This window comes from Bombus vosnesenskii, unplaced genomic scaffold, assembly GCF_011952255.1.
Source record: "Bombus vosnesenskii isolate JDL3184/JDL3185 unplaced genomic scaffold, Bvos_JDL3184-5_v1.1 scf7180000014540, whole genome shotgun sequence".
Classification (NCBI taxonomy): Eukaryota; Metazoa; Arthropoda; class Insecta; order Hymenoptera; family Apidae; genus Bombus; species Bombus vosnesenskii.
In genome coordinates, this window is record NW_022883508.1 from 1 (window position 1) to 72,089 (window position 72,089).

General features: G+C 37.0%; 2 protein-coding genes across 2 annotated transcripts; both read left to right on the forward strand.

The window, feature by feature from the left end:
• The first annotated feature begins 8,627 nt into the window (after positions 1 to 8,627).
• Positions 8,628 to 11,708, forward strand: LOC117240065. Its single transcript, XM_033505922.1, has 4 exons — positions 8,628 to 8,936; positions 9,121 to 9,883; positions 10,312 to 11,138; positions 11,232 to 11,708. Exons 1-4 carry the CDS (start codon positions 8,628 to 8,630, stop codon positions 11,706 to 11,708), a joined length of 2,376 nt encoding a protein of 791 aa, XP_033361813.1.
• A 368-nt stretch (positions 11,709 to 12,076) lies between these two features.
• Positions 12,077 to 13,804, forward strand: LOC117240067. The gene is made up of 3 exons (XM_033505924.1): positions 12,077 to 12,423; positions 12,555 to 12,754; positions 12,795 to 13,804. The coding sequence occupies exons 1-3, from the start codon at positions 12,077 to 12,079 to the stop codon at positions 13,802 to 13,804; spliced, it is 1,557 nt and encodes a 518-aa protein (XP_033361815.1).
• Positions 13,805 to 72,089: the final 58,285 nt, after the last annotated feature.

A 72,089-nucleotide genomic window follows, 5' to 3' on the forward strand; every position in this document is an offset into this window, starting at 1 on the left:
TTTCGAATTAAAATAAAAACTCTGTGACCGATTGAAACGTTCTTTCTCATAAATAAGAACATTCTACAATTAAGAGATATAGAATATTAAAAATCACATTTGGAGAAAACTTCAAGACTTACGACTCGTGGAATGATGAATGTAATTAATCTCTTTGAAGGAAATTGGAAATTTTTAAGAGGTACTGTGAAACGTTACGTACCGCTAAAAAAAATCTGAATTTCGAAGAAAGTCTAGTATGAACATCCTTCTTTAGGACGACGATATAATTCATTCGTCGTTGGAATTCAGTAGTCCCAAACGTAAGATTTAGTCATAGAAGAAAGCGATATTCATCCATCGCTAGATGCTCTCCGGAGGATAAGAGGCAAGAGTTATTTGATCTTTTATTGTCCTTTTCCGCACTTTCTGTTTTTTCTCCCGTCTTTTTCCTTTCTTGCCATCGTCCCCGCGGACCAATTCAATCTTAGTCTAGCTTCTTCGAAAGCTATCGATATTTTTGCCCTATGACCCTCGAAAATAAATCTATGTCGCTTTCTTGACGATTATGTTCGCCAAAATCTTTATTATTTCTCTTTATAAACAGCACTCTTACAAGAAAATACTATCAAAATTTGTTTTATTGTTTATAACATAACATAATATTACGTATAATATGCAACACTTTCGCTATCATTGACTCACTAATGATCGAACAGTGAAATAATTCGTAAATTTTGCATAAACGCAACATTATTGAAGGATACAAATAAAATAACTTGTTTTATCGAAGTGAAAAAATATATTAGAATAATAGATAACATAGAGAAGTCCTCTTCACAAATCAGAAATATAAGGCGAAGATTCTATAATTTAGAGAAAATTGCTATCACAATGCTATAGATACTTCGATTTCTTCAGACTTTAATAAATCGTAAGAAATAGGTGGGAAAAGAAATTGTGGTTAAAAAAAGTATTAAGCAAGTCCTTGGAACTCTCTTCTATAATCACGATGTTAAAATATCAAATTCAATAATTTACGTTAGCTGACAATGAAAAAAATTGCAAATAAAATGTTACATTAATGCAACATTGGCGCTTAAGGGATTAGGAAAATAAACGATCTTTTAACGTTAACAAACAAGAGCTGTAAGAGCGAAACGTTCGTGCCTCTGTTCAATTAATTGCAGTGTATAATTAATACATTTCAAGAAGTTTTGAGCGTTATAATAGTTTAACTTTAATTACCAGCTGATTAGATTTACCCTCTTAACGTTCATCTACTAACAGCAGAAACCGTAGAAACCTGGTTTAGTTGCTACTAATTTATCCAATATCCGATAATGAAGCATCATAACGTCCTTAAATGCGAAACAATGCACCTTTTCGCGATAGTAATACGCCCATCCAACGTGAACTTATTATACGACCTTAGATGCTCGTAGACTCGTTCATGAGCATTTATCATTATCGTGTAAAAAGTTTTGCGTCCGTTTCGAGAAAAACATTCGCTAGCAGCCAGAGCTGAGTTCTTGTTGTACCATACTTCATGGGAAGATTAGAACTGTTTAGTCTCTTTTTTTTTTTTTTATTTATTTGTTGAAATTACAATCAATTCTCGCGTTGAGAATTTTCAGTAATTTTTCTGGCGTGGCGCAGTGACATGGCTGTTTATTTACAATAGGTTAATACTTATTATAGATAGGTATAATTTATAAGTATTATAAGTAAGTGCATATGCTTAATTTGGATAATTAAATGAATCTGACGTTTAGGTCTAGCGGGTAGTGCCTCTTCAGCCTGCGAGTCTGGTCCGTCGTATCGAGTAGTCCAGTGATTAGGGGGTTTCGGTGTTTGTTGATTCTTTTGCTGTATCTGTCGCTATATTTTGCTATTTCCTCCTGTTTAGTCTCTTTGCCATCTTTTGTTGCCATTCGTTTTCGTTTAGATAGGATACTTTAAATCACTCGTGCAAGTTAAAAAACAATAGCTTTCTTGAGTAATACTTTCGAAAGGGAATATACTAAATATATAGAAATTTGGATAGTTTCTAAAGCTTAATAGATTTGGTGGATTTTCAATACTCGGTTGCAATAAGAGTACAAGGGATACTATACGTATACTATAAATCGCAAAAGTGTCACAACTCGAAATAATTCAGTCGGACGTTAAAAATTTATAAAATCCTTTAAGGGGGTATTCTGGTCCAAAGGCATGAATTTCAGGCGATTTTTGAAGCTCTGTACAAGCGAAACAAAAAATATTTTTGCTATCCTTCTTTTTAGCATTTGTTTATTGATATTTCGAGATTACGTAAAAAATTCACTGAAAAAGAAACTCAATATTTAAAAAGTTATGAGCTGGCAAAGTGGGTGCTGCCAAAAAAATGGGGTGTCGTGGCGTGCATGATATCAACCCTTCTGGTCATCTGAGACAAAAAATGCAAACGGATTCTTAATTAGTATGGATGCCGCTATCGTCTGAACCTTGGAAAAGTCAATACAACATTTTTTCATAAAATGACGGCCGTTTGAAAAAAAATTTCTTATTTCGCACGTTTTTTTGACAATTCCGAACGTTTAAAAAATAGTAATGTAATATCGTGATATAATGTGTTTACAAAGAGTGGACAACAGAGATGTTAATCAGACAGAAAAAGACGATTGTTGATTAACCTGAACTACTCATACCAAACGTACAGAAAACAGCGCAATCCACACTCTCTCGGCAACGCTACTCGCAACCTCCGTCTCTGCTCAACTCGCACTCGGCTCCTCGACTCGCAACTGTTTCTCGACTAACGCTCTGGCCGTTGCCGCATTCTGTTGTCTTTTTCCTAGGCCCACCGCACACGTGTTCTGCAGGCGCTCGTGGCCAGGGTCACGTAGGTCTTTTCCACGAAACTATGCACTTGAAAAGACCGATGACACATTGATGGGCCCGACGGCGCCTCGGCTCTCGCGACATTGTTCATAGTTTTTTTTTTATTTATTTGTTGAAATTACAATCAATTCTCGCGTTGAGAATTTTCAGTAATTTTTCTGGCGTGGCGCAGTGACATGGCTGTTTATTTACAATAAGTTAATACTATTATAGATAGGTATAATTTAAAGTATTATAAGTAAGTGCATATGCTTAGTTTGGATAATTAAATGAATCTGACGTTTAGATCTAGCGGGTAGTGCCTCTTCAGCCTGCGAGTCTGGTCCGTCGTATCGAGTAGTCCAGTGATTAGGGGGTTTCGGTGTTTGTTGATTCTTTTGCTGTATCTGTTGCGATATTTTGCTATTTCCTCTTTGACGGTGGGTATCTTGAGGTCGCGGTGTATTGTTTCATTGGTTACATACCAAGGTGCGTCAATTAGGGATCTTAGCGTTTTCGATTGAAAGCGTTGGAGTATTTCAATGTTGGAGTTACTTGCTGTTCCCCATGGTTGGATTCCGTAGGTCCAGACAGGTTTTATTACGGTCTTGTAGAGGGTAATTTTATTCTGTATATTTAGTTTGGAGCGTCGGCCCGTGAGCCAATAGAGTTTTTTTAGTTTGTCCTTTAGTTGCTTCCTTTTATCTGAGATGTGTGTCTTCCACGTTGGTCTCCTGTCCAGGGTCATGCCCAGGTATCGGACTGTGTCCCTGCTAGGAACTGTTGCATTGTTGATGGTGACCTGGGGGCAGGTTTGTTTTCGGAGCGTGAAGGTTACATGTGAGGATTTCTTTTCGTTGACTTTGAAGCCCCATTTGTGAAACCACTTTTCCATGGAGTCGAGACATCGCTGGAGAGTGGATGAGGCTATTACCGGGTCTGCGTGGGAAGCTAATAGCGCTGTGTCGTCTGCAAATGTCGCTATTGTTATATCGTTTGATATAGGTAGGTCGGCAGTGTAGATGGAGTACAGTAGGGGTCCGAGGACACTACCTTGGGGTATGCCGGCTTCTATTGGGAATGTTGCGGAAGTGGCGTCTGGGTATTTAACCATGAATTGCCTATTGGTGAGGTAAGATTTTAGGATGGAGTAGTAGGGGTGGGGTAGGATCTTTTTAAGTTTGTATAGTAGCCCTTCATGTCATACTTTATCGAATGCCTGTTGGATGTCTAGGAAAACCGCTGAGCAATATTTTTTCTTTTCGAGTGTTTGGCTGATCGTATGAGTTAGGCGGTGGATTTGCTCTACTGTAGAATGATGTTTTCGGAAGCCGAATTGGTGATCTGGGAGTGTTTTCAAGTTCTCTAGGATTGGAAGGAGTCGGTTCGTGAGCATGTTCTCGAATAGTTTGGACAGGGTAGGTAAAAGACTGATTGGGCGATAGGAGCAGGTTTCGTATATCGGTTTACCGGATTTAGGGATGAGGGTAATCAATGAGATTTTCCAAGCCTTAAGATAGTGTTCCAGGCGAAGGATAGCATTAAAAATCGATGTGATGAGTGCTATCCCTTTTGTGGGAAGTTCCTTGATTGCTCTATTGCCTATTAGGTCGTGTCCTGTTGCTTTCTTGGGGTTTAGGCGACTGATTGTTTCTATAGTCTCTGCAGAGGAGAAGGGTTCGATAGGAGGGGACATTTGGAAGGGGGTGTGCAGGTATTCAGTAACGTCCGCGGCGGCTTGGGGGGAATGGGGTTTGAATACTTTTGACAAGTGTTTTGCAAACAGGTCGGCTTTTTCTATAGGGCTTCGCGCCCATCCACCTTGCGGACGGCGGATAGGTGGGATTATTTGTGGGGGGCGTGTGAGTTTCCTGGAGGCCTTCCATAGTGAGTAGTTGGCGTCGGCTGTGGGGGATAAGCTGGCGAGGTATTTATGGAAACAGTCGTTTTTATAGTTTCTTAAGGTTCTGGATAGCTTTCTAGTTGCGTTGTTAAGTTTGCGTTTGTCCTCCGGTGTTCTATGGGTCTGCCATACTCTTCTTAGTCTTCGTTTTTCTGCTATTTTTTTTAGTATGTAATGGGGATATTCTTGTTTGCTGTTAGGTGGCTTTGTCGGTGCGGAGAGGCGGATTGCGTTTATTATGCTCGTGTTTAAGTATTCCGTGGCTGCTTCGATATCTTCCTTTGTTTTTAGTGGGGTGAAGGCTGAGGTTGAGTGTGTAAAGACTTCTCTGAAGAGCTGCCAGTTGGTGTGTTGGTTGTGAATGGAGCCATTAGGTGTATTCTCGATGATTGTTGAACTGACTGTTGCTATCACGGGAGAATGATCAGAGGAGAGATCAGCCGAGGAGTTGATCTGGACGTGTCTTGATGGGATATTTTTAGTTATGAAGAAGTCGAGAAGGTCGGGTATTTTGTTGGTGTCAGTGGGCCAGTATGTGGGTTCGTATGTGGTGAGGTAGTTGAGGTTGTTGTTTATTATGCTGTTTAAGAAGTTTTTGCCTCTTGCTGTAACCAGTCTGCTGCCCCATTGGATGTGCTTGGCGTTATAGTCTCCTCCAACTATGAATCTGTTGCCCAGGGTGTCCAGGAAGTTATCAAAGTCTTCTTTGGCGATGGAGTGTCTGGGAGGGCAGTATACTGCTGAGGTGGTGATTGAGCCATGACAGTCTTCTATTGCTACGTTTGTTGCTTGGAGGTAGTCTTTCTGGAATGATGGGAGTTCGTAGTGCTTAATACTTGCTTTGATTATTATTCCGGTGCCACCGTGGGCCTTTCCGCTGGGGTGTTGGGTATGGTAGAATTTGTAACCATTTATTTTCAGGTAGCTCTTGTCGGTGAAGTGGGTTTCCGACACGAGCATTACGTCGATTTGCTGGTGTTTTAAGAAGAGTTCTAGTTCAAGTTTGTGTTGCGCTAGACCGTTGGCGTTCCAGAGTGCTATGCGCCTTGGTTTTATTTTGAGTCGGGGCGTGCTAATTTTTCCACGATGAGTGTTAGTAGCGATAGCAAGTGATTTATTTGCTCCGATTGTTTCTCTATTAGCTTTTCAAGCCTTGAGGAGTTGTCTGTGTTTGGTGGGTTGGGGTCACTGTTTTGGGGAAGGTTCCTTTGGCTGTTCGGGTTATTTTGGATGCCTTGTACTGCTTGGGCAAAGGAGGTTGAGGTGGAGATGAATTTGGTAGGACTGTGCGTTTGGTTGGTTGAGGGGGTTGGGGTAGTAGTGAATTTCGGCGGGCTGGGTATTTGGTTGGATACCTCTTTTGCTCTGGGCTTAGGGTACCTGTTCGTGTATAGTGTTTTATATGCTGGGCAGCCTTTGTAGTTGGCAGGGTGGTCCCCTTGGCAGTGGATGCATTTCGCTGGGGTTTCCGGTGATTTGGCGCACTGGTCAGTGGGGTGAGAGCCTGCGCATTTAACGCAGCGGAAAGTATGGTTGCAGTATTTCTGCGTATGACCGTACCTTTGGCACCTTTTGCACTGCACTATTTCTTTTTTCACGAGCGGTGGTTCGATCTTTACTATCGCGTTCATTAGGCGACTGATGTTATATATTTCCTTATTGTTCGGTTTTTGTTTAATGTCTAGGAAGAATAAGGATAACGGGTCTTTCGAGACTCTATGCCTTATATTACTTACGTTGACGACTTCGTGGCCGAGTTTTGAGAGTTCGTATTTTAGTTCGTCTATATCTGCTGAGTGGTGTATGTTTCGTAGGACCACCCGGAAAGGCCTTTCCTGTTTAAGTTGGTAGGTGTGGAAGTTGGCGTTCAGGGTCCTGAGTGTCTTGGTGAGTTTTCTGTAAGCTTTTGGGTTCGTCGGTAGTATTTTCACCTTGTTGTTGCTTATCTTAAGGTTATATTCCTCCTTGCTGGTATCTCTCTAGGGACTTGGTCATTGTCTGTATGTCAATGACGTCGTCCACAAAAATTGGTGGGGGAGGGGGGATTCTCTGTGAGTGTTGGTTTGATGGCGGTTCTACGATTTCCATGGCGTCGTTTGAGGATTCCAATACGGCGAACCTGTTGTGTGTGTTTATTTGCGTTGCTGGTTCTATTTTCCTCTTCTTTGTAGTGTTAGCGTCGTTAGTGCGGAGAGTTCTGCTACACTTCTGCCACGGGGGGGGGGGTAGCTCGGGGTAGCTGCGAGTCTGCTCCGGAGAGCCTGGTCGCGGTTGCTGGGCCATCATCGAGCTAGTTAATTCGGAATGAACAACTAGTCGTGAGGCTGTGAGGCTAGTATTCGTGTTGGGGTTAGGTGCGTGGGATTTTCTTCTCCCTAGGGGGTAAGGGGCACTTAGCTGTGTTCTCTTTCGACGTTTGGGCGACACGTGTTGTTTTCGAACTACGCTGGGCACTAGAGACACGTCTGCACGCTTTGGCACTCCACAGCGAACTGATTGTTCATAGTTCGCCCGATATTTCTTAGGCCTTTCGTCCACGATACTACATGTATTAATAGCTTCAGGTAAAGTATGAGATGTAACGTAAATACGCGATACAGATAAAATATAAATCTTTTATGTTACTAAATTACTATCTAAATTGTGTGATACATTATGTAACACTGAGTTATATCTTTTTTATGATTTAATTTTTCTCTTTTATCGTGCCCTCTGAAACATTTTCGACCTAATCGTGTTTTTTATCAGTACAGAATGTATTAAAGGCATAGGTATGCGAGAAGCATCATTAATGTACGCATGTTGCGGCGCATGGAACATCTGCATTCCAGCCGACGCTACCTAGCAGCCAGCGGCCCACCGGTAACCTTCCAGACCCTCAATAAACTCAAGGACCCACCATAAAACGGCACTTTTTAGCTGCATTGTTTCCACACGTTTGCCAGTCAAACTATTGCCTAGAAGTATTTTCGGTTATGTCAGAGTTTCGGAGAAGTCCTTGAATTTATTAGGCTTTCAAAATTCACGGAGAAAGCGGATAGTCGCCGAACGGAAAACCGAACACATGGCCACCTAAAACGACTGGTTTTCCCCAAGAATGAAGTCATCCCGATCCACGTTGGTGGGAGACTTCCCCATATCCTTCTTCATTAGCAGGGGTCATAACCAATCGGCATCGCGGATGTTTACCCTCACCTCCTTAACGAAAAGTGTGAACAATGAATCCGCGTTCTTTATTCAAAGGGCACATCCACACCAAGCTTCCCTCCGGAAAAACACAAGAGCGAAAAGCTCAGTCTCAATCAAGCATCTCTTCAAGCAGTCAATAAGTCGAATACAGTGAGTCGACAAATCCATCATTATACGCGATAATCCGACTAGAGACTCAGGTCGCACTCATTCGTAGTCATCTATAACAATTATTCATTTTGTGGTACACCGAAGTTGTTGGTTTGTGAGAATATATAATAACCTGTTAGTAGCAGCGCTATCTTTAATTTAACTACCCTTATTATCCCAAAAGAAATAAGGGATCGAACGATTCGCGACGTCGATTAGCAAATCGTAACGGGAATTTACGACTCCCGTTGGCGCGCTTCTTCGAGATCGTGTCTCCCCGCGAACGTGCGAAAACATTTAGTTCTTCGAACCGGATCACGTGCCAACGAAAGTGAGTCTACAAGTGATCGCATAGTGCCACGTGTCCACGGTGTATCCAGCAACAGAAGTGTATCACGCCATCGAAGTCAGTGACGTCAGGAGCGTCACCTTCGAAAAAATATAACCCATTGGTCGAGGCACACAGCCAAGCATCGCCCCGACGTAGCTGAACAATCGTCCAATAGAAGATTCAACACAAGTAAGTTGATCTACATCACTAAGCATGCCGACTCCAGCAAAACTCAATGCCATGCGGCAAAAACGCACTAACTGCATTGGCAACATCAAGGCCCTGGAGAGCGACATCGACCAGTATCAGCAAGCTGAAGAACTTGACGTTTGCCTCGCGAGAAAATATCAAACCCAACTCGAGGAAGAATGGAGATGGTTCCGACTCGTCCACGATGAGGTAACCGAACATAGCGAAGAAGACACGACGGTGGAACAAGAGGCGGCACGCGCCTACCTAGCCTTGGGAGCTCGCTTGGAAAGACTGATACTCGCTGAGCAACGATCGACCCCGTCGACAGCTGTAAGTAACCCCAGCGGCGATTCATCCGCGACCTCGAATCCAGTAGCGATCAAATTACCAGATCTTCGGCTTCCTATATTTGACGGAAGCTTAGAGAAGCGGAGCACATTCTACGACACTTTTTTTATCTACAAGAGATCAAAATCCCAATCTCATGGACATACAGAAATTCCATTACCTGCAGTCCGCCTTGCAGGGAAAAGCGGCGGATTGTTTGAACGCGTTACCCCTTAACAATCTAAATTACAGTCAGGCTCTAACTGTTCTCAAGGATAGTTTCGAATGTCCACGATACACCGCATTCAGTCATTGCATGTCAATGCTTGATTACCCCAAATTAACCAACGAGTCTCCAACGGAGTTAAGGCGCTTAGCCCACACTATTAAGCAACATATATGTGCTTTAAACAAAATGGGACAAGTCAACCCCGATAACAGTGCTCTACTTAACTGCATCATTTTGTCGAAAGTACCATTAAGTATCCAAAAACAATGGGAAATGACGCTGTCTGACCACGAAGTGCCTCAGTACAGTCATTTGCTAAAATTCCTCGAGAAATTAGCATGGAGCTCCAGACCGATTCCCACGGTTCAACAACCAAGAGCTTCACCGGAACAAACCATTTGGACCCGTCAACGCGCCCCACGAGTTACTCCAGCATGCCCTACCTGTCAAGGACAACACCCGGTCTGGCGATGCGATTCATTCAAGGCCAAAACTGTAAGTAAACGCTTAATGGACGCTACAAGGGCGTCTTTATGCTTGAACTGTCTGAAGAAGGGGCACATAGCGCGTGATTGTCACGCCGGCTCATGTCGAATATGCGGAGGACGACATCACACACTGCTACATCCGGAAAAACAGCCGTCGAGGTCGAATTTCTCCACCTCGAGCCGAAGTCCCTCCTCGTCAAGCAGGAGAACAGCATCGCCCCCGTCACCTGCAGGTAAGCGGAAAACCGCGAAGAAACACAATTCGGGGACAACCCGGACGAACTCGCCCACCAGTTCATCCGACAGACCGAAACGGACACATACGCGTAACCAATGACGCCAAAAATCCAGAACTCCGACAAGGACCGAAAATACCTGACCAGCAGTTTCCGAGGTATTGCATAATGACATAGTGACTACAGCCCAAGTCCACATGCTAACCAACAAACAGCAACCGATCCAGTGCCGTGCGCTCCTCGACACCGGATCCAGCATGAATTTCATCACAGAAAGGCTTGCAAACACCCTCTGAATAAGGCAAAGGAAGTGTTCGGCCCCAATTGGAGCTCATTGACGACGACATCAAGGCGACTCATAAGGGCGACGATTACCTCCATTGACGGCAAGTACGAATGCACATTGACATTTCTCGTCATTCCAGCCATAACGCACCTGATCCCAAGTCAACCCATCGATCGTTCGGCGCTTAACATACCCAGGAATATCAAGCTAGCCGATCCTCGATTTCATGTGCCTTCCCCGATCGATGTCTTATTAAGCTCGGGCACAACTCTTTCGTCGATGTGCGTCGGACAAATCAACCTGACGCGACCGGACGAACCGGAACTGCGCTTGCAAAAGACACGATTCGGCTGGGTAATCGGGGGCAGTCCAACTTCCTCAACCGCAACAAGCACCTTTCACACATCCACGACGGCTCTGCAAGTAGACCTTGCGCGGTTCTGGGAAATCGACGAAAGACCCCCGATCAAACACATCTCAGAAGCAGAGCGACGATGCGAAGATCATTTCAGAGCTCACACCCGACGCACCAGCGAAGGACGATACATTGTCGCTCTCCCGTTCAACGAAAAGTTTCCGTCGCTCGGATCATCCAAGGCATTGGCGATGAAACGACTCGCATCCCTCAACCGCCGATTCCAGCGCGACAGGCGCTTTGAAGCCGATTATCGAGCGGTAATCCAAGATTATCTAGATCGGGGACACATGTCAAAAATCAGTCCCGACAGCGCCGACGAAGGCGCGTATTATCTACCACACCACGCCGTGATCAAGGCAGCGAGCGAAACAACGAAACTCCGAGTCGTGTTCGACGGATCCGCGGCTAGCAGCACCGGAGTATCATTAAACGACACACTCTATACAGGGTCCAAGTTACAAGAGGGTCTATTCAATATCCTGCTTAGATTCCGTCTGCATCAGTATGTACTCACCGGGGAAATCGAGAAGATGTACAGGCAATTCCTGGTGCGACCAAAGGACCGATAATATCAACAAATCGTTTGGCGTAACGAGGAAGGGGAAATCGAAACCTACCAACTTAACACCGTGACGTTCGAGTTATCGGCAGCTCCATACCTGGCCCTACGGTGTCTCAAGCAGTTGGCAGACGATGAAGGACATCGATTTCCACGAGCGTCATCGGCCTTGCGACGAGACTTCTACGTCGATGACGCCCTCACCGGAGCGGACACGAAGGAAGAGGTACTGTCCCTCAGAAAGAAACTAACCGAACTTCTCCAATCCGCCGGTTTGAATATTCGAGAATGGGCTTCCAACGACCAGAGCATCCTCCAAAGGTTATCCGAACAAGATAAAAGCCGAAGGTTACAATTAGGTGAATATCAAACTCTAAAAACACTAGGCATATTTTGGGATTCTAAGGACGACGCAATACTCTACTCGGTCGAAGCCAACGCCAAGACCTCTCGGGTTACAAAGCGATCCATCAGCTCGGTGATCGCCAGAATCTACGATCCACTAGGATTGCTTGCACCAGTGATCGTTCGAGCGAAGATTATACTTCAACGGGTCTAGTCGCTAAAGGTCGACTGGGACGAGGCCCTGCCAGCGGATTTGCATTCCGAGTGGAACCGTTACTACACCAAACTATCACTACTCAACGAGATACGGTTCCCACGCAAGACCATAATAAAAACACCCATCGAGATTGAGCTCCACGGCGTTTGTGACGCCAGCGAAAGGGCATACGGAGCCTGTGTCTATCTGAGGTCCCTCGATCATTACGGAAACTTCCAGACACGACTACTCACTGCGAAATCGAAGGTAGCTCCGCTCAAAACGCAAATCATTCCACGACTTGAACTGGCGCTCTTCTACTCACGTCACTAATTGCAATCATAAGGCAAGCATTGCATATCGAGGTAAATCGTACAGTTTATTGGATGGATTCCACCATTGTTCTCCAGTGGATCAATTCGTCACCTCACACACTGAAATTCGTCGCAAATCGCCTAGCCGAGATACAGAACAAAACTAGCTTCACAGATTGGCGTCATATTCCCACCAATGACAATCCCGCGGATCTGATTTCTCGAGGACAATCACCCGAAGACTTCCTGCAGCCTAACATGTGGCAAACTGGACCACGGTGGCTGCAACAACCAGAAGAATGTTGGCCGATGTGGAGTCCAACACCTTTAGCCAACTTACCAGGACGGAAAGCAGCAACTTGTCTCGCCACAACTCCTGTCGACAACAGCCTCTTGGACAGATTTTCATCATGGCCAAGGTTAATCCGCATCGCCGCTCGCTGTCTCCGGTGGAGGCAACCACAAAACCGATCGTCACCACTAAGCGCAGAAGAATTACAGGTTTCCCATGACAAACTCATTCGGTTACTCCAACATATTCATTTTTCAGAAAAGCTATCCACGCTCCGGAAGAATCTAAATATGCCGGTCAATGGGAAACTCCAACGACTCAATCCGTTTATAGACAAGGCATGAATATTGCGCGTCGGGGGCCGACTGAGTCAAGCATCGATGGCTTTCACACAGAAGCACCCGATCATCCTACCCAAATCTCTGACAACGTCCCGGATCATCGAAAACGAGCACAAGGTCAGTCTGCATGCAGGTACACAAGCGACTTTATACGCAGTGAGACAGCGATACTGGCCCATCGATGGCAGAAGTCAGGTATGGCATACAATCAAAAACTGCGTCTGCTGCGTTCGTGCTCATCCACCACAAGTAGATTACATAATGGGTAATCTGCCGGAGGCTCGAGTAACTGAATCTCGACCATTTACAAACGTCGGCGTCGATTACTGTGGGCCATTTTACATCAAGGAGAAACGAGATCGTAACCGTCGACAGGTCAAGGTGTATGTAGCCATCTTCATATGCCTAGCAGTCAAGGCGGTGCACATCGAACTCGTTGGAGATCTCACGAGCGAAACCTTCATCGCCGCTCTTCGTCGATTCATCGCACGGCGAAGGTTTTGTTCGACTCTCCATTCCGATAATGGCTCAAATTTCATCGGCGCAAACAACGACTTAAGAGAGCTCTACGAATTGCTAAAATCGGACGATCACATCGAAAAGGTAACTACTTTCCTAGCCAACAAGCAAATCGAATGGCACTTCATACCCCCTCATTCTCCACATTTCGGGGGACTATGTGAGGCAGCGGTGAAGTCCTTCAAACATCACTTCAGACGCATCGTCGGTAATGAATTGCTTACGTTCGAGCAATTCAATACACTTGTCATAGAAATCGAAGCAGTTCTCAACTCCCGACCATTAACACCCATATCCACTGATCCCAAGGATCTCCTCGTCCTCACTCCGGGTCATTTCCTCATCGGCGAGTCATTAATGAGCGTGCGTGAGCGAGATTTCAGGGACACTCCATCCAACCGGCTCTCCAGGTGGCAGCATATCCAAAAACTTAAACAACATTTTTGGAAACGCTGGCATAAGGAGTACCTCAATCAATTCAACAACCGCAGTAAATGGACCAAGGGTGGACACAACATACAAGAAGGTACAATCGCCCTCCTCAGAGAAGACAACGTTCCATCGATGCATTGGCCCTTGGGCCGTGTAGTCAAGGTCCATCCCGGAACCGATGACATAATACGGACAGTGACAGTGCAGACATCATAGAGCCTCCTGGACCGCGGCGTCAAACGACTGGTCCCCCTGCCATGTCAATCAGCTCAAGATGAGTCCGGACAATCACTGACATCGAAGGAGGTGGATCACACACCCATCTAACCCACATATAGAACTTTATCGGTGCCCTCTCAACGGGGGAAGGATGTTGCGTCGCATGGAACATCTGCATTCCAGCCGACGCTGCCTAGTAGCCAGCGGCCCATCGCCTGCCTGCCAGACCCTCAATAAACTCAAGGACCCACCATAAAACGGCACTTTCTAGCTGCATTGTTTCCACACGTTTGCCAGTCAACTATTGTCTAGAAGTATTTTCGGTTAGAGTTTGTAAGGGTTTCGGAGAAGTCCTTGAGTTTATTAAACTTTCAAAATTCACGGAGAAAGCGGGTAGTCGCCGAACGGAAAACCGAACACATGGCCACCAGAAACGACTGGTTTTCTCCAAAAATGAAGTCACCCCGTTCCACGCTGGTGGGAGACTTCCCCATGTCCTTCTTCATTAGCAGGGGTCATAACCAATCGGCATCGCGGATGTTTACCTTCACCTCCTTAACGAAAAGTGTGAGCAACGAATCCGCGTTCTTCATTCTAAGGGCACACCCACACCAAGCTTTCCTCCGGTAAAACACAAGGGCGAAAAGCTCAGTCTCAATCAAGCATCTTGTCAAGCGGTCAGCAATTCGAATACAGTGAGTCGACAAATCCATCAGTATACGCGATAATCCGTCTAGAGACTCAGGTCGCACTCACTCGTAGTCATCTCATAACAAATATTCATTTTGTGTTACACCGAAGTTGTTGGTTTGTGAAAATATATAATAACCTGTTAGCAACAGCGTTATCTTTCATTTAACTACCCTTATTATCCTAAAAGAAACAAGGGATCGAGCGATTCGCGACGTCGATTAGCAAATCGTAACGGGAATTTACGACTCCCGTTGGCGCGCTTCTTCGAGATCGCGTCTCCCCGCGAACGTGCGAAAACAACGCATGTGATTTCTCCTTTCAAGTTGATGCTAATGCTTTTGTTAAAACGTAAAAGTGAAAAGAAGATACGAAATTTATAGTAGGAAATTATCTGAAGTTCCATTCGTTGTTTTTAAGACTGAATATCACTGTAGAAAAATATGGTTAGTCTATTTTTGCGGATTTTCTGATCTCTGTCTTAATATTTTATCTTAATATGTAGTAATTGTAAAATGGAACAACTTTAATGAACACTTTTAAAATACCGAAGAGTTTGATCCAAAATATTTAATTCTAAAATCATCAAAATAGAAAGATTATCCCTAGGTTTTATAATATGAGAATGTTTGGAAATGTGTATAATTTTGTAATAATTCCGTTGAAAAGTAACGAAGGATGTAATATAACATATTTTTCGCTGCAGTCTCTAATTACTGAACATCTGCTTTTGGTAAAATTATCGTTGATTTTTATTGAGATGGAGACCCAGTTATATGTGACTACGTATTTTCATCCTATCACTTTAATTATAATCACCTATATGTAATATATTTAGACATGTGTATATATTTACAAATTATCCCTGTTCGACATGCATATCAATAGATATACAGGGTGGTTGGTAACTGGTGGTACAAGCGGGAAGGGGGTGATTCTACGCGAAAAAAGAAGTTGAAAATATCGAATAAAAATTTTTCGTTTGAGGCTTTGCTTTCGAGAAAATCGACTTTGAATTTTCGCTCGGTATGCGTACATTTTATCACGTCTCGTTATAACGGATCTCACTGTAGATCGTTGTCTCGATGGAAAAGTTAAAAAAAAAAATTAAAAAAAAATTTTTATTGTATATTTTCGATTTCTTTTTTCGCGTAGAATCACCCCCTTTCCGCTTGTACCATCAGTTACCAACCACCCTGTATAACTTTCAAACGAAACTCGATTGAATATTGTCGAAATTTAGTTTAAAGGTAACGGTCAATACAGAAAACCAAATTTCCTTTAATCGAATTTTGGATAAAGAGAAATATTTATTCACATTTCGAGATAGTGTAGTATGTAGAGAATTTTCAAAGCAACCGAATTTAAACGTATTAGTAGAGGAAGATAAAAAACTCGTTGAAAAGTAAACCAGTTTCAAAAGTTTCTTGGATGCTTGCTGACATTAACAGTCGCCATTACATTGCTTTCAAAAAACGTGAACTTTATATTTCAAAAGGTGGCCATGAAAAAATTACTAAGAACGCTCGTATAAATCCTTGAGGATTTATGAAATTTCTCTTCCATCACGAGTTCGTAAAAATTCGCAATATGTATTCGCATCGAAGAAAAATTTCCTCCTTTAATAAAAGTCGTCTCTGCATTCACCAATGCTTCATTTTCGTTTGGCTTGGGTTAGAAACGAATGAAAATCTCGAAAGACTTGTCGTAGTTCTTATATTTCCACCACTTAACTATGATGACGTAAGCGTAGAACGTAGGAAGCACTTTCGTTAAGCGTTTGACCGATCACTGAATAAAAAGAACTGGCAAGAAACTGGGAACTCGTGTTATTTTTTCTTTGTTATTAATTTCTCTGTTATTAGTCTCCCTTTCGTGTTAGTAATTCTTTCAAACTCTGTATTTCTATCAATATGTAATATATTTTTAGTAGAAATGGAGCGATACATTAAAATATGAAGGATTCGTGAATAAATTATTAGGTTTGAAAGACAGGAAATCCATGTAACGAATTAATTCATCTTCGCTAGTAATTCAGATACGTTTTATCTCTCATGTATTTTTAACCAGGGAGCGTCTATCGTATTTAATATATTTATGCGAATAATGTAAGAAGACGTGCATTTCAATATTTTGTTCTTGGTGTTCTTTGATCAATAAAATATTTTTGAAGCTTTAAACACTATAACGTTTATAACGTTCCCAAAACTGTACAGTATCTCGAGAAAATATGATAATCTGGGAAACATAAATATGAAGAATACGTAGAATGTGGAAATTTATGTTTTAATGAGCTTTCCTGTAATGGGTTGGATCAAGTTGATGCGCATGAACGAATATTAATTTATATTGGAAGAGCATTACGTATCTAAAAATATTTATGTAAAATATACGGAAATAATGATAAAAGCAATTGGTAATTGGTATTGTATGAATATTTGTTAAGCAAAGAAAATATTTTATTTCGATGAAATGCAGATATGTATATATAAATTTATATATCTGTCGTCTCTTTCAAACATTTAAATTACATATTCTGTTTTCGGTTTCCAACTAAATCAATACTCCAGCTTGCATTCGCTAGCTCAGCACACCCACATAAATGAACATTAATTAGTTTCAACAAAATATGCAAAATAAGATACATGCACGCGTGCAAATAAATCAGTAAATAATGTCGCTATCATAGTTGAACTGATTAATTAAAATTGAAAGTGTTTTTCGTCCTTTATTATTCTTTATAAGTACATCCCTGTTCATAATTTATTCCTTTCCATAAGTTATTCATATAATTTTGACTTTGGACAGATTTTTTAGAATTTTCTATCTTACAATTTGATTCTTCGTAACACAACAATTTCTAATTCATTATTTTCCCGTAATTCTTGTAGGTAGTTTAGACACATTTTTATTACATCTTTTGGATTATTTTTTCACCAGTACAAAATGATTAATCGTTTCTCTCATAATTTGGACCAATTATTATAAGACCAATATGTACGAGTATTCCAATATTTACTAATGGGACGTACAGGATATATGTAGGAAAAGAAATCTAATACTTATTCTTTTCAAAAAGCAATGGTAACTCTAAAATTTGCAAATTCTAAACGAATTACTTTTCTATTATCTTGATGAATTTACTATTTTCACATGTCAAAGATATTAAAAATATTTCATTTTATATAATTAAAATAAACAAAACCACGCTTTTATTTTATTATTCCATTAATTATTTTCCGCAAACTTAACTTAATCATTGTACCATATTTAGAATAACACCACAATTATTTTGAAATTATTTTATTCTGTGACTAACGATGCAACTAAAAATTCCGTAACTCGACGTAAAACGCATGGAAAAGAGTGCACGAAGGGAAAAAAGTTCCTACACGCGTGCACTTTGCTCGCATAATGAGCGTATAATATTTGCATACTTCCGGGCGAATATACCTTTACTCTTGCTGTTATTTATCGCATACTTTTCTCTCTCTCTCTCTCTCTTACCACCTCGTCGCGTTTTCGAAAGAATACAGCACTGAATATTTCATGTCTCGTTTTCTTAGCTGTTTCGGAACAAACATGAGTTATTAATAATTTAAAACTCGATCAAACAAGGAATACGCGAACGTGTGCTTGATGGAAAAGATAAAAATTGTATAAATAGCAACCAAGGCGGGTTTAATGGAGCGTAGATTCTGTGTTTGTTGCTTTATGCAGTTTGCTGAACCGAGTTCTTGGATCATTGGAGACGCGTGGAATTTGTTTCGTACGGAATCTCGTGAATGGAGAATTAATTTCGGTGGTTGAAAAGCGAAGGGTGATTTATCGAAGCGAATGAGAAAGTTCACGTAATAAGAGTCCTTCTGAATAAAATCAACAGAGTATAAATATAAATTCAGCATGCCTGAAGTGAATTCATTCGATGTAATCTTCTTAATTTCATCGAGGTTTACAGCAACATCGGGCGTATGTAAATTTACTCTCAGTCGATTGTTTTTATTACCACGCTATTTTTGTACCTCCACGTTTATCTTTTCGATTCTGTAACCAAAACAATATCGAAAATCTATTGAAACGAATCGACGAGTTTGGAGGTTAGGATTTCAATTCGGAAGCGAAATGTTAATCTCATCGAGCTACATTCCATTAACTTCGCCGTATGCAAGCTAAACATACAACAGATTCGTTATTCCATTAGTCAAAATTATTTAATTATTATCTTCAAAGAAATATAACGTACTACAAATTACGAAAGCATTATACTTCCTTTATAGTTTTACACTTTTCTGCAGAAATAGGTCCCGCCATAAAAACTGAATTTTTCTGGTTTCATTTAATTTATTTAACTTATTATCTGTAATAAAATATAACGTAATATAAATAACCAATATATTTTCTTCGTACTTTTACCCCTTCCTATATGCATAAAATAATATAAGAAAAGGTAAATTGTTACAGTTGGTTACTTTTACATCCCATGTTAAATTATTTATTTTTTTATTTCATTATAATGGTCTATCCAATTATGTACCTTATGTATATCATACACGAATAATAAAGCCTTGTTAATAATAACCCACTGTCTGTTTGAAATCCAGGTAATATTCGTAAGAATATTTCGAAAGAAACGGCACCCTTATTTCTCCACATCCCTTCATTGTACCATCACACTACCCTGTACATGCTTGCAGAATATTTGCTTTCCTTGAATCTCTTATAAGCCAGCAGCACGTTCTGTTTCCACTATCCTCTCGCTCATCGTTCTTTTTTCATCTCCCTGTTCGAAACGTGCGTGATCACTCATTTTTCTCGCTTTATCACATTCTATTTTCCTTTCCATGAACCGGCCGCGTACCAACGGTACGATAACGACCCCATGAAAGATTCCACACGGCCGATCGGGAATTGCGACGAATTAAAAGCGGCCGGTTTTTTTTGTTAACGAGCCATCATTGAACGTGTGTCTTCTTTGTTGCTGGGAACAATAGGGTGGCGTATGATCCGGTTTAAAGAGAATGGTCGATGCATCGCTGGATGACAGCTGTAATTGTGAACGAAAAATGTGATTAAGGGGTGGCAAGGTGAATTTTTTATCTGGGAAAATTTTTCACGCACTTGCCTTTGATTGTGTTTGTTGGAGCAATTTGTTGAAACTCAGCAGCTCTAGCTGGCTTTCGACAGATTTAAAATGACCGATGATTTAAAAGCTGGAAATTTTGTCTCCAATTATGGTTAGTAATTTCTGAAAATTTATTTCCTCGAATTGTTCATTGAGAATTATTCAGAGCCCTTACGAAATATTTCATTCTTGTCAGTTAGTTCAAACACGCTATAAACGTAATTATGTATCTTTGCTTAAAAATCTTGAATTTGTTCGTTGAAATGTTACGTATTAGCAATACGAATCTATATATTAAAATATTGTATATTCCTCTTAGAATCTTTAGCTTCTGTACGAAGAATCATGTAGTACACTGATTGACTTACAAAACAGTGTTACAATTGTGCTGATATCTTGAAATTTCAACAGAAAACTGGTTCGGATGCAACTGATTTACGTAAAGGCAAGGAATCTATCGCATAATGCAAAATGAAAGAACTATTTTATCTCTACGGCATATATTTGCCAAATTCGTCAAATTCGCGGAAAATCATTCGATTCGTTATTAACGTTACCACTAGGAATCTTCTAAACGGTGATAAACGTTTCAAACGATATCGACCGCGTTAAATCGACCGAATATTCTAATCGCCGAAGCTCGTCGCCGCTACTTTTGAGTCGATCGATACAATGATAAACGACGCCGCCGAGGCTCCGATAAATTGAATTTATCTTGGAATGTGAGGAAATTTATCTTGGAATCTGCTCGATACGCATGAGAATACCAACTATCTGCAACGTTCCACTTGAAACGTTTACAAAGTTGTGGAATTTAGAATTCATTTGCATATTGCTCATCGATATTACTTTCTGCTTCTAACGCTGATCGCTAAGCTATAAATGTTCATGCATTTAAGGCAAGTTTGAAGCAGCACGTCATATGCAAAAATATAAATAAATGTCCAGTATATAGCACTCGTTATTAATATGCACAATTGAAATTTTGAGATTTATTTGCGAGAAGAGAATATTGTACGGTAGCATAGATGTACGATTAGTATAGATGTATACTTATACGGTACACAGTACGGTACACTTATACACAGCATAGTGATACAGTTATAGTCATACAGTATGAAAAAGGAAGTGTAAAATTTATTTTATTATTAATTGAACTATTATTACTAATTTCTTTTTTTATAAATACATAAACATTATGACTAATTCATTCTAAACAAAAATACAAAAATTTGTTTATAAAATTTCTAAATTATGTCTCTATGATTCCTTCGCCTGTTTTAAGCAGTATATTAAGTCAACCGATAGTTTCTACTACAAGGTACAATAGTTCAATAATAGATGATCTCTAGAACTCCATACCGAAAACCTACAATTTTAGTTGAGTCTCTAACACTAATACATCAGAAGATAATAATATTTCATGAACTATAGCGTCTTTGAAGCTTGGAAATTTATTACGAATCCATTTTGGAGACAACATTGTTCCAACGTGTACAGGACATAATCAATTCAACCTTCTGCTAACGAAACAAATTATGCTTCTATACTATAGTTCCATTTTACTGCAAATTACAACGTACCGATTTAGTATTCCGCGTTATCACCGTTTTAACCCAATTAAATGGATTTATAATCATACGTGATGCATGTGCAGAAGACTAACTAACTAACAGTTCCACCTTCTGTGATCACCCCTTCTTTCAGAAAATATATACTATCGTTCGTAAGTAAGTATTTGAATAGACATTAGCACCTTTTTGCAGATTCGTATTTTGATAAATATAATTAAGGAAATGTACATTTTTTAGTTTTCACTTCTTATCTTCACGATACGCTAAGGTTCAGAATAAAATACGAAGTAGTTGTATTAATTGGTTTACTGAATTGCCTACAGTACTTTAAATTAATTTAATTAATTTATTTAAATTTCAAGTTAACTCTATAAATTTTAACATGGCAATCTATTACCGTCTTTCATAAAAAGTTTAAACTTTAATTAGGAAGATCAAAGAATGTAGCTTCTGCAATGACTGGTGTATATCAAGGTCTTAAATTACTGAATATTGTACAATTTTATTTTATTGACATTATTAACCATACTCAAAAGTATGATGTCTAAAGGAGTTATAACGGTAGACAGAAAAGCGCAACAAGGAATTAAAGGAATGCGATATGATGATAAAATGTATCGTAAAAAGGAGTACTGAAAGTAGACTATAAAAAAGCTAAAAAGCAATTGCAGTAAAGAAAAGCGAAAAGCACGATCATACAAAAAAGAAAGAATTTAGCGATAAAAGAAATGGAACAAGAATATCAAAAATTATAGGAATAAAAGTAGTACGAAAATTCCAGCAGTACGAAAGAGGATTAGCATAAAATTATAACAATGGACTATCGGCAATAAAGACAGCGATGTAACGATCCCAAAAATTGTATCTTGATGCAATAAAAGAAGCAGCAACGGAAGAACCAGAAGGACGAAGAACGGAAAAAGAGAATAGAACTAGAACACCAAGGAAAGTAGAGTGCCTAGTTTCAACGAGTGAATATACGATGAACGGAATCCAAGATGTCTACGAAAGTAATCGACCTTCACATTCCTAGGATTCTATTCTACCCTGGAATTCTAAGGGAAGTGCGCCAAAGATTTGAGAATGAGCTCTAGTTGGAATGAAGTCAGACTCTCAAGTTGTTACAAATATATATGTCCCGTGATAATTTGATAATGTATCGTTTTATATATTAATCGTTCAGTCTCATTGTTTAGGATTTATCGGTATAGGGTTTTATTTCAGATGGAAATGTATGCTTCTATTAATCAAGCACTTGAGTTTCAATTAGTAAAATTGATACGCATCTATAATAATAAAACATATAAAATATCTCTTTCAAAACTTCATTTATCAAATTATCAAGCAGCGAATACGTAATCCCAGCAAATATCTCCACTAAAAGTACCATAAATCAAAGAGTTTAAACTTGCTTAATTATCCTAAGAAGGAAAGAAAGAAAGAAAGAAAGGGAGAAAGGAAGATTGAGGGCTCGATAATGGACTCTACTCAACTTCTTGGCCGCCTCACAATCGCCATATTCATAAAATCATGAGAATCGTTCAATCTTCAATTCGCTATTGTACTCTTTTCGACAATTCTAATTTTTTCTTAAATATTATAGAATCTCGTTATTCAATATAGTATAAGTTTATAAGAACACCAACAGTGAGAATACCGTTAAAATGGAAGAAAGATAATCATACAACACTGACGTTTCCAATTGATAACTAATACTGTACTAAATTATAGAAAGAAATCCATTCTTTTCTTACCTTATAAAATTTCTATAAAATATAATATTAACTAGAGTAATCTTAATATAAAGTATCTTTAACCTACTATTAATATTATAAATTATATGATAAGAGTATATTCCATTCCTATTTTACCCAATTTTCGCAAACGTCTAAACAACATTTGAGACGATCGAAGCATTTTCGTTTCAGGTACACGTTTGATATATTCGAAGGTTTTCGCATAGCCAAGTTGACTGGAAACTATCTCACTTCCGGTGTCAGGGCGTGTCGCGCTGGAAAATTTTCTTCTGACAGGAACAGGGCGACGCTTTCTACGCTTTTCTGTATGGAGACGGGATAGATAGGACTCCAAGCGGTAGAAAAAGCAAACAACTATCACGAGAGTAGGTTTTGCTGACCCTAGAAGTAAATGGACTCCATTTCCCTGCGCCCATTCCGACCGGCCGGCCGTGGATCAATCAACAGACGCATCCTCGCGACACGTGCGATTGTCGTTTCCATCCTGCCTCTGGACTAAACGGGCAAAATGAATGGAAATCAACGATAGGAAGGAGGATGCGAAGTTTGAGAAATCGGTCGGGTCATGGTTGACCTCGGTGAACGCGTGTTGAGAAAGTTTCGCGTATGACGTGCGTGACGTTACGACGCCGAAAGGTTTCCGCTGGGAAATTAAATACTGCGCAAAGACAGTATAGTTGCTAGATATTTTTCGTTCCTGATTTTTCAACAGACATGTTTCGCTAAGAAAGTTATAACACACAAATATTTATTGGAAAGTTTGAATATGCAAAAGACGATAGTACGTGGTACTTGAGCATTTTGGATCGACGTTGTATGAACGCAACATTTCATTCGAAGACCACAGGTGAAGGACATGACATCGTTACCTCGATCACCAGATAATTATACGACTCTTTTAGGCACAGATGAAACACGTTCGTAAGTTACTTAGGTATATGGGAAATACGTGTTTCCAAATCACCTAAAACATTTGATATATTTAGTAGTCTTAAATAATTGAGAAGAAATGAAGGCTGACTAAAAGTTCAATGCATATTAATTTTTATTCGAGTTAATTTAGCTCTTTTCCTAACGCGAATTTTAAAGTAAAGAATCCGAATTAAAAGTACAATTCCAAAATATTTGTAATCTTAACTCTTCTCTTTTGTTTTCTACACATTTCGTTCAACCATTTAGACATGTCGAGAGGAATACAGAGTTACAACGAAAGTACAACGCAACCTTTACCTTCATTATGGAAAGTTAAATGTAATGAATTACGAAGTATCGTTTACAGTTAATTTCGATGCTGGCTTCGAGTCGGTGGTGCAAAAAAAAAAAAAAAAAGACGAAAAAGAGTCGTGAAAACAAATGGTCGAAGCTGGCAGAAACGAAATCGAGTCCTTTAGATGTAGCCTTTTGTGGCGAAGCTTTGGCCAGTGACAGATGGTCAGTGTACAGTCAGGATAAAAAGAAAAGGAAGGAAAGAAAAGAATTCGCTAGACTGGCTGTTTGTCCACCGCTATAGTCCCATTAGTACGCCATTTCTGTTGACAAATGGTGTAAATCCTTAACAGCTTTTTAGAATGTATACGATTACAACGGAAACCGCATGATTTCTCATTTTGGTGAGAATATTATTCATTTAGTTTTGATCATAGTCAACCATAGTTTAGATCATCTTTTTGTAAACAATTTGTTTCATTGACAAAATACAGTATAGCGGATAGAAAAATGATTAACACGAAAGATTTTCTAATATTTCTACTGCGTTGCACAAAAGACTTGAAATCTTTACAAAACATCATCCGCAGATGTTCCATATTAATTTATTAGACCTATACGTATATCATTTCGTAACACAGATTCACATTATATTATGGTAGCAAATTTAGAACATAGGCGAAGTTTAATCTTACCAGGCTCCGGTTCCAGTTTTTTTCAAAGCTGCAATGAAAGCCCGCATTTTTATCTACCTTTTAGTATTATTGAAGTTTTCATACAGTGGAAACACACGTATTGTTCAGCACGAAACTTCACCGGTTATTAAATTTGCGAAGGAAAGGCGAGCTTTCTCGGTCTTTAGCGATCGATTCGGATCTAGAAGAAATTCTTTTGGCCCCTGGTCCTGGCCATTTTCAAAAAGGACGACCGTAAGTGCAGAAAGCAAGGTAGCGCGTTTCTGTATCACGTATCCAGTTCAACCTTTTGAACTGTCGCCATTCCTTATCTACATCCCTACAGCTTCCTGCTGTTTTTATCTCCGTCTCAGTTTTCTTCAGGCGATATTCCTGTGATAAAATTTTATCTTGCTGGATTTAAAAATGTATTTCTTAAAAATGTCTACTCCTGTGACATATCATCTATCTGTACTTTACACTGGCTGCGAAGAAATTATATTTACTCTTTTAAATTAGTGGAAGTCTGTTCAAAAACATATCTATTTTTCTTAATACGCAATATCTAAAAAGGATCTAAAAGAATTAAATATGAGAAGATGCATGAAATGTGTTGACGGTACAATATATCTAATTTATGTGAAAATAAAATAAAAATCTAAGTTTATAAAAATCTAAGAATCAATTTTTGAAAAAGTTTATGCGATAATAAGCAATAATGACAATAATTCTTGTTAAAGAAGGATCTAAGAATCCATCACGGAATATTTTACTATATGAATATGAAAATTAATTACGCGAAGGTTGGAAAGATGATCTAATACTTTCAATATTTGTTTGCTTTGCTTTGTGTTTCAATACTTTCATTAATCTAAACGAACCATGATATCAAATTTACTTACATCTTGTATATACACATAAAATATAATATGAACACCAATCTATATAAATTTGTCAATTTTTACTACTTGCCTAACGACCAATTAATAACAATCGTAATACAGACATCCTTTACAATACACCACCCCCAATTGAATCTCATTTGAGAGGGGTTAATATTCACCCGCCAGTGTCTTGTATTTTAATCATCTCCTTCGCTCCTAATACCATTTCAACAGCTCTCCACACCCACTGAAAACCTGGCATGACTTCCTCCATTCTACCCCTTCCATCTATCGGCACCTTCATCCCTCAATGTTTAACGCAGTCTACCACCCTCGCCACCCTGTTTCACCCTGCATTTTACAACGCAACATCCAACCAGACAAGCAACAGTAGCGAAGAGACAATTTGTCGCAGCTTTTCGGTAACTCGCGTCCCATCGTCCCCTAACTCACCACCCTTCCACCCTCTCTATTCGTTTATCCCACGGAGCGTGCACGATATCCATTTCGAACGAATCGCCCGTGGCAGATTCCAGGCACGAAAGCCACTGGCATCCCGCGGGAGAGCTCCTGGCGAAACGCAAAACGTCAAGTGCGTTCACCTCTTCCGTCGCTCGCACCCCTGGCCACCTTGTCTGTTTTTCTCCTTCCCTCTTCAACATCGTTCCATCCTGTCTGTAGTTGCATCTGTCCATCATATCTTTCAGATGCATTCAGCTACAAAAGTCTTATCAATTAATATATACAGCGTGTAAGAGTGTTTGATAACTAAACACTGTCGATTTCATGAATATATGACAAGGGTTAGTTTTGTCATTTATATCTTACTGCTCAATTTTACTATATCTCTTACGAACACGAACTTCTACAAATTTCTGTTGTATGGTACGTTGTCTCTACCTTTTTTCTGCTTCTTCAATTTCCTTTCATGCTGGTGCACAGTTGGTGCACGTCTGTAATTGTCTTTGTCTACCATATATATATTCCAGAATGCATCCAGTAAGAATCAATTATACATACATAGGTTGTTCAAAGCTTTATTCTATATATTCGTTTCCGACTATTAAAACGCTTTGTTGTTTAAAAAATGGAAAAATTCGACGAGATTACTCTTGTTAAAATCCCGTCTATATTTCTTACAAACACGAATTTTTACAAATTTTTAGTATACGGCAACTGCCCTCTTTTTCCGCTTCTTCAACCGTCTTTCATCCTGACGCACTGTCTGCGGTCGTCTGTGTCTGCCACACTTTCCAGAATACATCCATTGCGAAAGGTGACGCGATGGTCCTGGGGATGAGAACGATCTCGCGGGAATATCGAATGCCATCGGAGTGAATTGGAGGAGGGACAGGATAGAGGAGGGAGTTGATACTGTGACGATACTCGAATCGATATTTTTCTCCGCCTAGGGACCCTAGATCGCTTGAGCTAGCGCCGAGGGACGAAATAAATTAAACGCTCGAAACTGCGTGAACGTGGCTAGCTGTAATTTTCCGGTACGAGAGAGTTTTGGAGAATTGGAGGAGGGGAATAATGGGATGAGGTTGCTGGTTTTTCCGGAGATAACCACGATTGATAACCTTTGATGGGATCTGGATCGCGAGAGAATAATGGAAGTGGTGGAGTTGGGCGTAATTATTTGGACGGTGGCGAGGTGTAAGTTTCGTTCGAATTCATGTTAGTTCCTTTTTGGTCGTGATAAGGTCTATACCGTTATTTGTACCGTTTGTTATAGTATTTGTGGGAAAATGAGGTAAATCTGAAGAGTCACTGTGCTTTGTGCCAATTTAATGCGTGATAGCAAATCTAAAAGAAGCAACGTGTTCTGCGCATCGTTTTATTATTTGTGGACGATACGAACAATTTCGCGTATGAATGTATCTGAATGAATTTATAAATTCCTTTTTATCCTTGATCTTGTTGTCATATTTGTTAAAAACAGGATTTGAATATACGATAGTGATGGAGTCTTTTTTTAAATACCGGTATAAATCATTAATGTATTAACTGATTTTGGTACAAAAAATATAAAATATTTAATTCAACGGTAGAAAAATGTTATCAAAATGATTTCATGTGTATAATTGAAGTTCCCTTGCTTAAATAGAAATATTTCGTGGATATGGAGTCATTTTGCAAATTACAAAATATTTTCCTTCGTACAAAATTACACTTTTTCTGTTTGACCTGAAGAGTACTTTGCGATATAACTAATTATATTATTGGCACGACGTATCAATATACCCTGTATTAATTCTTCTGTATTTATTTTTTAACTCTGACATGGAAATTGCTCCCATGTTCCTGTTTCATTTATGAAATTTCATATTTCGAGCATCGATTTACCCGAATAAAATAAAACCTTTGTTGGAACGCATTCATAAATCGTATAAAAATCCTTCGTTGCATTTCCGTGGAAATATCTATTTACATTTTCAGCTAGTGCTTATTGTCCTGTATCCGTATAACTTTCAGACTATTTCTAGATATTCTAATATATACAAAAATAATATTCAGTTATTTAGTTTTGATGAAAAACATTTTATTCAAAAAAATCTTCGTTTCTGCAAATATTTACGCAGAAATATTAAAAAGTGATATTACACTTTATCTTCCTAAATTATGCGAAATAATACGAATAAGTTAAAACAATTTAGAGCATATTATAGCATACATTTAGCATACATATAGAGAGAAGTACGAAATCATCAGAAATTACGAAGTCTCTGAGTTTAACAATAACAAAAAATATTATAAGCCCTCTTCTTTTTAACATATGTAACGAATTGCATTTTTTGAATTCATAAGTTCAATTAATACAAAATTTCATGCACAAAACGACTACTAGAGGTGACAACTTTATTACAACATTTCAAATTTAAGGAGTGTATGTAAATTTTTACGAATGATTTTAGAACTGAAATGTAGAAATAAAAAGCTATTTCCAGTAAATTGTCAGAAATGTTTGCATCTATTTATATGCTTGCCATTGTACATATATTCGCCATAAAAATACCCTCAAATTGATTCATCGGAATGACAAACATTACAATTTAAGATATACACATAAGATTTATTAGTAGTGCTGGCTGACGTTTTATCGACCACACCACAACCATTTCTCACAAACATACTTATACCTGATGAGTCATATTTCAGCAGATATACATATACGGGATTAGTAACTTCAAATTTAAATGTCTAATAAACCACTAGATACTGTATTAATCGTCTGCATCCAAAACTGAATATCATTGGTTTCTCTTTCCTAAAATCTATTATTGAGCAGCTTATCAAAAACTCTACGTTGCGGAGTTTTTACTTATTTGTGAACTTCTATACATTTATAAGAAATATGCCTTAATTTTCGATTCGTCATCAATATATCGAAAAACGATAGAATTTATCCGGAAATCAAACGAAAATTCGTGAAAAACGTTCCTTGACAGAGATATGTCTAAAATTCACATCTTCTAAGAAAAGAAAAGAAAAAACACCGTTCGAACTATCCAAGACGGTATGAGAAATATCGCTTCCTACGAAAATCGTAGAAATTCAAGTAACGGTGGATAGCGATCGAATCCACTGGCGATATTCATCCGATGCGTTGCTTTTACTTTCACAGTAGTGGAAAGGAGAACGTATAAATACGTTTCCAGTAAGATACGCCGTATCTTTTGGTCGAGCCGGAAAGTTTCCGAGTTTCATAGAAATTCGACTACCACAACTTTATCTATCGGGTGTCAATAAATAATCGCCGGTCGTAGAATGCCTGTGGCCCGCGGCGATAATAATTTTCATACCCATTCAGAGGTCAGGCTTCCATGAGACAGAGGAATATCGGAAGAAATCGAGCTGAAAGATAGAGCGACCACGTAATATCTTTCGCGTCCACCTCCCACCCTATAGATTCGCCGGTTCAACCTCTGGTGACCTTTTTTCGGCCATGACCTCTTTTTGCATTAAAGCCACACACATTTTAGACCATGCGTACGTTGACACTTTCGTAATTAACAATTATGATCAGGATATAGATGGTTAAAATGATTTCCGATATCTCTTTGCATTTGAATTTGTGAATTTGAGGACAATTTTAGACGGACGAATGAATTTGGAAACTGAAGATATTAAATTTTCTCGAGAGCTTTAGAATTTTTCAAAATGTGAAATGTCGTGCATAATTTAAACTTTTTAAGACGCAGTTTCAAAAATGGAAAGTGAAGACAGTGTTTAAACTACGTATTGAAAATACCACATAGCTCTGTCGACTTGGAATTACCCCTGAATGAATCAAAGAATTATGAAGGTCGATAATAATTAGCAATTCGTCGTTTTTCTGTGCTGTTTGCGAAAATTTTTACGAACCTATACAAAGCTAATCAATCGATCGTTTCTATATAGCAATCTGGATAAATTATCCTTACATCAAATCAGCGTGTGTTCTAACACTCATAAACGAAAGTGTATATCATTATAAACAAGAAGGAATAAATGTCTAAGGGAATGTATACAGGGAAGGTATACAGAGAAATAAGCGATATCAGCTTGCAAATGGGATATATGGAAGAAATGCAAAAATGTTAGATTTCACCGGTATCTCGATATTGACGGAGAATAGATTTCAGTTGTAGCAGCGGCGAGTAAGAAACGGGCCCGATCGGTCTTCGCGCGATATCGATAATCTCGCGAGCGTACCACAGCCTTTGCAAATTCCACGATTCGATTCGATTCAATTCGATTTGCAGCCTTCGCCTTCCATATGCCCTGCCTCGAGCCTGTTGGCCATGCCACGGTTTTTAGATAGGAACGATAGAATACTAGGTGAAACGAGTGTTCCCCTTCTTCTCCAATAGAGTCACAAATTATGGAGATAAATGATTTTTAGACGCGACTCTCAATAGCCACAGTTCGCGAACCGTCTGTCCGAATATTTACTGGAAAACGAAAGTTTTCATCGACGAACGAGCAATGTACGCGTGCAGAACGGTTCTAGTTTCTATGAATACGAAATTGTCATAGTTGCTGGATTCGACCAGTTTCCCAAAAGTTTCCGCGATCCCCGGGCGATGAGATCTGTTCGAAATTACGTGTTTTGGGTTTGTTCGCGATAAAAATTGCAAGGACTTTAATTATCCACGAGCACATTCCGTCCGGTTCTCTTTTCACTGCATAAAATTGTACCAGGTTTTATTGAATATTTCTTTTGAGCATTAGATAGCTTCCGGCATATGTTTCCAGCGGAACGATTCGATACGATCAGATAAGGTTTGATAATCTTTCTTGGTATTAGGTCGTACGATCTTCTATATCGAGATGCCCTACCCTACTAGTATCTTCTATTTTTTGAATTTGGAAAATCTTTATTTCGAGCGAGGGTAAAAAAGAACCCAGTTTACGTGGATTGAATGTATAAGTGATCTAAATCATATTCCTTGAAATCGTTCACTATACGACGAGCAGAGATTTATATCGATTGATAAGTTGTGGAAATGCAAAGTTTTTTCTCCATTCTATATAAAACCTCTTTTCACTAAGTGTAGTGTAAAAGTCTTAAAATGTACCTTAAAATGTATCCAAGTTTAAACGAATGTAAAAACTTTGTAATTAATACTATATTCAGTTAAATTTGTATAGCTATACAAACACATACATGTATAAACCTCCTAGAGAGGTTTGAGGAAGCTTCATATAAAATATATATGAATTCAATATACTTACGAATATACGCGTAAAATAATTTCGATGATCTTCCTTAATATTAATATTCCGATATCTTGTTAGTCATAAAGTGATGTTAAAATAAAAAAATCAACAAAGATATAAGTATCGTGTCTAATGATCGTGTTCCTATGATCATCATATAATACAAAAGCACTTTGCCACGCTTGAAAGGAACTTCTCGATAGAATAATCTCGAATTGCTTTGAAAAAGATGACCGCTCACAAATTCAGCAAATCGAAAACTAGCATCGGCGTGATGCAACACAGATGATCCAAGACAACGAAATTTCTGAGTCACGTAGCTAGATCAGAGATTTTTATCTGCCATTCTCCCATTTTCCTCAGAGGGCCGATTTTTCTATTTTCCATTTATACGCACGTGTGCACTATACTGCACCAAACGCTGTTGCATGTTTAATGTTTTTCGGGACGTTACACGGCCGATCACGTACAAGCGGAAACGCTGGCTCGGTATGAAACTTCCGTTCGGAAGTAGCATAAAGAGCATGCCTTATTTTCTGTAAGAAACCACTTTCGACGGGATCGAATTACAAGAGTGTCGACGGCGCCGACGGCGCCGCCGGCATCAGCCTAGTTCGCCTTTGAAGATTTACATTTTAACACAGTCGAAAATTGCACCCGTGCATCCTAGACCTGCGCAACACGCCGTTTACGCAACGACTCAACTGCGATATTAGTTTCTGTTTGCTCTCTTAAGCTGGAATATCGTTTAGAAGGAGATTCCCTTCTACTTCTAAATATTATAACCAATTCTTTATCTTGAATATTGTGTTGCGTGTATGTTTCTTAACGTTTAAATTTCCTATTTACGCATACAGAACGACAGACAGTTAATTAACTAATTATATATTAGTCCAATCGTGTATGAGTACCCAAGTGTAACTTTGGAAAAAATCATCGTGGTTATGATTGTAATTATTGTACGATTTAATATGCATATCCAAGATAATATTCTGTCTTTATCTTGAACATGATGAATTAAAACGAAGGACTATATAATTCCTTGTCGCTTACGTTTATCGCTGGCGTATTGCATTTGCCTTCTTCTGGAACTTAAGAAATCAGTTCCCCTCTTATAAAATTTTTGAAAAGTGTCAAGCTTTGAAAATGTGTTTTAAAATTTGTACATTTGATTTTGATGAAATGATGAAATTACAGGGATTTGAGGAAATCGATCTGTTGTTTGGTAATGGTAATTTGTATTCTAACGTACTCCACGGTATACAATGACGTAAGACAATGTGACGCGAACAAAAGTAATACCTCATGTTAGGAGAATTATGTGTTTCATTGTGACTGCGATGAAATTTCGTGTAGATTGTACTTGTTAAATATTCTAAGATTTTAAGGTATTTCGGAAACTGTTCCTACTTATACTGAATTCTGTTTCAAGTATCATCTGCATTTTGTAGATTTTGTAACATCGCCGAGATATTTCTGTAATAAAATAGCACTTAGCAATGCATTCCATTGAAATACGTTGCTTTATGTCGTCGGATTTCGTGGAAAGTACATTCTTTGGTTTAACCTACTTGAGTTGAAATCATAAATTAAAGTTCTACTTTTTCACCTTCTGAGACATATCAGAATTAACTCGAAGAAAATTACATTAGGGACAAGAAGAACATTTCGGTTGAAAACGTGATTAAAACAGCTAAACCTTCCAAAGAAGAAATTAGGTTTTCCATTCTTTCCAAGTTTTTACATATTCTTCTCTGATTTAATACTGTACAATTACTCTTCCAATTTTAATTCCAAGTATAATTCAACATTCCCAAGATACACATAATTCACGATTTCAATTTTGAATTAAAAGAGATCTCAATGAAAATTTTAAACTACTCTTTAAACTTCTAAAAGTAGAACGTCCAAACTTGTAAAGAAGAAACTAAGCTTTCAGATCCAATTATCTTTCTTGTTTTCATTCTAAGTATATCTCGAAAATTCCAAATTACATATATATATGTCGGTTAGCGTTAGGTTTAGGGGCGTTTAACGAATCTTCATTCGGACCATTCATCGGAATAGCCATCGTTGTTGTACAATAGAGATTATATTTACTGGTATAAATATTAATTTTTACAAAGTTTGACAAATAACCGTGGTGATTAGAGATATTGAAGACAATGCCCTTAGGTTCAATAACGAATCCACGGTCAATGGGGTAACTGTTTGTTAAACGTAGAATATATTTTGCAGCACAAAGTAACGTTTGCTGTGACGCTCGGTATGATACTGCACGTAAAGACGATGTGAAAACTCTCCAAGGTGATCGCAAGAATAAAAGACTGATGGAAATTTGCCTCTCCTTACGATCGCGTTTGTTCGTTGCATATTGGCCGGGGATACCAACAAAATTCCAGCCGCCGTTGCTAAGGAGACCCGCGTAGAACTGACATTGCTCCTGCCCGGGGTTTGATTGTTAATACAACGTGTGTCCCACAATGTTGGCACTTTTCTGTTAGGTAAAAACGTTCATCCCGTGACCGTGGCGACCAGTTGTGTCACCTCGAGCACAAGCCCATTGTTACAAATCTCGGCCAAATATAATCGGGTTGAATCATAACAACTACCTCTAAGTTTTATTATTTAAGTACAGCTATAATAAATACTCTAGACTAAAGTATTGGGAATCTTCCCAAAAATTCCAAAAGAAAGGCCCCGATGTCCTTTCATCTCCGACATATATATATAATTCACAACTACTCTATGATTCTCAGCTTCCTACTCACATTTCCTCGAACAACAATTCTGCAAACGGCACAGTCTTCCAAGTATCGAAACGAAACAGGAAAAGGGAAGAACGAAATCGAATGAAGCGTCAGGACATTGACGAATGAACAGGTTTCAAGACGTTTGCTCTCACCCTTCGACGAAAGAAGGATGGATCAGTGTAGCGCGATAAAATTAAAATATGCAGAGATCGCGTCTCTCTTCCGTTGTCTTCGAACGATTTAAGAAGAGGACGTTACTCGAGTGTGATACACGAAAGTACGTGCAAGTGATCGCTCTTCCATTTAATCCCCATCCATCGAGAGGTGGGTTATTTTCGATGATTCCACTAGAAAAAGCGTGCAACTGAACTTTCGAACTGATCACACCGCGAAAAACTAGGATAAAAGTAGCCCCGAAACTTCGTGGACCGCGTGGAAAGTTGGATAATGGAAAGGGGAAGTTGCGGAATGAGTGGTAAAAGAGACCTTCGGGGGTGATAAACAGGCACGTGAATCATTTTTATATTATAACTTTAGTCTCAAGTCGTGACTACAGAATATAGGCGAGACACGGTTTTAAAATTTACCGTTTGTCATCTTTCACTAACAATAAAGGTAGAAAAGGTTTTTCGTGTTCTGAAATTCTACTAGGGAGATCAGCATATCTTTTAGTATACAAAGTGTTCAAAGGGTATATTTCGTTTCGATAGTAGAAAATAGAAGGAGTACTCCTACGAGTCAGAAAGGAAGAAAATGGAGAATAAAGAATTACGTACGAGGCTTTGTATACTTCTTCTTCAAATGACTTTTTGTTCCACCTTTCTACCTTTTGAAAATTTGATAGCAGATTTTAGGCATTTTTTAAGTATACGAGCTCTTTTTCTTTTTAATAAAATAAAAATAAGATAGAGAATTTCGTGTAATGCCTTATTTGGATGTTCGACAACACTGATAGTAGAAAATTGGCAATCGTTTGCCAATAAACAGATACAAGTGAAGCATTTGATCAAAAAATTCCTCGACTGTATTCGTCACATGGTTTCTCGCATGAGAGCTACATACAACCGATGTATATAAAAACAAAAAAGGAATATCCCTGAAGAGAACCGTTCTGACTAAAGTTACGGAAGATTCTCATATATATTACCCGTAAAGTGTAAAGAAACACGACTACGTGACAGAGAAGGTCGCGGGTTCGCGATACCAGATCGATCTATCTATGGTCGATCCACTCTCGTCTATCATCGATCCTCAACGATCCCCGTCGTTGTAGAATCGTTGAAGATTATGAGATTTCAACGGTGCAAATCGAATACATGACGTACCGCCTGCCTATTTTCCTCGCCGACGACGCCGCGCCGCGCTATGCTGAATTTTTCGCCACCCACCTCCTCTTCGTACTTCCGCTCGCAATTTTCCCTCTGACCTGTTTGCGCGACACCGGTATACGCGTATTCAACCCTTAAGCTGTTCACGTTAAACACTTTTTCTCCTTGCAGCCTCATTCAGCGTTTGCCTTGCGAAATGGATTTGCCAGAGAAACTTCCGTTCGATAAACGCGACTGGCCTGCTTATATTCGCTCATTTTATGCTTCTTTATTTATGAATGAGATTTTTACGAGGGTTAGTTGTAGCGTAAGAATTGAATGTTGATTATATACCTTAATTAAATTCCTTAATATTCTTTCCCGAATTTGGTAAAATAGAATTGTGGTAACTTTGAGAAATTTCTGTCGAATTTAGATTTCAGCGTTAACGAAATATACTAGGTTGTCCGAAAAGTTTCTTTCATTTCATAAGGTAATAATAAATGAACAATAATTTCTGTTTTATATTATTTTATTGAATTAAGTATGATTCATTTCGTTCTATTTCTATTATTATATTTGTGCATAATTCAATAAACTAATGTAAAACAATAAACATTGTGCGTCTATTATTTCCTTATAAAACGAAAGAAACATTTCGAGTAACCCAATAGTAAGGCAGGATAATTTCACTCGTCTAAGCTTCGATATCATAAAATTCTATAGGAAACTTTGCATTCGTTCACTTTGGATATATTGACGTTTAATTTTATACAAAAAGGTTTAGACATTTTCATGCTGAAATTTATGCCAACGTTTAAATATTTTTGCACTGAAATTTACGCAAATTTTAAGACTGATTTATTCCATACAACGTGCTTCCTTTATTTCCATTTTTATTTCGTAGTTTTCTTTTAAAGGAACGAATCACGCGGTCGGGTAGCTTCCTAGTCTAAGAAATCTTAATCTCGAGACTACGGGGCGAAACAGGTTACTTTTTTGCGAGAATAAAATGTAATAGGGCTTAAGGTTTTTGGTAGAATTACCTGGTATTTTGCTTTTTATGATTCGTTTTGTAAATTAGTTTGCTCGAGTGGAAAGTTTTGCGGAAACGATTCGTTAGAATTTCGCGAAGGATATGAGGTTTAATATGGCAGATGGTATAGATGAACACGTGGACAGATAGACCGAATAGTGGCATAGTGGGATAAAATACCTCCAAAAAAGTTTTCTATACCAAAATACGATACAATTTAATTATAAAAATGAGAATATACTAAACGATTTTTAAAATTATTCTTCTATATTTTTATGACATATAAATTGGCAATTTCACACAAAATTTTATTGTTCGAAAAATCATGCATTTATGAGTTAAATTGTGGTATTATTTATTGCCTCGTTCGACAAAAATCCTATTATACTGTATCATTATCAAAATTGCAAACGCAACATTTAAAAATTCATCTTCTAATTACAATCATCTGTATTCAAAAGCATTCGAAAAAAGATTCTCACATTATCCTTTATATTATATTTCGAACTAATTCGTTCTTCACAAGCCGATCACACTGCACCACTAACGCAAACTCATCCAGAAATATCTTAGCGAAGCTGAACATTCTCATAAGGCAGTCTCTTGAATTCAAAGCACCCTAAAGCAAGTTCCTTCGTTCCGCAAGGAAGAAAGTCGATCGCGTTACTCGGAATCTTCCTCCTCGAATGTTAATCCCCGCATTGTTTCCAGATATCGCAATCAACGTACGACTTGCCGCATCCTATCTCTGTTTTCGTCGTTTCTGTTTCATCTGGAAGATCCTCGAACTCGCGTTGGAGAACGGCGAACGATAATTGAAACGTTTAGCAAACAGCAGTCACGCGTAACAGAAAACAAGGATTATTTAAACGTTTACGCAACTGCTGCCTGATTTCCATTGCTTTCGCCTTTACGTTCTTTCTATTGAAATATGACTGTCGCAACATTTTTTCATTGTCTTTGTGCTTGAAATTGTCCTATAAATTGTGCTATATTTATGAAATATAATAATATAACATATAAGTAGCATTCGCGTATTTTTTTTTAAGAATTAGCGATCCTATGGAATTAGTGAATTTGAATAAGTGGAATACACGATTAGTGCATAAACATAGAACTTTATTATATACAACGTTTTGTATTAATTACAACGAACGTCTATAGTTGCTTTGTGAGCATATCACTATAAATTTTGATATTTTACAGAATTGATAAAACTACAATGTTTTACATGAGAAAGTATCGCACACAATAATTTGCTTCTTTTCATCGAGTATTAAGGACATTCGACGCATGGGATATGGTAGTTCAGTCATAGAATTAACCTTAGTAAGCACAACATCGGTTGATATCGGTCTTGCAATAATGTAGTTGCTGTTATACATACTTATCAACCTTATTAAAGCTTCGAAACAGTTAAAGACTGCATTATATTGAAGGAGTTCCTTGATGAAGATCATAAGTAACTCTGCGCTGGTTTTCTCATTAAGATTGAAGATCAAAGTTGCTATCTTCTACCACTTAAAGGCTTCACAGACCTAATACATGCTCGTTTCACACACATCCAAATCTTCATGTTTCACATACGCATCTGTAACCTTCTACGTGGTCTTTTTCCGCCTTCCACTAACAGCTCTTCTCTCGTTACTCTAGTATGTCACTCGAAATGAACATGTAATTTGAAGTTCCTGCTATTACATTAGAAGATATATCATACGTTTTCGTAAAATTATATTATAATTTATAGGAAAGGAATCTGCCAAAGACACGCGAGATGTCAATAGAATTCTTTTCATTAAGAGAAATTGATGTTGATAAGAATATTGGAAATATGCGCACACGCATGTATCGTTCATCTTTCCATGCATTCATGTAGATATCTATAGTATTGTTTCCTCATTGACGGTTAAAAAAAAATTACCAGGTTGACTTTTGATCACCTATATTTAAGATTTAATTATCTAACTTTAATCACTTATAGACGATTACAATCATGTTATTCAGGTTACTTATTCTAACACACACTAATGTATGCACAGTGTCATCGTTGTTCTATGTTCTACAACTTACGTTAAATACTTTCATCGAAATAGAAACACCAGCTGTGGTCTACATAAGGGTGAGTGAAAAACTGGCCCCGAGTCGATTCGTCGTATGGTCTATAATGTTCCGCCTGCTATTTGGCGAACAGTGTTTGCAGGCGTAGTTTGGTTAACGGTGGTAATTTTCGAGCGAAGGTCTCGGGTACGTTTGTACAATCTCGGAAATCGAAGTTTATTAGAGAATGAAAATTCATGGTGAGAATGCATTTTAGAACGGATGCAATCGAAGATGAAGTAGAAATAGAAGAGGAGTGGAGATTTCGGCAAATAAGATTTATGAAGTGGAATATTTAGGATTGAAAATTAGTGTTAAGTTATTAAATTTAAAGGCGATTATTAGTAAGACGAATGGTTGATTATTTACGTATCGAAATGCATTTGAATTAATATATGAATATGTTAATACACGTGTACTTGTGTGTTTGAGTATACGCGAATCAGGCAATCCTAATATTCATGTATATTGTATACTGTACATTGTACATGGATATTGAAATGCATAATTAATACACGTGTGATATATCACACCTTACGTGTCTCTTTAATACTGGAACTAATGTAGTATTACAGAGTATACTGCAAGAAATATACTACGTATAGATAACGTATTTAAAATAGTTTAATAACAATAGATAGACACGTGAATAATGATATTTCTACTTTAATAAAAGATCAATACTAATTTTGGCAGACATATCTGCATATTTTTGATAGTTGCAAGAAAAAATAATATAATTGCGTGTTATAATGTTGGTGTCAATTTCGAACTGCGAATTTTAATTTCTATTATAGTTCTTAATATTATAGTTCTTAAATATATTTAAACATTCTTTAACAAGAATTGTAATGAAAGTTACATTTCAGAAATTTTACAACACTCATATCTGCGGAACAATACTGGCAGATAACACAAAAATACTCTAATCCCTGTATTTAAGACCTCCAATCCTCTTACTCGCATACTAAATAACAGAAATAACGATCTCAAAGCGCGCAAACGCCCTTATCATCCATCATTTCATACTCCTGTCCAGCCCCTAGCTACGAACCATTTGAGATCAACTAAAGAAATCCAATCACGAAGAAATAAGACCGGTCCTCGATACAGGTTATCAAATAAATAAATTCCACGCGACGATAGTGCAATTATCGCGAATTGGCTGGGCGCTGCGATAAATAGGTTCAGCATGTTCTGTTCGAGTTTAATTAGAAAAATCTCTTGGATGTCACGTAAGCCCTGTGACGCGGGCAATGGTACAGCGTGCTGAGAATATTACGTCTATATTACCGTGCGCCGTGGCCATGGTTATTGCACGGCTGGCAATAACTTAGCCGCGACTCGATGTGGTATAATAATTTATCGTTAATATTTTCCTCCATGGACCAGCGCTCCTATTCTCTTCATGACTCTCTATGGCTCACCTTTTCCTCATGGGCATGATTCACGATTCTCACCATGGTTACGAAACCGGAGAAGAATGGTGATCGTAGTGCGTGGATAAGGGATGGAAGAACAGAGGGGTTGAAGGAAGGCTAGATCTTCTTACGTAGGTGTCTTACAAACATTTGTATTCTTGTATAATCGCGATTTTTCAACGCACACATATGTACATTACATACTGTTTATGAGTATGCAGAGAGTTTGATCGATTTGTAATGAGAATCGTAATAAGAAAACTTCAATTTATCTAAAGTATACGAATTGATAATTAATAATTTGAAATAGCACTTACTATTTATGCACGGAATATGCAGACTTTAAACTTCAATTACTTATTAAAAGATGTAGATGTTAGGTATCTATTATATATACATACATACTTTGCGATAAGTGATGTAATGGAAAAAAGATGATCAGAAAAGGTTTTTAAAACCACTCTCCTTCTTCGAGTAGATTTCCTTGAAATATTTACTTGATATATCTAAACTGAACTACAATATCTCAAAAGAATGGATTTCTTTCTATTGCGTAACGGGCCATGGATTATGGAACAGAATATTTACGCAAGATCGCTTCTATTAGTGAGACGTATTCAACATTTTCTAAAGCAATAATATCCATCTTTGTGAAATTTCTTATTACTTAAAGAGACAGCTGTAGTTAAGTGCATACGGTATGTAAATATACAAAATTAATTTTTTTTAGAAATGAAGCTTTCACCAAAAAATTCTTATTCCGTATACCAACATATAGATGTACCAATAGACATTACTATAACATGGAACAGATTCTTCTTCGCATCTGACGGGTCTGTACAAAATATTCATCAAATTTTTATTAATTTCTCAATGATATTTCCAGTTTTATCTCTCGATTTCCATAACTTATTGACAGGGGTGTCAGGTTATAAAATAAATATCAAATATCTTTTCTCGCTGAAAGATCACCTTTCACAAGATTGCAGACTCCAGTGATAATAATGGTTGGAAGTGTGAAACGTGGCCAAGAACGGGTCGCAAGATACAAAAGGGAGTAAAAAATATTTAGAGAAAGATAAGAATGGCGGAGCACGCGTTGCCAGGAGGATTAGAGGGGGATGGGACGGGGGTTAATGGATTTTCACCATTAAGATTTCGTGGGACAAACGGAAATTCCAAAGAAGAGGACATGGCTGAAGCAATGAGAAAACTAAAAGAAGGAGTGAAGTAAGGGTGTAGGGAAGGGGGCGTTGCTGGGGAAGAAAAATGAATAAGGAACGGCGAGCGGAATAAAAATATACCCGGAGACAAAGAACGAGAATGTTTTATGGAGCTGAAAGATTGTTGTGGTGATCAGGTGCTCCGGAGGAAAGTGTCACGTAGACGAGAATCTTTTATGGTATGTGGAAGGTGTGCGTGCGTAAAGCTAGAAGAATGGCGAAGGCAAAGGGAAAAAAATAAGCGCGTGTATATAAAGGGGTGGAAGTGCATCGTTTGGAAAGACGCGGATCGCGAATGAAACAGGAAACTTAGTGAGCGTAAAAGCGGCTATATGAAAGAGGATGCAACGTTGAAGAAGCGATCCTTAAATCCTAGAGGCTTCTACAGGTTAGAATTTTAAACCGCGAAGGTGGTTATGGTTGTAAATTAGAGTGACAGTTCTTGAAGTAGTCGTTGATAGTCATTAGTCTCTTTCTCAATGCTCATCTCTCTGAAAGAAAATTTTCGCTCTATATAGATCTTCATTTATTGTATTTTTATTTTATTAAAGAATTTGAATTAAGGACTTTTTACGGTATCAAATACTATAATGAAAAATATTTATAAGAAGAAATAAGATAAGAAGAACTGAAAAGTTATGTAGGAAAATGAAAGGAACGAAAATCGAAATCAACCAGGAAATTATAAATTTTGATTACATATTTTGATATATTACAGAGAATTAGTTCGGGATGTCTAGTGGAAAGTTGGAGTGCAAATGAACCAATTAAAAATTAAAGTTATTTCGTGTTACATCAGTTTAGTCTCCAAATAAGCGCCCATTCATTCGCCTTGTAGAAAGTACATCAATAAATTCGTGTAATTGATTAATTATTATGAAAACTATTTAATATCTTCAACAATTCATTTTAATTAAACTTGAATCTAAATCTGAACTATTAAATTACTGAATTATTATTATATATATTATTATATATTATTATTTATTATGAACTACTATGTTGAAATGAATTAGACAATCACAGTTGTGAATCCTGTTTAAGAACAATACTTCTACACTACAATACACTACAATCGTGTACAAAGGTTGTTGATTGTATATTGATTGACTCCAGACAATTAATCTTACGATAACTCGTTACGCTAAACTAAATAAGTTTACTGGAATCAATCGAATTTCGGAAACTCGGTCAGATTCTCCAATTAATCAGCAAAATCAATGAAAATTTTGGTTTTCATTTATTTCACAACATCGAGCACATCTGTTGATGATCGATGCTAATTAACGTGCAAGATTCATAATAAAGCGCATTGATTCAAGCGCAAATACGAAGCCCTACGTTGGTCATTTTGTCGAAATGGTGGTGTTCATTTAAAAACGCCGCGATGCAAGCCTGAAGTGCTCTTTTCATCGAATTTTCGCCCGAATTTTCAATCGATTCGCATCCGATCCCCAATTAAACTTGCACACGTTGGGACCTATTCGTTCAATTTATTGTGTTTCACCGCAAAATCTGTAGCTATGAAAACCGTGCAGCACGACCGAATGATCGTGACCACCAGATATAATTCGAGTTAAAATATTTTGCGTTCTGAACTACGTACTGTTTCAAAATTGCTTAATTAACGAATATTTACAGATGATAACACCAATAAACATAAGCAAAGGAAGGTGTAGTTATATTTATTTTTAAAAAAAGTATATTTTCTATATTATCAGAACAAATACGCTGTTGTGCTATGTGTAGAACAAATATATACATTTGTTTTAATAATGAGAAAAATACTGCTTCTTTTATATCATATAATACTTTTGCTCACTGCAATTAAAAATTCTAATACATAGGATTTTTTCAATGCTTGTAAACTAATTGAACCAAGCTAGCTACTCGTTAAGTAAGTCGTTCGAAAAATTCAGATTAGGAAAGTATATATGTAAAAAGAAACAAGAAAAAGTAAAGTCGTATGCTTGAACAAGATTCAACTGTCATAAATCTTCTTGATACTGGATTTAGCCGGCACCCTTCTTACATTTGCATTCGATATTATCCGCCGCAATTTTTCGCGTTATTATCATCGATGTTAGCGCGAGATAATATTATCGTCTTATTACAGGACTATGAACCTGCATTTAAAATTATGTTAACGATATCAGCCGGCGTACACGCTCACGCTCACAGCAAGGTTTTAGGTCCGTGCTCGGTTGCCATTGCTCGCGAATAAGACGGTCGTTTTCTCATTGGATATAGTTATCTTCTCATTTTCTTAACGGTCCTTGTACTTTTCCAAACTTCCTTTAACGGCGCTACGAAATTATACGAAACGCTACATGTGCCCCGCTTCCGGTCATGAATATAACGAACGCGACAATTTCGAAATATCGTGATGAACACGTCGATGATCTTTAATAATATAAGATTATTTTTTGGAGAACAAAGATGAACTGAAACGCTTTTGGTATATTTTTATAATTTGTAACAGCACGAGTACAAAAATTACGAATGTCGATATTTTCTTTCTTTAATTACTATAAAGAAGCAGATACTTTTGACAAAATTAGTATCGGTGTTTATTGAGCTCGACATAAAATGAATATTGGTTTTCATATGTGCATTGTAGGTACATTATCATGTAGACGCACAGTCCTAATCCTAACGTAGAGTTCTAGCATTGGTGTTCATTTTAATGTTACAGCTTTAACACTTTTAGTATTAATTCCGCTGTTACTTTTTTTCCGTTCGACATTTCTCTTCTTCTATATTATATTCTCTTATCTTCTTCTTTCAATTACACTGACCCATGTTACAAACAATTTAATTAACTGCTTTAATTATCTATCGCCATCACTGTACGCGCTTGAAAACTTTTTTTAGGTTACGTGATAGTTGTGTCTCTTTCTTACAAATCATTTGGTTTCCCGCGCTAGTAATTAGCTTGCGATATACTCCCAGCATTTGACTTTGTCGTTCTGCTTAATTAAATAATTAACCGAAGCCCGGGTACGAGGTTTGTTCCAAGCATTAGTAACCACGAGTTTATCACACTTTTATGGTTGTTCTTGCCGAGTTAACTGAACTTCAATGGCCGTACAAAATTACACGGGACGTTACGCGCAGCCCTACATATGTATATGCATCGTTCCGCGCTAAATATTACACAAATGCCAGAAATGCAATTTCAACGACGACGGCAGGACGGGCATTCTATTTTTCATATCTCTACGCGTCGTTGCGCCTGTTTTCATCAAGCGTTCTTTAACAAAGCGACGAAAGGAAAAAGTGTAATGGTGTCAAGCCAGATCAGGGCACTCGAAACAGACAGTTTTATATTCTTGACTTCGTTGCTTACCAACCGAGACAAAAGAAACCAACGGAAGGCAAAGACTTCAGGGTTAAAAAGTTAGCCAGTCTTTCTTGATGATGGAATTTCTTATACTTTTCACGGTGACATTTAAGTTTTCTGAAGAGGAGCTTTCTTGTCGGAATATTTAACAAAAACATATAATTATTCCAATGATATACATACGAAGAACGTTATCTGACTGACAAGGAAAGGTAAGAATCGTAAAATGTATACTATTTTGTAGGTTACTTTTGATATTTTCAAAAAAATGATTCATAAAATGTATAATGATTGTACAAAGTAATGTGAATATGGTATCTTTTAATATAATTTTCATTTGGTTGAAGCGTAAAGAATCTGAATTATCTGAGCTACTTGAAACACTGATAATCTCTTTTTCAGTCTACTTATTTATCAAAACTACTATAAATAATATTTTTCCAGCAATCTTCAAAATGTACAAATACGTAATTCAACTTGTTATAAGTTACTCTGTGTACACCATGCCAAAGTTCACCAAATTCCTTTTAACAATGTTCGAAACAACTTTATATTCTGGCTTATATATTCTATATTCGTCTTACATTCTGCCATTCTCATCTGAAGTTGTTTTATAATTTCCACGCTAATACGAAAATTCATTTCACCCTTGTAGATGCGTGTGTTAATTAGTGGATAATCCTATTGTTCATCGTCAGTAGGAAAATAGCGTTATCTCCGTTGTTATAATGTAATGTCGCAACGCTACATACGTAGCTGTTATTACCACTATTATTATAGTACGCCTATGCTCGTTTTATTATTATTAGATTCCCCACAAACCACTCGATAACTCGGTTCGTTGTCGAGAGATTTGGTTACGTTACACAATGTATCAGTCAATTCACATTACGTTGATAAACACATAGAGACGTAATCGTTCGATTTCTAGTTACATACTGATTACTACATTTCATGAAATTTCCATGGTTTGCCTCAATCACTATTTCATGTATTTTGTTCTAAACATCTAACATAACTCAAATTCGCTCGTAGAATTAATTCCTAGCTGTGTACATCCATATTTTTTTCATTATTCCAAGCTTATACTTACTACAGATATTACTTGATAACCTTATTCATTTAATTATGTTATAAAAATTAACTCAAGTATTTTATTTAATGTCCTTCATATATTTGTTTGTTAACTCTTAAATTTACAAATTTCATTACGATATCAAATGATAATATACGTTAAATATATGATTATGAATCTTTTCATCTTTTATAGTCTATCCATATTATATTCTATAAAAATGTTACGTCTGCTATGAGATACAAAATATTGAGCTTTTTACTGTACATAGTTTGGCAATCATCGAAGCCTATAAAATTAGGGCCAAGAACAAATAAAATTAGCGACGATTCTCGCGGTACCGAACCATTTCCATTTATAAGTGAAGTACCCCGTTTTATAACGGAGAATTTCTGTCTTTAATTAACGTTTAATCAACGGGCTCGCTATTTTTCAGCACGGACAGCTGTCGTCTAAATGCGAATTCGAAGCCTCTTCAAATTATATTGACCGTCCTGCTGGAAATTTAGGATCGATGTTCGCGAGCCAAATAACGCGACCCCTGTCGGTAAACAAAGAGGACGCGTGCAAGCGACAAAGATGGAATTGCATAAAACGTGCCGGAATTTAAAAAAAGAACACGTATAGGTGTTGGATAGACACACACATAGATCTGATACGTGTTTTTTTTTATCGACGACGTTCGTTCTACGGGTTGTTCGACAGCGTCGCGCTCAGAATTTCCATCGGTTCACCGTCATAATCTCTCACAAAGAGAGCAAACTCGATTGTTATTCGCGGGTTACAGGTCTATGTGTGATACTTGAGATTATTGAGCAAATATTTCGCTACAAATAAACAATATTTCAAACTATGCGTTATCCTGTTGACGCATACTGCGATTTAATTGCGATAGTAGGTGATGGACGTTCTTAGTCATGGTTTTGTTACACTTCGGTTTTTATAACATTGATTTGGGATAATAAACGATTCAGTTGCTTCGAGTGGTTAACGTTAGAGTTATCGATCCCTAGTCTAAGCTGAAATGTTAAAAAGCTATGTATGTTATACATAGGAAACATGATTAGAGTAAATACATTAATTACGTTTCGTGAATCTCGACATTTAACAATTTTGTCGAAAAATTTCTACAAACACAATTAAAGAACTAGAACTTAAATAGAGATTTCTTTCATCTTATAAATGTTGTAAAATGAAGCTGTTCCATCATTTAGGCACATTCGATTCATGAAAATAACTGATTATCGAGTAAATATTTCAAATTACTTAATGAAAATTCCAAAGAACAACAGTTTTGACGCTAACCCAAACGCAGTACAATCCGACTCTCTCCCTCTAAAAATACCTAACCTCCGAACCAAATGTTGTAATATAACGTCTTTTACGCCCCATTCCACCCCTTTGTATGACAGCTACGATTCATAAAAATAACGGATTGCCGGAAACAAGCCGCGAGGATCGCGAGGAAAACGACATGGAGCGTGTTTCAGATCGACCGGTTTGCTTCGAAAATTGATAGATCACCTCTGGGTGTGATCGAAGAGAAACGTTAGCGGACGACAAGCGTAGTCCGAGTGGTTCTTTGAAAAGAGAAAAGTGGCCCAGAGGGATGATCAAGGCACGTTAGCCACGTGGTGGAAGAGCTGTAAGGTGGCTCACGAAGCCACGAAGAAGCTCAGTGGAGCGTACACGCGATAAGAGCCATCCACGACTCACCCCATTCACCCTTGCTGTCTCTTTTCGCGTATAATCCTCGCTGGCTAGGTGATTTTGGGCACAGCTACGATTTATTCCGATATTTAGACTGGCTGAATTAGCCACCCGTAGTAGATCCTCTGCCTTTCCAACCTCATCTTTGTCCTTTTTTCAATGCGTTTTCGTATTTTCTGGTTTCTTGGTTAGGAAACGCACGGCCTTGTCTTCCATTGGACTTGCAACGAGTCATCCTCTTGCCCTTGTCCTAGTAGTCGTTCACAGCCTCTTTTCACTGCCTGCTTCTTCGCCTCTTTCCTGCAGTCGATCGAATTCGAAACACGGAATCGATTGAGAAAGGTACCGGAGAATGAGATTCTACGATAAAGTTCGCTTAAAGCCGACCCGATGGGAGCTGGAAAGTCAATGGAAGTCACCCTCTGCCGGGCTCTGCTCGATGATTACCGACCTACTTCGTAAAAAACCCATTGAAAAATGAATACTGTATCATTGGCGAAGTACAGAATGGAGTTTGGCACTTTAGTAAAATTTGTATCACATGATGGAAATATTGAAAAGAAATCATAAATTCTGTGATCTTTCTTTATGGTTTAGAGGGGCGTGGTATAACTGACAAAAGTAAATTTTTGAAAAAATTGGTTTAAAGCCAAAAATTATTAATAACTCGGCGATTTATGATTTAGATGATGATATTTTGATTTTGAAGAAAATATCGTTTATGTATATTACTCGCTATTAAAAAAAGGATCCAACAATGTTTGAATTGAGATATTTTTTAGTTAAATAACATATTATGATCTTATTAGGCTAAATGATGACTTGCATCATCGAAAATAGCTGATTTTTATGAAATTAATTAATGGAATGGTCTGATATTACTGAACCTATTTCGTCACACAAATTACAACCCCGCCGCACCATTAATCTGAAAGCAATCAATTTCCTCCTCTCTCCAAAATTGCAACAGTAAATTCGCACTTGTCGAGAAAGAGTTCCCTGAATCTTTAAAAATCAATTATAGAAGAGTTCAAATAGTACCTTCTTTTCGTCTCTCTTTCATCGACAATATCATTTAGCATTCTAAGACCACAAAGCAAAATCATAATAATTTATATGCCTCACTATTCACAAGGAGTAATTTTAAAATGTAATATACCGTTAGCCAATAAGGTATCATTGGAACTCTCTTTTTATTCTAGTTTGGAATTAAATATATGATTTAGGTCATCTTCCAAAACAATTAAAAAGTAATTATCATCATTTTTACGCGTATTGATATTGTTATGAAATTCTTTTTTTATTCTAGTTTGGGGTTAAATATATGATTTGTTTCATTTTACAAAACAATTAAAAAGTAATTATCATCATTTTTACGCGTATTGATATTGTTATGAAATTCTTTTTTTATTCTAGTTTGGGGTTAAATATATGATTTGTTTCATTTTACAAAACAATTAAAAGATAGTTATCATAATTTTTACCCGTATTCATATTCTTATGACCATAACTAGAGAAATACAATCTATGCAGAGATTTGTTTACCCATAATAATAAAATTATAAATAAATAAGTACTACGATAAATCTTCTACTTTGAATATTTTATATGTTTCCGCTCGTTTTTACACCTTAAAATTTTTTATAAATCCATAAAAATCTACAATCTAGTTATAACATTATATATGTCGGAGATGAAAGGACATCGGGGCTTCCCTTTTGGAATGTTAGGAAAAATCACAATACCCTAGACCAGACTTTTATTATAGCTACACTTAAGTAATAAAACTAAGAAATAGTTTTAATGTTCTAATCCGATTTTATGACGATAGGTTTGGGCTCGAAGTGACATAACGGGTCACTGAACGTAGCCACGGTCACGGGAGGAATGTGTACCTAACAGAGGTATGGAATAATTATATAGCTCTCCTTAAAAACAAAGATTGACCCGAGAGGTGGGGAGAAGAATATATAAGGGCAGTTCCACTTGGACTGTAGGGTCAGTTCATTCAGATAAGTTTTACTTGTACGTGGAGTCATACGTGTATCACATCGCATTCATCATCCCGTTGATCGTGGATTCGTTATCGAACCTGAATTCGTTATCATCAACATCTTGACCACCCGATCTTGTAGTGCATATTTTTACCAATAAATAGCAGCTATAACCGCGATGGTAAATTCGAGTGAAGGTTCATCGAACGCTCAAAATTCCAACCTTAACCCGACATATATAACGTTATTTATGTTATTGGATAATTTGAGAATCACTTCGTGGATTTATCGTTTATCTTCATAATTAATCAATTATGTTCACCTGCATGTAGTATATATCTATATAAAATTATTCAATTTTAATTATCAAGTAACAATAAAAACTGGAAACTCAGCAAAAGTGGATTTATCGTGTTTTTCCTGTGTTCTTTTCATTTATAGTGCAACCAGAGGAATGACAGAGAATACAGAGGAAGGAATGAATACGTAAGTTCAAGTGGACAGTGAATGTAGTGACGCGATTGAAAAATTATCCGTGCAAATAGCACAGGAACAATAATTTACGCGGTGAACAACGGCCACGAAAATTTTCCCCGCAAATGAAATATTGTTGCCGCTATGCTGATTTACCTTTTCGTAGTTTGGTGTGTCGACTCCGTTTGTTTGACAGTCCCGGCAAACCATCGAAAAGTTCCTCGAAAATTTCATTTTCCTTTACGTGCACGCGCACACTATGCTTCAAAATACTAAACCATCTGCTTTTATCACATTGCTCACGATCGAGAGTTATTGCGATCGTATTTTCGTTAAGCTTAGGTTACGGATCAGACTTAATTAAATTTCCAAGCTCTCGATTGCGTCATTGAACGCCGGTTTGACGGAGAAACGAGAGGAATTATTGGATCGTTGAGAGAATAACGTTCCTAGAACGATCAGGATTTTTAATCGACCTCGTCCGATACCGGCTTTTTGTAGTTAGAAATCGTAATCAGGTTTGTAGACTTTCGTAATAGTTCCTGGAATTTTATGATTTTTACATGTTTAAAACGATTGTTATGTTGTAATGTAAATCTATCGTTTGTTGCTACTTATTTTTTAACGATCGTGGAATTATTAATCAACACCTTATCTACTGAAACGATGTTCTGATATTACATCCTCTGGTATTTCGCTGCAAAGTTTTTATATCTTATAGACTTCTAGCGATTTTCCTCGAGGTTCACACACAGCTCCGAAAGAAAGAGGAAAGTTTCTACGAAGAAAACTTTTTTTGCGGAGAAAGCTCTTTCAAAGGGTTTCTGTAAAGACGATACGATTCTCCTTTGGCTTAAAACAACGATCTAGTTATGGAACAATTATCCAAGTGCTAAAAAGGGGGAAAGGTATTTTCTTTGTAGTCTGATAACAGGCAGTGGGCATCCCATCACTTTTAATTAGCTGTACTCCCTCCCATACTTCTATCGTTGTGCAATATTTAATATAATATTTCATCCAGTAATGACAGAATTTTATAACACAATTCTCTTTTTTAACGAAAAAAATTTAATTCCGCGGACATGTTAAAATATTTATCGCGAAATATTTTTCATTACGCCACCGTTTCCGGATAAAAAATTCCATTTTAAATAAACATTTCGCTGCCTATTATTTACCCGGTGCAAGAGATATTACATGAAAACGTTCGTTTAAGAAACTACCTGAAGATGGAGTAAAGAGATTAAAGCGAAGAATAAAGGAATTGAAATGGCGAATATCAAACAGCACAAATCTGACAATCAATATTTCGAATCGGTTCTTTCTTTTTACCCTATTTAATTTAATCATCGTCGTTAATCTTGTTGATTTTTCCTGTGAGTACGTACATCGTCAAAATATATATTTTTAACATTGTTGGATAACCACGTTTCTTATTAAAAGATTCGTAAAATCGTAAATTCGTGGTATTTTGAAAATCATTGAGTAATTTATAATGATATTTTTAGCCAGTTAATCCGAAAAATGACGTTTGAAAAAAATGTTTGTGGAAATCAATGCGAATTATATGCGATCGTTTGATTTCCTCGCCTCGTTCTAAAGAAAAATCCTCTCGTACTCGTCAAACCAGTTTCGGAAACCTTCAACCCCCTTTTCGTCTGGAGATCCTGTGCTCCAGTGTATCTTTCTCAGATCGTGACAGCTCAATATTTGGAAGATTTCTCGAGCTTTTCCCCGCGAATCTTTTCCTCTACTTGCCACGCTCGATTTATGACATTCACTCTTAGCATCTCTCAAATCTTCTCTTCACTAAAACCAACAGATAAAAGTAACAATTGCATCTTATTTATTTTATTTCTGTAATATCATTTCCTTCGATTGTGACTAAATATAGTATATCAAAATATGGAAATAAAATAAATATACTAATAATATCATATATGTAATTTAATATGTATCTAATATTATACTAATATTATAAATATTATACCTAATATTATATTTACACTATAATATGACATGATTTAATGAATGTATATTTGAATTTACTCCAATAACGTTGTTTATTTTCTACTTAGTTTTCAAGAAGTTCATTTCTTAACATTTTACTGATTTTATTATGTACCACAACATTCAGAATCTAATTATGACATTCATTTTCAACATTGTTGAAATTTTCTTCCCATAAAATGCGGCAGCTAAATGGGACAAGTTGAGGAATAACGGACCTGTGGTTAGGATAGACCACCTACGTATATAGCATTTGCAATATTTCGTGAGCATTACCATTTTGTCAACTATACTTTGATTCTATATGTCACACTTTTTGCTACCTTATTCAATTAAGTTGTAGTTACAGAAAACGTAAATAATTTCATCCCTTTAATTTATCTCAAAGATTGAATTTTCTCGTTCGTAATGTGAAAATGGTAAAAATGTACAACGTACCAAGAATATACTATTCGTTATAATATTAGTGGGTGAAACAAATCTCTGTTTACATTTTATTTCATTGATTATGTTTATAAAAGTTTCAATTTGCACAAAAATCCATAGTCCATTATTTACAAACATAATCATAAAATATTTTGACCAAAACCATAAGTGCCATTCAATTGGAAATACTAAATAAATGCAAAATGGTTCGTCTATAATCCTATACAAACCTTTCTGAGATAATTCGTTCGCTGTTGTTAAGTTTACAAATACAAAACGCGTCGTGGACCTTTGTCATGAGACGATACAGGATTTTACGATTACGCTCCTTTTCCAGTGTCGAATTACTTATTTCGGTAGGGAGCTTAACTCCAGTGGCTCTTTGTCTCAGAAAATGCAATTATTCCTCGTTTATGGTAATTGGTCGCTAGAAATTTAAAGCCACGCGACCAGAATGTCGAGTATTTTTGTTCTACTGGTTTTTTCTTTGCTACCTGTTCGTCAACGTTTAATTTTGGGCAAAAAATGTGCTGACAAAAGGTAGACAGTTACGTAAGAACAGGAATATCGGGATTAAGACAATTGCTACTTCGTTGGGATCCTTTGGCGCAGGGATCTTTAAATGGCCATTTATTTTTCCTCCGGTCAAATCCTCCTTTTGTCCAAGTATAGACCGACTGTACGGTCGAGTTCAGGCGATTTCTCTTGCCACGCCTCGAAGAAAGAGGAAGATAGGTTACAGATCAGGGAAGAAGGACGGACAGAACGAGGAAAGATAGAGAGAGCATATTGCCAAGAAACAGAGAGACGAAGGACGGTATAGTTCTAGCGAGAGAAAATGAAGTTTCTGAAAGGAACTGAGATAAAAGAGTGGGAAATGGAGAGATTTGTGAGATATCTTCAACTGTCAATCGGCCAATTTTAGCTCTCGATTGGTATGATTGACCCGTACGTAACCTCAGGAGAATTTTGAATCAGTTATTTAACTTCGTCGTATTTCATTTTCTAACTTAACTTCTCTCTGATCAGAAATGTTTGTTTGAAATCAGTAGAATATTTGTTTGCACATAGTTATGGATCTTATATATTGGACCTTAGAAAGTAAGATAATTCAAAGATGATTGAAAAAAAATATAATTGTTTGGAGTAAGAAATTTAAAATGATCTCCATATGAATTCTTTAGATGTCTACAAGTTACAGATAACAACATTCGCAACGAGATAGCTTCTGTAGCTTTTTTTAATTATAAAAATAAATTAATTGCCATATAAATAGATGGAAGACAATTATTTGTCTAATGTTGTCAATAGAAATTTTAGTCAAAATGATCGAGTCCTTTTCACTCAAAGAGTAAAAACGGCAGAACTTTCTGCATGATAATTCTTTTTTTAATCTTCGTATCCAGTGTATTGATCTGAACATCACATATTTTAGCCTTGTAAAAGATCAAATACGTTCAGATGCTTCCAACAATATCTGTTAAGAAACCACGTTATTCCATTTAGTATGCTAAAATAACGACGAAGAAGTGACCTTGATCAACTAATACATTTGTCGTACATTTTGGCAATTTTTCTTTCCATGGAATTTTTAAAATTTCCCCTGAATTTAATAGACATTTTCGTGAAATGGAGCAGAATGTTATTTACAGGAGTAAGTTTGGTTCTGTGTGCCGTTTATTGGCGCTGCTCCAGCATCATCGCCATAACCAGCGCTACAACCAACAAAATGACCCTCGAGTAGGTTTGCTTAAGCGTGATGCAACCCTAATCAATTTCCTTCTCCCTCGAAACTTGTCCCTTTGTTCCGTCGCAAGTCAAACCTTCGAGGTGTCTGATCTATTCGATGAGAAATTTCCTTTAATCACGGCAATGGTCCTGATGATTCCGTCTGTTAAGTTAATCATGGATTCTGCTGTTTAAGCTAAAAAATTTTGCCGATTCTTCTGCTGGGATTGAAATTAATAGGTGCGGAGGTTCGTACGAACGATCGTACGTTAAAGAAAAATGTCGAATTTTTAAATTTATTCCCACAATGTAAGTAAGGTTATTCGAATTATTTTTGCGTTGAAATTTATATTATATATATAAAATATATTGAAATTTAATTCGTTCGATTTGTATATTTCAAAGAAATTAATTTGAAATGTGGAATTATTGAGATAATTTGTTCAAAATTTAGCAACGATTATTCGATTAATTTTTATATTGAAATTTATTTTTTGTTTGATTAATGACTTTTAAATAAACCGATATAAAATACTGATTAATTGGCTGATTCGATGTGATATTTAATTCCTAAAGACCTTCGATTGAATTATCGATCACCGGAAATTGTATATCGAGTTTCTCGCCGAAAATAAGTTAGTCAGTTACAACATAATAGTTAATCTAATTAATCTAATGCATCGCTAGAGAGTTTCGTGGATCAGTTTCGAGAGCCGGTGCCAATTGAATCCAATCAGCGCCATTCTGTCGATTTGCAAAATCAATAGGCTACGAAGTTTATTAAAATGTTGATTCTATTCTAGAAATATTGAATAAACCATCTCCGTAAAATTTGTATTTACTTTGATTATTATCTAAAAAAAAAATTATGTATACCTACGCATGATAAATTATTATTTATAACTATATTTGAAAAGAAATTGTTAGAATATTTTAATTATTTGAATTATTTAAATGTAAAATAAGTAATAAAAAGTTAATATAATTTTTAAATTATACAATGAGATATAAGATGGCTATTTAAAAAATTCAACCACTTACATAGCTATCATGTCATTTAACTTCCCTGCATTTTTTCGTTCATTTTCGCCTAAATTGTATTTTTACATTTAACATTTCAATACCTACTAAATCTCGAAATATATTCTCCTTTCGTCAACAATTTCAAAAAGCCACCTTACAACATTCCATACACCACCTTCTGCATATATTCCCCTTATCACATTCAAATGAATATTCATATTCGAATCCTCCAAACTACACCACTAACCCGTCCCATTTAGCATCGAACACGACGAACCAGCGACGTAGTTAGCTTTAAACACCAGCGAAGTGAAGCCAAAGTCCTCGACAACTATTATATGTACCTCGTTCTATCGCGGTTGTCTCGTTGCCTCTTTGACTTCCTCCCCTCTTTTTTTTTCTTTTAATTAGTGAGCAAGAAGAAAGACCTGCAGGCAGTTCATTGTGTCCCAAGTAAGGTTGATTCCTGTTAATAGAGTATAGATGTTAATACAGAAACGCGCAGACTCGTGACTAGAAGCAAAAGAGGGATCGGTGTTCTGGAAACTCGATTGCAGCCGACTCAAGACGTCTCTTCCCTCTATCTTCTTCCAGCTTCTTGCTCGCTTCCGTATCCGCCGTTGGCACATGAATACGGCCACGAGAAAACGGAGGCAAGCAGAGATTCTACATTTATTTATTTATATCGGCATCTCGAAATCTCGTTGTTACTTAAACGAGAGAACCTTATGCTACCTTTTATTATCCACGCGCATACAGTCACGTTAAAAAGTTTTTGGAGAAATATTTTACCTGAGTTAAATTATGAGGACAATTATTACGGTTTAATCCTGCTGCGATCCTTCGATTCTGTATATTGTAATCTTGCCTTCGCCTTAGTCGAATGAGAACGGCTCATAATATTTCAAGAAAATTTGTAACACATGCAATGTAGTTTCCTCGAGTTTAAGAAATTTTGTAACGATAGAGAAATACAATTCGGTCAAAACGGATCCAAAGAACGCAGTAGGTTTAGCCCTCCAGCGGTGAACAATGCCAAAACCGACTCTACTTGTTCTGTTAATTTCGGACAACCACCACGTCGACTTTTTTGCGTTTTCTTAAGTGTTTCCTTATGATAGACCTATACAAGGTATGAATTTCCTCTATGATTTTGTATAGAAAAATATAAAAATCGGACGGGTCTGGAGGATGAATCATTCTAGTTTATTGACCTTCCCAATTTTTGCTATTTATCTTCCACATTTTCTTAGTCTGGATTAAATCTGGGTAAAGTTTCAGTAAATAAAAAAACAAAAAAAAAAAAAAGAAAAGAAAAGAGAAAGAAAGAACGGCGCGCCGTTAGAAAAAGGAACGCTTCCTCTTTCCTAAGACAGTCTCCTTTCACGCTCGATTGGGATCTAATTTCGACATTAAGATCGCGCGCTAACGCGGCCAATAGTTATTTTCGGCCCCAGAGTCACCATATCCATAGAATTGAAATGGAGATCAAGCTGACGACAAATCGGCCGTGACTAAATGGGCTTCCCTGGCGACGAGGGTGTGGGGGTTACCACGAAAAAGGGGGAAAGTTGTTGAATCTAAACAAGCCACGCTTAATATTAATTTTCTTCCGTGCTAGGGAAAGGGCGGAAAGAATAAAGTGTAAAAGTACCTGTATCTATATTCTCGCTCAAAAGTCCTAGGGTATCGTTTATCTTTAATGAAATTTTAATATTTGATACAAACTATGAATTTTAAATTACAGTATATTTGATATAAATTATTACAGTAAATTTGATATAAATTATAAAGTTCAAATTACAGTATAAACTGTTCTTAACCACCTAATAAATTTATTGCGTATTTCATTCATCTTTTTTCCCATCTCTTCAAATTTACTGAAGATAGATGAATTGGGAGAGAATCAAGAATCGATTTCGTGGTGTAATTGCAACGAAGAGGGCGAAGTCGAGGCGCAAGGGTTGGAAAGGGTTCTTGCGAACGTTTTAGTCAACTATGTCGACTTGTCTATTTGTGCACGTGTATTCTAGATGTCAGCCGCTCGGAGCCTCGCAGATACTATGTTAATTAAGCAGTCTCACTTACCGCTTAGATGTGCGCACCCTTTCCAGCCGCCTTTACACTGTCATGATTCTCCCTTCGTGTTTGCGGCCCCACGAAATTACGTGCGTCACAGTAATTTCTAAAATTTGTACCACGACGTTGTGACACGTCCACAACCGGCCTTTGGTCTCGACATCAAAGCAGTAATAACGATTTACGTTCCTCGAGGTGCAGTCGTTGTCCAGGATGGAGGTGACCAAATATTGGAGATGGGACGGGTACTTGTCCTATAAATATATGATTTAATCTAACTATTTACACGCTACTAGCATTGCCTTAGTTATATCAATGATGTGTAAATTGTATGGAAACCTTGAACAGGTCCTATAGCGTATTTTGGTCAAAGTTAAATTAACGGTAAAGTTTGGTTCTACAGTTTCTGTTGATCGATTTAATGCACACAGATTGCAGATACTTCGTCAAAAGTCGATGTAATGTTAAACGCATGAATCACCTTAGATATAGGGAATTATGTGGAATAGTGGAATTTGAAAGTCACTTTCCCTTAAAATGTGTTGAATGTGCTTCAGGCCATTAGTTGAGATTTCCATTCAATTGTTATTTGGCTCCTTATTTTTAATATACTTTCAAAACAATTAAAGATAGTTTTTCTACGATTTTACCATTATAGATATACATCACTCGGTATTTAACATTAAAAAGGTGAAGCTGTATAACATTGTTTACTGTCATGCAAAATAGGGTTTTATCAACTGTTACCTAACACAGGAAGCAAATGGAATCTATGTAAATGTGGCTATACCTCTGGCACATATGACGGTAATTCCAATTTCGGCTGCAATTACACTCGTAAAGACTTAACACATACAATACACGTGCTACCAAATATGCAAATTCTCGTTCTAATCTTTTTTTGTATTCTTACAATAACTTTGCATTGCTAGTAAATATATAAATTTTCATCCTAATTTCTTTCTGTATTCTTATAATAACTTGAAACTTTCATTTAAATCTCAACTATTCGTCCAGCAATTTCTCTTCGCGGCCACTGACACGATCTCACATACTTATTACGGTATATCGAAGAATTGGAAATACAAAATGATCATTTTGAACTGTTGAAGTTACTTTAACTCTCTATCACGTATACAATGAGATTCGTACGCGATAGCATTATATTAGCTTGAAATACTTCCTTATTTTTTAGCAACATCGAAACTGAACAAAATGGTCCGAGGGTTTGAATTTATAATGATTTCCCTTGTGTAGTCTCTATTTAACGAAGGTATGCGAATTTTTAATGATTTCCCCTGTGTAGATGTGTTTAATACACAACGCGCTATTGTATCGCGCGGCAAGCAATTTTCTTCCATTTTTTATTACACTACTATCCCCAAAAAAGAGGAAAATAGAGAAGCTTTCAGAATTCCCTGTACAAATGAAATTCTAAATAAAATCAATTTAGTGACAAGTCCGTTAAATATATTACAAGCTCGCCGAATGGATCTAGGATCCTTATAAACAATGCCGGACGAGTATTTCAGAGTCGAGTACTTTCATCGTACACTCTATTTACCCAGACCAGCTCGGACACCCCCTTAAGCTACCCTCCTGGTAGTTTGCTAGGGGTGTTCAAGTGGCTCGAAGAATTATATATAGTAGGAAGATTCGCTGGAATAATTCCCCGGGCGACCAGACCTCGTTTCTACATGTCATCTCCGTAACGCCGACCAAGTTTGCTAGGTGCAAGCACCAAATCCTTTAAGAAACCGTATAAAACGATCCAACCTTCTTCGAGTTACGAATCACGCTAGCTCGGCCATTGAAAGTGGATACGTTTCCGAACTTCGATCCAATATTCGAGCTTACTCGCGTGTATGTGGTATACAGTCTGCTTCAAAAAGTTGGGATCAATTCTTACGTAGTACCGATGCAGCACTCATTAAAGTAAATAAACATGTTTTAACAAACGTGTAACCAAATCGTAAACTAACATAGTAAATCTACTTGCAAATTAAAGCTACGAACTGATTTCGATCTTGTACAGTCGTACGTCAAAAATTACCTTTCAACGCACCAGTTTTCCTTGATTGTTGATGTATACCATTGAACATATTACTGGTTGGGTGTCATGGTCCGAAAACGTTTCTTCACCCCACGGTTCTTTATTGAGGATGGCCTATAAATCTTATAACTAATGATATTTGGACCCTAACGTATTTCGACCCTGACTGAAGTTAACGACCGGAATGAGTCCGCTGAAACTTCCGAAAATCTCGCGAACAGGACAATGTATACGTATGTAGGTGCGGGAATATGTATATGAGAGAAAATACAGAATGTTTCGAGCGAAGTTTAAATTTGGTTAGAATCGAAGGGAGTTGGTTCAGAATGGTTAAAGTTAGGAAAAAGGGGTATGGTTTCTGGAATGGAATCGTCATTTTTGTGGAAGGAAGTTTGTGGACATAGGTTTTGACAGAAAAGGATATTTATTTATGTTTTCGAGAGAATAATGGAAAATTGCGAAAAAGAAATAAAAAAAATGAAATGCAAGGAGAATAACGAAACGAGATGGAAAATAATGGAAAGTACATGAAATACTAGAAGATAATAGAAAATGATAAAAAATAACGAGAAAAGACAACAGGCAGTGAAAACTAACATAAGGCGATAGAAGATTGTAAAAATTAATCAAAAACAATAAATAACAAGAAATAATACAAGAAACAATAAATAATAACAACAGTAACAAGAAATAATAAAAACTAAGGAAAATTAAAGGAAGGTGGCAGAGAATAAGGAAAATGTGTCACTATAAACGTAAAATATTCCAAAGAAAATAAAAGTATGGAGGAAGGCAAGTTCTATAGAATAGAAAAGTTCTCCGTTTAGAAAAAAAATCAAGATTTCAGAGTGTAAGTGATACTCTTCCGGCAGAAATATCCCAACATTTACAATTATTGAACATATATTATACAGGGTGGTTGGCAACTGGTAGTACAAGCGGAAAGGGGGCGATCCTACGCGAAAAAAGAAGTCGAAAATATAGAATAAAAATTTTTCGTTTGAGGCTTTGTTTTCGAGAAAATCGACTTTGAATTTTCGCTCGGTACGCGTGCACTTTATCACGTCTCGTTATAACGGATCTCACTGTAGATCGTTGTCTTGATGGAAAAACTAAAAAACAAAAAAAAAATTTAAAAAAAATTTGTATTCTATATTTTCGACTTCTTTTTTCGCGTAGAATCACCCCCTTTCCGCTTGTACCATCAGTTACCAACCACCCTGTATATGCATAATTGTCTTCATCAGGGGTTGAAATACAGACTGATACTGTATCAGCTTGCGAAACACTTTTTTTATCTGTAATCATTTCTGAGTTAACTCTTAAGGGTGACTTTGGAGGGTGGTTTCACGCCCTAAGAGTTATCGTAACAACAACAAAAATACATATGCAATATTTCTACAAATAATGCTACAAAGTAGCATTTAACTATTTAGTGCCTGATAATAAATATCTGATAGCAAGTATAACATAATTTACTACTTAATTAGTTTCTAATAATAATTAATGTAATAAAGCCTGAACAGTAAGTATACGTCAATATCAGCGAATACATTGTATAGATGTCGGTCATTCACCCATGTTCCGAATTCAACTTGAAAAACTTCGTGCAGCTAATACTACTGCTAGAATAATCGTTGCTATTACCATTAATAGCATACTTCCTAAAGTTCGCTGATTGTGAGTAAATAACTAGTTGGTTAGTGGATCGGTGGACTAGAATTATTGTTGAAAGGTAGCAGAGATAACTGGAAGGATATAAAAGTGATGGAATTTCAGCAAGTCCTTGAGCTTCTTAAATTTTAATGGAATATTCGTTCATTTTCATTACTGTATGAATCCAAAATTTATTTTGTTTCATCGCAGAATAATTCGACCTGAATTAACGAAATTCCTCGTTATTCCAATGAACGGCATGTATCATGTCCTAAAATGTAATTAAAATTGAGTTGATCGTATAATATTATAAAGAAAAATTCGTTATGCTTATTTGAGAATTTTACCGTCTGTTTTTAATGTCAGCACCTATCATTATCTCTAAAGATTTCTATAATATCGTATTCTTAAAAAATTTTGAAATTTTTTATTTGTCCACGTATACTTCTAAATGAATATTTAAATCTTCATCTTAAATTTTAGTTTGTTAAGTACTAAAATATTGTTGACCCATAAAAGCGACTTTTCTGATCCAATTAATACTTATATTGCTAATAACGAAGAATTTAAAATGCTTAAAGTTCCTGATAATATTATTATTAATACCTCTTTGCGAAACAAGTTTTGCGTAAGCTATAATGAAACATAAATTGGCTTTAGGATCTTAAGTACACAATATTAAACGCTTGTTGAAAAAAATGAACGCGGTACAAAGGGAAAATACTGAAGATTATTAGTATTCAACTTATTTAGTAAAAAAGTAATACTATTTTTATTATTGTTAATGTACAATAGTTCATAAAAGTATCTTAATACTTGTAAAAACTTTTTGTAAATATATTATGTGTGTTACGAATGATTTTACGACATTCAAGATCACATTGATAAAGATGCGGATCAATCTGAAAATGTACGATACATAGAAGATACAAAATATCTAATTGCAAATATACGCTTCATGAATTTTATAAAGTTATTTAAATCCAATAAAAAATTATCCATTATATCAATAAGCTTCAGTACTTAATGGAACTATTTCTTACATTAATTATATGTTTAAGACAACTAATTTTTTATATTTGTTCATATCTATAATAAACATATTGTAACTTTTACATACATTTCAAGACTCGTTTCAAATTCTATCCCAATGATCATGATAATCGTGTTTCATTACAATGCTAATGAAATTTAAAAAAGTTTTCATACACGTATATTACGTTATAACGTATATTACGTATAAAAATTTTCTAGTCAGTGTATGCGTCCTATATTGCAGCTTCACCTGATTACTTGCATCATACAAATATATTATATCACAATATAGCCACAAACATGTTAGAAATATAAATAAATGTCAAGTAGAGAGAATGAAAGAGAGAGGGGGGGGGAGTGCTTTGGTTATTCAACGAACTTCTTTTTTAAACGCTGCCTCTGAAGTCTCGCCCAGAAAACTTTCCGTTTGCCCTTAAGAAAAGAACTTTCCCTTCGCTGGTGTGCACGCACGCGTACAATTACAACCGCCATTCAACCTTTTCTCCTCCATCTCTGTGTTCTTATTTTGAAAACGTTGCTTTAGTCGTTTTTCGTAGCGAACCCTTTCGCCTGCAACAGGACTCGGGTCGATCTGAATGCAAGATAAATTAAAGTGTTCAAAGGGTGAAGTGAATCAGGCTGTATACGTTCGAACTCTAAAGTCACCCACTAAAGGGAACGGAGTTTTCCTGTTCTCTGATTTCTCTAGCAACAGTGTCAAAATTGAAAAGGAAGTATCGTTATGAAATAGGATCTTGGTGCAGTGATGCGGAATTTACAGGGGTTGCAAGAAAGTGGTATAATATCGTCAGAAAGAGAGTAAGGGTGTTGGAACATGCGAGACCATTCCGAACGTCGGCTATGATTTACCGTTTCGAGAAAGTGTACCTCGCACTTCTCGCGAACAAATGATTTGCTCATATTTACTGCAACAGTTTCCCGTGTATCGAGCATGTGGAACACCGTTTTAAATTCTGTAATGTCTCTCAAGATTCTATGAATGCGCTGAGAAAAGAATGACGCTGTCATGATAGGTATTTGTAGGAGCAGAATTTCTTATAGCATAACTCCTTTATTTTGTATATATATCGATTTGTAGACATATCTTTAAAAATGTGGAATACTTCTTTAAATTTAAAAATTTCACTAAAAGAATGTTACTATTATAATCATCATTTACAAGAGAATTTCTTATGCAGTCTCTTAAGACTGTATTTTAAACTTTTCAAATATAGAATATCTTTTTAAGCTTTCTTTTCATTTTGAAAATTCTATGAGAAAGGATGATATTATTATAGTAGCAATTTATGGGAGTGGAATTTCTTACACAATCTCTTCTTCCGTTATATGTAGTCCTGCACACTATTTGCTATGAAATATTCTTCTAAGCGTTGTGGGTGTGACTAAGAACAAAATATAGACAACTTTTCAACCTCGAAATTCAACTTTCAACACTGCAATTCCATTAGAGACCCAAGCTCGTCGAGAAAGGGGAAATACATCGCTTCCTTAACCAGAGAAGAGCATTTGATCAACCAGTTGAGTCCTGCAATCACGTTGTAACGTGATCGAAGGGTGATTTGCACCCTCGGTAAAAAGTAATCTCTTCTAATTTCCGAAAACTACGGGACCGTGAAACGTGAGCTCTTCGTTTCCTTAGCCAACCGTACCAGGTCTTTCTTCTCCTTGGAAAAAAGTGTTTCCTCTGTAAATAAAGTGTCTGTGTTAAATAAAGACGTTCCTCAAGGAGGAGAAAAGAACAGCCATAGCAGAAATAGAACTTCTGGCCCGTGGTCATAGCCAGCCTTTGAAATATTTTGCGAGAACACCTCGTGACCTATAGCCATATCTGTCTCATGCAAGGGAAATAGAGGGAGAAGACAAGAAAGGGTAGCGAATCTACGACGGCCGAAAACGCCCAGCCAATAAGCTTAAGCCAACCTCCTCGTAATTTTAGTCTTATTTTATCATTGTCTGCGTCCTTCACCGTGCAAGGTTTAGTCTGAGAAAATTTTTGCAGATCTTTGACCCGCTTTGGCCGCTAGACATCGAGTTGAAGGAAAAGTAATCTTTCTTATTCTTGTCGCTAGGAAAAATTTATTATCTTTCAGATAGATCTTATAAATCAAATAAATTGTTAAATGAAATCTATATTTTATATACGTAATAACTGCTGTATGTTTCTAACAAGAGGGAACTTTATTGTATTTTTAGAATAAATATTATTTATTCCGAAGTTTTGTTATTAGATGTTAGATGATTAGAAGAATTTTACACCATATGATTGTGGATGGTGTGACGTTAGCGAAAGACGTGGCTGATTGTTTATAAACGTTGTTAAGATATGTTAATGTTGTCAAGGAGTGTTGTGAGCGTTACCAAAGTTTGTTAAGGGAAAAAATGAGCGTGGTAATGCTGTCAGAGTTGAATTAATCGTGATCGAGAGAAGTTCATCGTTTTGCTGTGACGTAGAAATAGTGATAAGCTAATTCGTGAAGCGCGATATTATATTCGATTTTGTGAGAGTATTACAATATTGTGTTTATCATACTGTCTTTTCTGTTAATTTATAATAAACATTCCTACATGATTCATATCTTTTAACGAAGACGTTTCAAAATTACAATTTGATTAGAAACTTTTCATACTCGCTATACATAGCCCGAGAGCGAAAGTATCAAATTCTATGGTTACATTCACCTTATCTTCTAACTAACTTCTAACTGCAGAAGAATTGTACTATTACAGTTAAACTCTCCCGACGAAAACATTAAAAAGTTACGATCTGACAAGGAATCTTTGATGGTCATTGCACATAATACGAAAACGAATGTATCAACAAGTTCCATAACAATATATAACCTATTCTTCTTCGATACTCATCTACATAAGAAACACCAGGAAGTCACCTCTCGAAGATTATATGTGGTTTCCATAGCGTATCATACGGGTCGTGGAGGATTGTCTGCGAATTCATTTTCAGAAAATAACTTTTTACGGCGAATCCGATAAGTTTCGTAGGTTGCTGAATGACTGTCGGGGAGATTCAACGGACGCGATAACTTCATGCTGCTGATGAAACCGACACAGGAAGGAGGTCGTTCTTTATCAAAAGAACGAAAGCACCCTTCGACGCGCCTCAAACGGAACAGATACCGTGTCGTTTACCATTCTGCGGGGAAAGTTTTGTACAGAACAGCTTTGCGAAGCAAATATTCCTACCTTATCATTGTAATGAAAAGTTTAGCTGGCGAAGTCGGTTAATTTAGGGCGATTTCATAGGGCAAATTCGGAATAAGGTTTTCATAATTTTATCGGTTATTGTGTGAGTAAATTTTGTGAAATTCCTTTAGGTTGTTCATAGTGTATATTTTGTCAGTTTCTTCGGTATGTTTGCTATATTATTATAATAAATATGTCGGAGAAGGAAAGACAGCGGGATTTCCCGTCCGGAATGTTGGGACAAACCCCAATACACTAGTCCAGACTTTTACTATAGCCGCCCTTAAGTAATAAAAATAAGAAATAGTCTTAATGTTCCAATCTGACTTTATGACGATGGGTTTGGGCTCGAAGTGACATGGCAGATCACCGGGCGTAGCCACGGTCACGGGAGGGACATGTACCTGACAGAGGTATGAAATGATTATATGCCTCTCCTTAAAACAAAGATCAAGCCGAGAAGCGGAGACAGGAGTATCTAAGGGTAGCCTCTTTTGGATTGACGGAGTTAGAGTGAGAGTTAGAGCTAGTCAGTTAGTTAGTGAGTCGTTGGACGATTGATTCATCGGGAAGTTACCCGAATCGAGTAGCACGTTGATACGAGTCCTCCCGTGGCCCGTGGATTCGTTATCGAACCTGACTTCATTGTCACCATCATCTCGACCATCCTATTACCATTCCTCATAGCTTCTTGTAGCGTCTACATTCGTACTGATAAATATTGGCTACATTCGCGACGGTAAAGGTTCATCGAACGCCCCAAACTGCCAACCTGCCTCCGACAAATATATATACAGCATATAGAGCGTTGTGTCTAACGCGATGCGTGATTTTCCAATTGCGGTTATGTAGTAAGAAAAATTATGGATCACAATTTATTCGTTTAACGTATACAACAAGCAGTGATGATTCAAATTTCGAAAATAGTTTATTTTCGTAGCAAAATCAAGGTCAATTTGTGTTTTTTAAATGAGATTTTATATTTTTCTTTCTAATGAATTGTAGGGGATATTAAGGCGAATTAAAAAAGGTAACCCAAATTACGTGATATTTCTATTAACACAATACGTTTAAACAGTGTAAACATAATTGAACCAGCTTAAATTTCTGAATTTAATACAGAATGATTTTTGAAAGTGATTATTATTCGAAGATCACCTCCAACATCATCTCACATTGCACAAATCCTTTCAAACGAGCACGAACCGAACAGGATTTCATCAAGATCTTGTTCCACATCACCTCACCTTACAAATCATTTCAAATTAGCACAAACCGAGCGGAGTCCAATCAAAATCTCGTCCATTACCAAGGACAAAGAACCTCGGAAGCCAGCCACCTTTATTTTTCTTTTTCTCCGCCCAGCCAGCTAATGTCTTCGTAGATACAACCTATCCGTGGAAGAATTTTGTCTAATGGAAGTGGATGATGGAGTGAAGCCGTTCAAAAGTACCATAAATTCGACTAAACGCGTTTTCCAAGGTCCGCCAGGGTCGAGATGCCGCGCAGGGTGGCACAGGTTGACGTTACGGGGTGAATATATATCAGTTGAGCGTAGTGCTGGTAATGGCGATGGTAATGGTGGTTGTATCCACAGAATTCTATAGAGGGGCAAGCGAGTTAAACAGCCGGAGGCTACCAATCCCCTGGCTGCTAACTGCCTTTAACGTGCAACCCTCGGAGCTCTTTTCGGTGCTCCCGTTCAAGGATAATTCACTACCGTGTGTACACTGTGCTATATTAATCATTCTGTCTATGTACACGCCAATTGAGTACGATAGTAGCTAGTCGAAGCAATTTAACTGAGATTAAGATTCAATCGATCGATTCTTCTCGGCAGGTCTCCTTTTTTTTCTACGTTTCTTGAGGTATTTTATTTAGCTGTTTGTGAGTTTCTTGGAAGATTCTCTTGGTCATTTAGCTTTGTTCGGTTGATAAGCTTTGGTTGATAGTATTTAGAATACTTCTGGTATCGACTGACACCGACACCGAGTTAACCGAGCCTGTTAGAAATCAAGTTGATGAAATGATCACTTTCTTTCTGCAAATATCTCAATTTCAGAGTCGAAATATGCAATTAATGCGCAAAACAATATGTATCTCAAAATATCAACAATCGATTTCCATGAATTTATATATTGTAAGTAACTGTGAATGAATAATGATATAAATTACTGTAAATTACAAGATGAATGTTAAAAATGTTTGTAACAGCGTCACTTTTCTCTGATTTTAATTTATGCAGTTAGTCGATGCGTATAACTTTTATGCAACCTTTACCAGGCCAATTTCGTGTCTCGTATACAATGCTGGAGTACTGTCTCTTCTTTTAGCACAATATATTATTATATGTAGTTGTAATGTGCATTCCTGTTCAGGACACCCGAATAATCATTAGAGAATTATCAAAATCTTCATTCAAAGTGACGGGTAAAAGATACCAGAATATAATAAAAATGGTAGTAGAAGTAGGAATAGAAAAATGGAAAGTGTTTTATTTGAATATTTGAACCAATGGTTAACAGCGTCGAATTTTTAAAAGTTAGAATGAGAATAATAGTTATTGTTCATTCAAATATAAAAAGCTCTCGAGGGGTTTTACAACGATTGTTCCATTTTCCTAATTCTTTTATATCGCTTCCTTCTACATTGTTCTTTCAAAATGTTTCTCGCGAATACAATGAAACTACTTTAGACTTTAATGTAACCCAGCTTGTACGTTGGTAGAAAATGTACACGTAGGATATTGCATTCTTGATGCCTTCCAAAAATAAATAACGCAATATTGCATACTTACTTTATTGCAGTGAAGTATACCGTGTTACAGAGTTTTGTGGCAATTGTCAAAAATTTATGATAATAGCAATCGTACTTCTGGTTTCTTTAAAGTTAAGTGATGCAAAAAGGCGGATAAGAGATATGCCGGGCAAAATGCAATTCTATGTAGTAACGCAGCGTTCAACTTACTAAGATATTCATTATGTTGTAGTTTTATACCTTTAATATTCTTCTGGATGAAAAACATTGGCAATTTTATATTTATCGAAAGAAAGAAGAAAATATGCAAAGGTAAAAAACATTTCATGCATTCTAAAATTTCATATTTACATCGAATTTTCTTCCCTTTTACTCCAAATTTGAAAATTAATGAAATAACAAATTTAATACCTTCTTAATTAATAGAACATTATTAATAGAACATTTCATATTTGCATCGAACCTTTTTCCTATTCGTTTCAAACCTGAAATGTCCTTTAAAAATCAATGACAGGAGCAAAAAATAAAAAATTAAATATCTAAAATACTTAGCACATTATAAAATTTTACTCTGACATCGAATCTCTCTTTTTTTTTTTGTTCTTAAATCATACAAATCAACGAAACAGTAATTTAATTATCAGAATGTTCCCTCGAACCCCAACATCAGCGATACAGATCACGCAACTTCCGTCGTTCTTCAGCTAAATTTACTCCTGTTGCTGCGGCGCACATTAATGTACCTTTATACACTTCCGGTCTGCACAGGAATTTCAGATGAGAACGAATCTAGTCGAAACTAATACATTTTGTGTCTTCAGTTTGATACACCGTATGTGCATGACACAAGTGTCTTCGCGTTCGTATGTACGAATAACGTGTACACACAACCAACAACGCTATCTCTTTCCGCTAGCCAAGCTGTTGATCTACCATGGAAGTCAACAGGATCGTGTACAAAAGTACTTTAGAGTCTGTTCTGGTGAAATGTTAGAACGGATTACCGTTCGATCGATATAGAAACTCAAAAACCAACATATCTAGTTGGCGGAGCTTAAATATATTTATAAACCTGACGTCCAATAGAATTAGTATAAATCGTTCTTTTTGTTTGTAAGGAGGAGACATTAATCGATTACGTTAACATAAATCTGAAACCGAACTCTAATGTAATCTCATCCGGAACTTTCCTATACTCAAAGCTAGTATCAACGATACATGAAAGTGTAAAAATTGATCAAAAATTGTCTATATGCCGTAAACCAAGTTTAACAAGAAAAGGAAACGAAAAGTATGAAAAGCTACGAACAAAACGAGGATTTCGAATCGGGAAAGAACTTCCAGGCAAGCAATATTTACCCAGAAAAGGTTATTATAGAGGCGTGAAAGAGCAGGAAGCTTCGAAACAAAGCGACGATAGAGGAAAATACAAAAACTCTTTATACCTACAAACAAAATTTGACCAAAAAAGGTAACAGAACAGTGTGAAAGAGGTTGAAGAACTGATAACGAGAATCTGGAATCCAGAGGGGTAACAGCATCGCGAGCAAGCGAAGCAAATCGATGAAAGCCCTCGAAGATGTGCAAGAAAGAGGTTAGAAAACAATTAGCCTGACAGCCTATCTCACATCGGCATGCATCAGGAGATCCGCATCCGAGGGTAAGACGGTCCGCTGCTCCCGAGGCAGGAAAAGGACACTGCTGAGGATGAACCTTCATGAATATATCGATATCCCATTAGAGTAGGTTCCATCCTGCAACCCACGTTCCACCCTGTAGTTGGTGCTTCCTGCTCGACTCTGTTTAAAGAGTGGCTGGCAGCCAGTGTGCAGCATCGAGCGACGGTCTCTTGACGAAGGAGGGTAATTGAGGGACGCGAGGAGGAAGAAGGGATTGCCGATGGTTTCTAGGGTATTCCAGGTTCGCTTCCAAGCAGAGGTGCAGTTTCGACGGCATCGAAGGACTAACGGCCTCGACCTAATCCCGACATTAATGCTAAGGCAGGCAACCGCTATCCATTTTGCACCTACAAAACGTCTCGATCTCTATATTTGTCCGTCTCTCTCTGTATTACGTCGGATAGCTGTCACGCCTCGGCCAACTGCTTGCACTGGAACACGCTACGTACTCCTTATTTTTCTACACCAAAACCGAACGTATCGTGAGCTGAATATTGGCTTCACGCTAAGGTTATCGAGTAAAGTATAAAACTTCTTCGAAAGTAATCAAAGGAAGAAGTACAGTGGATGAAAGTTTGGAATTATTTCTAATATATACGGTGTATATGTATTACAGAGGCAATTCAAATCTGAGATACACTTTCTTTCATAAATATTAGGACACCTGCTGTTTAGAACTTTGCTCACGCAAACGTGAATCAAGGAATTTAATTGAAGTATGTTTCTTATATTTACAGTAACATGGAAGTGTCCAAACGCTTTTGGACGGCAGTGTACATACGATGTATATACAGAGAAATACATATAGTTAACGAAAAATTACTCGAGTTCTCAAAAATTCATCGTAAATCCACAAGATCCATAACATTTTTGTGAGATACTAATTTCTACGAAATATCGTCATTCTTTTAGTTTTAGTGTTAAATTCAATACATTTGTTCTTTATTATAGTTTGGATCAGTCTAGTTCTGTACATGGAAACGAACGAGAATCGTGGCTCGATCGGTTGACGAGAAGAGAAATCAATGAACAAGCTCTCGATTAGGAAGCCTGTTCTTCGTTTATCGGACAGCGGACTGAGGGAAACTTTTTTCATTTCGGCCACTCGAACGTCTGGTAGACAGGACTCAAGTAGCGACGTGTGCGCTCGAAATTTCAAGCACGCCTCGAGGATATCGCTTGGTGATGATTTTTTCCCGTGTAATTATTCGGCATGATACCTGGGAAGCCTTGGTCGACAGACGTTTTGGAATTTAATTAACTGAGATTAGTTTTACTTTGTAATTTTATTTTTGTGCACACTAGTACTGTTGGATTAGACGTTTTATCATTTAAAACAGTATTGTTTCATAGGAGTTATAGTGGTCAAGCTATTTTATTATGTCGGGTTATCATTAGGATTTAAGGCGCGTAATGATTCTTCGTTTGAATTAGCCATTGTTTTACGAAACAGAGAATATATTTACGCGAATAAACAAGATTTTACAAAATATTATGAATAATGAGTTTAATAAATGATAAGATTAACAAACGATAAGTTTAACTAATAATTAGATTAAAGAATAATAAGTTTAACGAACAATAAGAGGAACGAATAATATGTCTTACGAATAATAAATTTAACGAATAATGAGATTAACGATTGATAGGTTTTACGAATAATGAATTTAATTAACGTTATTAACAATGTTCCGGGGTTCAAACGAATCCACGGTCAACGGGATAACTCTTTATTATGCGTAGAATAATTTTAAACACAAAAATACGATTGCTGAGACACTCGGTAAATTGCTCGATGTATCACTTTCCAAGGCGATCACACGAATGAATATCTAATGAAAATCTTTTTTCGCTATACAACTGCATTTGTTTGTTATATGCTCGCTGAAGGCATCGAGAAGGTTCCAATCGTTGTTGCTAGGCAATTTCTGTCAAAAGTTTGTTATATACTCTTTGGAAACATCGAGAAAGATCCAAACGCCGTTGCTAGGCAGTTACTGTCTGGAGATTGATTCTTAATACAACGTGTGTCCCATTATATCGACATCTCTAAAGTACAATTCTATGTGATTTCTAGGGAGAACAATACAACCGATCCACACCTTCGACAGGCAAAACGTTTATCCCGTGACCGTGGCTACGTTCGGCGACCAGTTGTCACCTCGAACCCACTTTCGCTTTCACAAATATCAAACAATTACAAATGACAATTGCTTAATTACAGTTATGATAAAATCTAGGCTAAAGCATTAGAAGGCTTTCTCAAAATTGCAAAGGGAAGGCTCCGGTTTTCCTTTCATCTCCGACAATTATAATAACTCATTTAGCGGAATTGTATACTCGATAGTATTTATAGATACAAATACAGCAAAAATTAGATTATGAATCCTCGATATTCGTTTATTCCGGAATAAGGTTTTCTACGAAAAAATATCATTATACATTTTTTACTCAATTTTCCATATCGATTCATCCTTTTTTAAGTTGTCTCCCTAGTATAAAAAACACTCTGTATGTACAGATGCACAGGATATGGTCGGGACTCTACTCGGTATTCCATGAAAGTTC

Excerpts from the sequence above, each read along its gene's own strand:
- LOC117240067 (XM_033505924.1), top strand. The coding sequence starts at position 12,077 with ATGGATTCCACCATTGTTCTCCAGTGGATCAATTCGTCACCTCACACA. Across the intron at positions 12,424-12,554 it reads AGATTTTCATCATGGCCAAG|AAAAGCTATCCACGCTCCGG; the intron begins GTTAATCCGCAT and ends TTCATTTTTCAG. Across the intron at positions 12,755-12,794 it reads TCATCGAAAACGAGCACAAG|TGAGACAGCGATACTGGCCC; the intron begins GTCAGTCTGCAT and ends CTTTATACGCAG.
- LOC117240065 (XM_033505922.1), top strand. The coding sequence starts at position 8,628 with ATGCCGACTCCAGCAAAACTCAATGCCATGCGGCAAAAACGCACTAAC. Across the intron at positions 8,937-9,120 it reads GATCGACCCCGTCGACAGCT|TCCGCCTTGCAGGGAAAAGC; the intron begins GTAAGTAACCCC and ends CATTACCTGCAG. Across the intron at positions 11,139-11,231 it reads AGATGTACAGGCAATTCCTG|TTATCGGCAGCTCCATACCT; the intron begins GTGCGACCAAAG and ends GTGACGTTCGAG.